Here is a 72089-nt window from a genome sequence, read left to right as displayed (position 1 = left end):
TCGCACATGTCTAAAAAATCGCACCCTATTACATTTCGCCCATGATGTCCCAGATGTGCTCAATTGGATTCAGGTCTGGGGAACGGGTGGGCCAGTCCATAGCTGCTAACACACTCTAGCCACATGAGGTCTGGCATTGTCTTGCATTAGGAGGAACCCAGGGCCAACCACACCAGCATTTGGTCTCAAAAGGGGTCTGAGGATCTTATCTCAGTACTTAATGGTAGTCATGCTACCTCTGGCAAACACATGGAGGGCTGTGCGGCCCCCCAAAGAAATGCCACCCCACACCATTACTGACCCACTGCCAAATCAGTCATGCTGGAGGATGTTGCAGGCAGCAGAATGTTCTCCTTGGCGTCTCCAGACTCTGTCACAACTGTCACATACTCAGTGTGAACCTGCTTTCATCTGCGAAGAGTACAGGGTGCCAGTGGCGAATTTGCCAATCTTGGTGTTCTCTGGCAAATGCCAAACGTCCTGCACAGTGTTGGGCTGTAAGCATGACCCCCACCTGTGGATGTCGGGCCCTCATACCACCCTCATGGAGTCTGTTTCTTACCGTTTAAGTAGACAAATGCACATTTGTGGCCTACTGGAGGTCATTTTGCAGGACTCTGGCAGTGCTCCTTCTGTTCCTATTTGCACAAAGGCGAAGGTAGCGGCCCTGCTGCTGGGTTGTTACCCTCCTATGGCCTCCTCCACATCTCCTGATGTACTGGCCTGTCTCATGGTAGCGCCTCCATGCTCTGGACACTACGCTGACAGACACAGCAAACCTTCTTGCCACAGCTCGCACTGGATGAGCTGCACTACCTGAGCCACTTGTGTGGGTTGTAGACTTCGTCTCATGCTACCAATAGAGTGAAAGCACCACAAGCTTTCGAAAGTCACCAAAACATCAGCCAGAAAGCATCGGAGCTGAAAAGTGGTCTGTGGTCACCACCTGCAGAACAACTCCTTTATTGGGGGTGTCTTGCTAATTGCCTATAATTTCCACCTGTTGTCTATTCCATTTGCACAACAGCATGCAAAATTGATTGTCAATCAGAGTTGCTTCCTAAGTGGACAGTTTGATTTCACAGAATTGTGATTGACATGGAGTTACATTGTGTTGTTTAAGTGTTCCCTTTTTTTTTTGAGCAGTGTATTTTCAGAAGTGTCAGCAGTGTTCCATTATACAGTTCTGAAGCCCCCCCCCCCCCCATACACTATGCGACTTCTTTGAGGGGAGAAGTCGCATGCGATGCCCATTGAACTACCTGAAAGCTTCATAGACAGCAGCATCACATATGATATATTCTCATATTCTCTGCTGCTGGAAGGCTTTCGGAGTTGGAGATCAGACGTGCAACACATCTGATCTCCACCTCCAATCCGATGTGCACAGGGCAGCGCATCGGATTGGAATTCAAACACGTGCGATTTAGCAACTTTTCACCTGACTTCTTGGCCCGGTCCCTCTGAATCGGTGAAAAGTGGACAAATCACACTAGTGTATGGCCAGCTTAACAGTGATGAAAATGAACATGTGAGAGGAGACCTTATTTTATATTTTCTCTTTTAGTACCATTTCTATTTTTATTTTCTATTTTGGTACCATTCCAGAGTGGTCTTGACTTGTTACATTACCTGGTTGTACATACAACTACTGTTGCCATGAAGAAAAGCACATGATCAGCACCAACAGTCTGTCTATGGTTAACGAATACGACTCTGTACACTGTCGTCTAAGGCCGTCTTAACAGCAATGTAGGCCCTGCACAAAGCAATGCACTGGGGCCCATATACACCCATTCACAAGAATACGTGATAAAGAATTCATAACTTTCCACTCCTGTGGTGCAAGTACATATCTGCACATGCTTCCATACAGTGCATAGCTGTCAGAACTCTGATTGGTGGATAGCAGCAATAATCGACCAATTAGCATGCTGACAGGAATTCGCTGTCTGGCTGCAGGCTGAGGGCAGCTTGAGAACATTGTTTGGCCGCTCTGATTATGTGTAATCTTCACCTTACTCCCAAGAAGCTCCAGAGGTGCCAACCTCACCCCTGTTCAAAGGAGTGATGATGGAATCATGGGGCCCTTAGCTGTTGCTCAGTGCCTGATGTTAACATGGCCTGCTGCTACCATGAACCTGACCAACCTTTTAGTATTCAATGTTCCATATTGCACCTTCTTGTTTTCACTTAGAGGAATACATCCTAGTTAGACCACAGACTAACATAGCTGTTCTATGACATGGACAATACTAATTTCTCTCTTTCCCCATCATCTGTTAGACCACAGTGTAACAGTTACCTACCTCACTTTCAAAAGTGCAGATGTATTAAGCCTGGTAAAGTGATACAGTGGTGATAAAGGCATGATAAAGTGGAAGATGATAACGCACTAGTCAATCAGCTATGTTTGAAAAAATGACAGTTAGGAGTTGATTGGCTGGTGCATTATCACTTTCCACATTATCACTGCTTTATTACCACTTTATCACTTTACCAGGCTTAATACATCTACCCCAGTGCTACGTCTGCTTTTCCCACTGCAATTACAGTCTATTTTTTCTAAAACACCAGAAGATTGCCATTGACTGAAGTATATTTAGGTGGTGGTACCATATTGACACATCCATGAACCATGGCTGCTTCGGAAATGCTACTTCACCGTACTATAATCATTCTGGTACATGTGGAGCTTGTCAATATGATGCGCTGAAAGCCATGTTTGTCTTGTTCGTTGTCCCTCTGCATCCATCAGTACCCATCTACATGTGTTACATAGCATTGACTGCACATATAATGAGTACTTCATGCATTTCCGTGACATTATTAATTTATGTTTGCTAACACCATGAGTATATTATCATAGTTAATTGCATACCTCCCAAGTTTCTCAAAGTTGAAAACGGGACACTCGTGCGAGCATCCGAAAAGGGGTATGGCCTACAAAAGGGGGCGTGACATCACAGAATGACATGTCCTCAGGCCATGCCCCCATTTTCCACCCATCTGCAATGCTGAATAGAGGCTGTGCACATGCACAGCCTCTATTCCGTTCAGGCTGGGGGGACTTCCAACTGCCGCCCCACCCCCACGCCGCCGTGGGAACAGGATGGTCCCGTGAAAAACGGGACAGTTGGGAGGTATGTAATTGCAGAGGAAGTGCCAGAGGTGGGGCTGTAGCACAGTTCAAAATTCAAATAGGGGAGGAATAGCAACTGCCATTCCAAACTGACTCAATGGCCGTTGGTGTGTCTGCAGCCCCTCCTCTGGAGCTGCCGTTGGTTAATTGCTTGGATTATGCTGACAAATTAAATTAATCAACAATAACTTCTTCTTTATGCTTCCAAAACAAGGGAGCTCATCTCACACCTCTTTCTGACAAATAACATCCCTGATTAAGTGTCTCTCGCCCTTCTCTGATGCTCCCTCATGATTTAGACACATTTCTTTGTACGTCATGGATATATGAGGCACTAGGTCATCTTATCCAGATACCTCTGCTGTAACTGAGCACCGGTCTATGTAATGGAGCTTAGTCGCAGGAAGAACCTTTCTAAAGTTACTGCGCTTGTTAACTCCTATGGCACCAGATAAAATGGCAACTGGAAAACTAAAAACTTTAATCTCGTAGGAGCTTTATCACAAATGCACATTATTCTTTGCAACGTAATCTTTTTTCTAGGCCTTAATCTATTAGCATGTTATTGATCCATTGTCTTTGCATGTTGTAAATAATGACTTCTATTTTTGCTGTTGACCTATGAAATATTAATACGATGACAGCAAAATAAAGAGTCACTGCTCTGAGTATTATAGCGCTCCTTCTTTTGGGCTGTCTAAAAGGAGAGCAAAGCTTGGTGGAAGAACAATGGAAAATTCCTACATTTCTTTATGCGTTATCGATAATGTGGAGTAGAGGAACATTAGGAAATGTGCTAAAATACATCAATAGTAATCTAATCTTTTAGCTACATATAGACAAAGGTACATTTTAGTTTATTTTAGTAAATAAAACCACAATGCTGTTACTACTGTTACACACATACACATACCTCCCAACAATCCCGATTACCGCGGTAATGTCCCAGTTTTAGGGGACATTCCCATATCCCACCCGCGGCCGGCAGTGTCCCGAGGTGGGGGGGGGGCTGATGGGAGTCCCCCTGGCGGCTGCTGAGCAGCGGTGAATAAATGCTGTGCACATGCGCACAGCGTCTATTCCCGCAGCCAGGAGGCTGGGGGCATGGCTAGAGGCTCACAGAGCCTCTGGGTCATGCCCCCATAATGGCAAAATGGGGGTATGGCCTCGTGAGAGCTGCAAGTATAGGCCACGCCCCAATTTCCATGCTGCCCCAGCGCGCTTCTCAGTGTCCCTCCTCCGTCTCCTTAGAAGTTGGGAGGTATGCACACACTATAATTTACATTTGTGTAAAATGAGCAAAGTAACTCAGAAATAAGTGTAGGAAACTTTGGGTAATATTTAATAAGATGAGAGATTCAGAGAGATTTCGTAAGACATCTGCAGTTTTTTCATTTAAGCGGATATCATTTTCACTACAAAACCAGGTTGATTTTGAAGTGTAAATGATTGCCACTTTAAAAAAAAAGGGTGATTTCTTACCAAACCTCTCACTTTCTGAATCTCTCATCCTATTAGATTTCACCCTAAACCTTTTCCCCCATAGTCCTAATTCCTGTATTTACTCTAGCCAGAGTTTATGTACTTTGTACAAGTAAGGTTACGTAAGACTACACAGACTATAAAAGAAGGCTGAAAGCTGACATCTGACTTTTGCTAGGGTCACATTGACAGCACACCATTGCTATTATGACATAAGTCTATATTTTAGTCACATAGACAATTTATGTATCGTTTCACTGTTTCTTGTATGACCATATATACCAAGTCTATGTAATGCCAATTGTGTACACGCAGTGCGATTTTTGCTATGTATGATTCTGACTATGCGATTTCCCTTGTACTCCCCTAAGCCCAGAACCATACAATCTTGACTATTTTCACTTGAGATCTTGACTATGTGCTATTTGGCCTTTGGCCAAATACATTACAAGCCACATAGGGCCTGATTCAGACCTGTTGGCAAGGCTGCAATTTTTGCAGTTGGACAAAACCATGCTGCACTGCAGGTGGGGCAGATGTAACATGTGCAGAGAGAGTTAGATTTGGGAGGGGTGTGGTCAAACTGAAATCTAAATTGCAGTGTAAAGGGGCATACACACGGGGAGATTTAAGCCCTATTTGTAAGTGATCTGATTAGACCGCTTATAAATGAAGTACGGATCGCTCCATGTGTATACCCTATATAGTAATGGTGATGCGCAATCTCACTCAGCGCCATAAGCCTATAAGCAAAACACTGCTGAGCACAGAACTCAGCGTTCAGCAAACATTGCAGGTGCTTCGTGTGTATGCAGCTATGTGTGCTGAGCAATGTGTGCCTAGGCAGCACGCTCAGAACATAGCACTCATTGCCCCCATGTGAATAGGGTTTAGGAATAAAGCAGCCAGAATTTACCCTGCACAAAAACATAATAACTCCCCCAAATTAAACTCATTCTGCACATGTCACATCTGCCCCACCTGCAGTGCAGCATGGTTTGTCCTTCTGCAAAGTAGCTTTTTCTTATTCTGAAATATCTCATGCTGCTTTCCCACTGCAGACCCGTTTTAAGTACTGGTATTTTTAAACGGTATTTAAAATGGTATTAGCATTCCCACTGCAGCAGATTACAGTTTTAAGTACCATTCCCATTGCAGTGAACCGTTTAAAATGTAAAGAGTGCCTGCCCCCCCAAGTGTAAAGAGTGCCTAACCCCCCCCCCAAGTGTAAAGAGTGCCTAACCCCCCCCCCCAAGTGTAGAGAGTGCCTAACCCCCTGTGTTCCCATCTCCTCTCCCCTTTTACTTACCTGCACCGGGATCCAGGCCGGGGATGCAGGGCAGTGGGGAGGCAGCGGGGGTCCATACGGGGTCCAGGCAGTCCCTGTGCCTGATGAGAACTAGTAGTTCCCACTTTGCGCATGTGTCATGAGCGCAGAGCATAATAATGAGCCGCTCATTACATATGCGCATATGTAATGAGCGGCTTATTATTATGCACTGCGCTCATGACACATGCACAAAGTGGGAACTACTAGTTCTCATCAGGCACAGGGACTGCCTGGAGTTTAAATACCGTTTAAAAGGAATTCCCACTGCCTTAAAAACGGTATTTAACCGTGTAGGACTATGCTTTTTAAACGGGTTGAAATACCGGTTAACTTTAACCGATATTTCAACTCTGGCGCTTTCCCACTGCAGCCTTAAATGGTAAATTGCGCTGAAAAATCGGCAATTTACCGTTTTAGACCTGCAGTGGGAAAGGGGCATCAGTGGCCCATACATTTTTTCCAACCATTCAATGAAGAACAAACAAAATACTAGGATACATGTTTTCTACTAATAAAAGTGACAATTCTAGGCTTTTCCATAAAAATATATGGTTTTCTTTAAAAATATGTATTGTTTACATACAGATTAAAAAAAAATGTTATGTTTATCAAAATATGTCAGATGTCCCTGCTATGCAGATTGAACTACATCGTGATTTTACATATTGTCAAAAGTTGAAAGCTAAGATAAGTAACAAAATATCTTATTTCATTTCACCTGATTCTGCATTAAAGTGTAGACAAGTGGAGCCTTGGAAAGATTTAGAGCGCCACCTAGTGTCTGTCATTGCCACTTTAAGACAACAGTGTCCTTCCACTTCCTCATTTCTAGGCCATGGATTTTTGGGTTTTAAAATATACAATTAAGGATTTCAATCCATGTTTTAGAATTTTATAGGTTTTTAAAAAAATCAGTTTAGGAATTTATACATTATATGAAAATAAAATGCGGTGCATTTATTTAAGTGTCCATGTCGACTTCGACGACATTTGTGACAAAAAAAGTGAAAACCCCCATGTAGACATTTGAATGTCGATCTTCCCATGTTGACCCAATGTTCCATGTGGACCTTCATGCATGTGGACCTTCATGCATGTCGACCTTCAGTCATGTTGACCTTCAGTGGTCAATCTAATGCTGGTAGACTTAATGTCTGTCTGATCCATACCCTTTCCAACACTTCAGAGTTGACAATGGAAAACTTTACTGATCAGTTCTATTTTCCATCTGAGGCTGGGGAGATGAGGAATTTTGTCACCCTTAAGAGGATATCATTCATGTATAAAGCAATCTTATGCCCGAGTAATCTAACCTCCAATTAATAATACTTTGGATTACTTAGAACTGTAAGAGGTAAAAGGCACCACCATTAATGCAAAAAGAGTAGAGAGAAGGGGCATCTCTATAGAGTCCTGTGGGTTATATTAAAATGTGGTGAACTACATCCATTAGTTAAGAATCTAGCTGTGGTATGTGAATAAGGGGCAGTTATATCCCAGAGAAAAGCTCAATCTATGCCAGACTGCGCCAATGATTTCAGCAGTAAGGCCAAAAAACATAATTAAATGCCATCTCTGCAACTAAAGCCATTACTCAGAACCACTTTAGAACTGGCAATATGAAGCCCTGATTTTAATTCATTCGGTCCACTGTGCGTTCTCACGGGGAACTGATGTTTGTGTGAGCGCCCTCACCGAACTGCACTGTCAGCGTGGTGCTCCCACAGGGGATGGGGAGAGTGGCCAGATGGGGGTGGTGGCTGAGGCGGGACATGGGAACTCGCAACGTTTCTTGGGCGTTCCCATGCTAACGCTGGGCGTTTCCATGTAAATGACGGCATGACGCAGGATGCCAGGGGTGGGCGGCTGACATCACATGACAGCAGCCGCTTGCCCTGTTTCCGGCTGGAAGCCTGCAAATAAAAGTCTCCACTGACTTATGTGTGCGAGCCCTGGAAGAAACGGCAACCAGCGAATGATCTCTCCTTTGGCGGGCACATGCGAGGTTATGTGTCTTCTTGAAATGGTGGTGGGGGGCATGTATTCGATGGGGGGGCATTACAATGACTTGGCAAGCTGCGAGCTTCACCGAGTTGACCAGAATCACCCACATTGTCGGAGGCTTGACATCCAGAGCTGATAAAATTCCGAATAAACTACCAATTTTTGGTCTCAACAGTCTACATTAGTCCCAACCTATTTCACCATTCAGCTTCCATTAAGGAGTCTTAATGTCAGTTCATACAAAGTACCAGATGACTAGTATTGGAATCTTGGAAACTTATTGGTATTTTGATTGATAATAACAGAGGGTGGGGTCAGAATCAGGGGAATGCCCAGAATTTCATGGGTGCCCCCATAAAATGCTAGGCAGGCATTCCCCTGGAACACAGGTGCGGTGTTGCCTGCTTGGTGCGGCGGCTGATATCACATGATGTCAGTGCCCACCCCGTATTCGACGATCTGCAGCATAAATAAAAGTCAGTCTAGACTGACTTTTATTTCAGAAGGAGAGAGATCATTGGAATGGTCGGTGTCCATCGAATGATTTCTCTCCCCTTCAGACGCATGCAAGGGGATGTTTCTTGTACACATCCCCTCCCATGCTAGCGAGGGGAAACAGCTGGCGGGGCGGCACTGATATGTATGCTAGGCTGCGATTATATGCAGCCTAGCGAACAGGTCTGAATTAGGCCCTAAGTCCATTTCTAAAGGTGCACAGGACTTTGTACTGCATACATACATGAGGTTTACTGGAGTTCCACACTTCAAGGGGTCACAGAAGAAGGATTTTCCAGAAGTCACCCATCTCACACTCTTTTGCCTCCTCTAGCTTTACCATAGGGTTGATTGGAGGATCAGGACCTACAAACCTCCTGGAAAGTGCACCCGCATTGAGGTGCTGTTACCCCGGAGGATGCTGCTCTCAAAATACAACCACTGTAAAGCCTAAAACCAACAGGTCACACAAGCATTCACCTCTTTGTTCATTGCAAGGGTGCATGGTCTGTGACCAACACAAACTCCTAATAAATAATATTTTAAAGACTCTACTGCCCACTTTATGGCCAAGCACTCCTGCTCTGCAGTTTAGTACTTGCGGTTTCTATGCAGTAATTTATGGCCAAGGTAGAGGGTAGGCTTCTCCTCACCAGATGGTGAGGAGAAGCCTATCCTCTACCTTAGCCATACCTCTACCTTTCTCAAGAGGTAGATACCTCTTGGGAAAGGTCTCACCCTAACCGTGTTTCAGAGGGATCCATCTGCAACACAAATGGTCTTCTAAAATAAGGAACTTGCAACACAGAATCTGTACATAAAGCTCATCTCAAATACTGCCAAGCAGTTTCCACTTGTCTAGACCATGTTGTCAGGGTCCAGGGTCATTTGAGTTCCCAGCTGTGACTGTGGTGGTCCAGTGGAGGGAGCTGGAAACAGGAACTTGGGTTTCCTGGTTATACATACACAGGACTGCATGGGGAGCTGGACAAGAGAACAGCTGAGACAGAGTATTGACTAATACCAGAGGCGCAGAGTCTAACCCACCGGTGGTCTTCACCAGCAAACCCACGCAAGGGACTTTGGTCTTTACTGCTCCCGGCAAGCAGGTTGCAACCCTCTTGGTTACGGGTAGGTGGTGAGAATACTGCGCCACAGACCTATTATTCTGGATGTAGCAGCTGGGTGTACGGGTACACTACTTAATACCCGATAGAAGTGAGTGTAGACAGGTGTGGATGGGACACCCTGCGCTTATTAACCAGAATATAATGAAAGATGAAACTACAAGTGTAGTAAATAGAGTTAAAATTAAATTGCCTTGCACAAAGTATGATATAAATAAAAAGCGATAGTTTATTCAAAACTGGTGATGTGCATAATTAGCACCACATTTATTAAAATATTCTAGTAGTTTAACGTTTTAGAAAAGCTATTAAAACATCTAATACCGGTATACAAGTGGACACAGAGGGACTGGGAAACACAGACAAAACAATACATATAAAAGTCCAGTACCGGTATGATCCTTGTTCAGCAACAGCTGAGTTTGGTTCCTTTAATGGAGTGGTATCAAAGTCAATAAAAAACGTGAGTACCTGGTATTCCAAAAATGCAGGGGTGTCTGCCGGCAGACTTACCCTTCTAAGCCGTATATATACAACGGCAATATCAGGGTATCCACAGCATCAACTAGTTTCGCCTACGGGCTTCTTCAGGATGGTGTGTGGAGCTCTCCCTGCTGGCTTGGATATAAGTACTCGCTGTTAATTGGTACAGTACGCCCTTCTGAGGGTGTTTTCGCTGCTTCCTGGTCCCCTGATCCCAACTGTGTGTGACTGAAATTCTTTACTCACTGGAAATGAGTATAGCCAGTAGGTAATACTGGAGCTAGACAGTCTGGAAACTGGGGGTGCGCCCTGGAACCGGTAGTAGAGTCAGTCTGGATATTGGTACACTGGGGACTAGAGGTATTGGCAGTTCATATGACACTGGACACTGTGAACACAACTATGTGGGGAGTTGACGTGACTCTGATAAGAGGCACGGAGTCTAACCCCAATGATGGTGTTCACCAGGGACCCCCCGCAAGGGATTTTTGACTTTGCTGCACCGGCGGGCAGGTCATGGCCCTCTGTCGGAGTCCCTCACCCACGTGCCACTACCGAGGAATGCGTACTGAGAAATCAGCCTTGGGCCACTGATGGTGTGCAGTATCAGACTGGGAACGACATGGAAGTCGATGGTTTGTGTCAGCCTGGGAGCTGAGGGTCTGGGTCAGCCTGGGAGCCGAAGGTTTGTAGAAGCTTGAAAGCTGATAACTATCTGAGAGTCGATGACGGAGACGAGGACTGTGTCAGTCTGGGAACCGAGGACTGTGTCGGTCTGAGAATTGATGGTCCTGTGCTGCACTTTGGATGCTGGAGATGATATAACAGCAGCTTTAGCAGGTGTAATCAACCAGGCAAGGTAACAGCAGGATGAGGTTCACTGTAACGGGTAACCTGAAACCTTGGAATCAGCCTCTGGGAAACTCTCAGGAAAAGGACAAGTTGTTCAAGGCCCTGAGCTGTTCTAAAGCGACTCCTTATAGGTAGCTGGGGATTGGCTACTGGCCGCAGCAGCAATTAGGTAAGAACCAGGAAGTAAAACTACCTGGATTATGTTACCTGTGATGGAGTCAGAGGGTGAAATTTAATAGGACGAGAGATTCAGAAAGTGAGATATTTGGTAAGAAATCTCCAGTTTTTTTAAAGCAGCAATCATTTACAGTGCAAAATCAAACTGATTTTGCACTGTAAATGATTTCCGCTTAAAAAAACTGGAGATTTCTTACCAAATCTCTCACTTTCTGAATCTCTCATCCTTTTAAATTTCCCCCAGAGTGTCAGGAATCCTCACAGGTGTTTAATCAGCCAGGAATGCAAAGCTGCTGCAGCAGCATGGACACACACAAGCCTGGAAACACTGAGAAACTAGAAAACAAACGTTAACCAAGTCAGGTTTGTGACACATGTTATCCATACTTGCCTACCTGACCCTCTCAATGAGGGAGAAAATGCTCTGTTTCTGGACTTCCCTGGTAATGTATGATTGCCATCACCTGTGGTGAAACACCTTTCTTATCAATTACCAATCTTCCCACGGGTGATGGCAATCATACATTACCAGGGAAGCCCAGGACCAGAGCATTTTCTCCCTCATGGAGAGGGTCAGGTAGGCAAGTATGATGTTATCTTGTCTAGGGACTGTTTCTTAAGACATTAAGTTAGTGGAGCTGGTCTAGTGGCAAAATCTCATATGAAACTGTGGTAATATCCCACCAGACCAAGAAATGTCCTGAGTTACGAATTACATTTGGGTTTAGACCAAGTGAGGACTGCTTCTACCTTACTAGGCTGAGGTTTAACTTGTCCTCTGCCTACAATGTACCCCAAAGCCTCCACCATACCAATGGCATATTTCTCAGGGTTGGCGGTAAACCTGTGTGCCCGTAGAGACTCTAAGATGACCTCTACCTTTGGTAGGGGTGATTCCCAGTCAGAGCTAAAGATGACGATGTCATCTAAATATGCAGCGGCATAGTGCCTGTGGGGCCATAGCAACTTGTTCCTATCTCTCTGGAAGGTTGCTTTGGCAGCATGTAAATCAAAGGGCAGAACTTTATACTGAAATAAGCCCTCTGAGGTAGAGAAGACTGTTTTTGCCTTAGTAGCTTCCACAAAGGAATCTGCTTTTTGTCAAATTAAGAGTAAAATAAAATACTGACTCTTGGCTACATTTTCCACAAGCTCATCAACCCTGGGCATAAGGTAAGAGTAAAGGCAAGAAATTTGATTTAACTTACAGAAGTCACTGCAGAATCTTAAAACACCCGAAGGCTTACTAAGACAATGGGGTTACTCCACTCACTGGTTAATTCCTATATGACCAGGTGTAGCATCTACTCCACCACTTGATTAAATGCTGCCCGTTTCACCTTGGGTAGACAATATACCTGTAGCCGTTGTTTAATTACCAACTGGGGTAGAGTCACAACATCATGGTGGATGATGTGTCTTTTCCGAAATGGCAGAAAACACATCAGCTCCACCATCTCTTCAATAGGTACCTGACATTCTAGGATCTTTTTTTTTTTTTTTTTTTTTATTGAAGCACCATATAAAACAAGTACAGAATATAACACAATCAAATTCAAGAGCTAGAGCAATAATGTGGAATACATTGGACATTTTCCTGCAATTTAAGAATGTGTTGTAGAGTCTTAAACATTTTCAAAAGATATTAGCAATATCTAGCATACATACTTTTGTCAGCAAATTCATTCGTTAGAGGTGATGGAATATAAATCAAATTTGAGTCACGAATAATGTGAAATACATCCGGCATTTTCTTACATTCGGGGAGATCTTTATACATTGTCGTGAGGTACTAACAGTTTCCAGCATGCATCTTTTTATTTATTTATTTATTTTTGCAGGTTTTCTGAACTGAGTCTTTTGTCAGAGAGTATAGTAAACCAAAGCAAAAATTAGCGGAGAATTAAATACAAATTAAATAGAGATCAAAGAAAAACTGTGGCTCCTCCCCCCCCCGCCCCACCCCGCCCAAGGACAATGTGTCTATAAATTGTCGTTGTCTAATGTTACAGGTGGGTCCCCACCCACTAGTCGCAAAAGGTACCATGATGTGTTTTTGAGACCCGAATGGACCTGGTCTCTCATGTCTAGGGAAAGGGTTGCGATATAGGTTTCCCACATGGAGAAGAACTTCTCCACCTTTGCTTCTTTTTCCAAAGAAACCTCCACCCAGTCCATACGAAATAAATTGAATAGTTTGGATTTAAACAAAGATAGGGATGGTATTGTAGTAGAAATCCATTCATGGAGAATGTTTTTTTTTGCAGCCGCACTTAAGGCTGTTAATAGGCGTTTACATCCCTTTGTAACCTTAGCTCCTGCAGGGATAATTCCAAAGATCGCCCAATCAGCATTTAAAGGTAGATGACTGACTAAGTGGGTTTCAGCGTAATGTTTTATCTGGAGCCAGAAACCCCTGACAACTGGGCATGACCATAGGCAGTGATACCTGGGATCTTTTTTTTGCCAGGAAGATGTCTGGCACTTAGTTTTAATGGAATTATATGGTAGATTTGTATTTTTTTCCTTCTACCTTCCTGCCGAACCTTGTAATTGACTGACCCCACTGCCTCTACAATCTCATATAGGCCACACCCTTGAGCATACATCTTATTTTCTGTATTGGGCACAAGCACTAGCACCTTGTCTCCCAGTATAAGGACCTGTTGATTGCATCATAACTGTGTTTTTGATGCTGCTGAGCCTGTTTCCATATATTGTTTCAGGGGTGGCTCAATCTGCCATAGCCGGCCATACAATTGGGACACAAACTGTCCTATGTTAGGTTCATGGTACGGTGATAATCTAGGTGGATAATCGCGATTGAGTTTCCAATGGTATATGCCTATTGTATTATACCAGCTGCTCCGTATTTGGGGTTGTCCAGACCCCGGGGGGTATGTTACAGTAAACAGCAAGAATACTAAGCACTTAACTAGTGTTGTGATGTGAGTGGTAACTTTGGTATGTAAGTGATGAAAAAAGAGAAGAGAATGAATCAATAAATCAATAAAATGTGATGCAAATAAATGTTCTTTATTTGTCTGATTTTATGTGGTGCACGTCCTGGTTAAAACTCAGGAATAGGCCAGCGAGGTATCACTCTACCGGACCTCTCTAAAAGGGGCTTTAGGGTGTCTTTTATGGAGACCCCTTTGACCATAGGTCCCTCACCTGGGACCTATGTTCACGGCAGTATTCCCATCCAGGTGTACAGTGTTACCAACTCTGTGGTAATGGTACTAGACTTTATTTTATGCTGTGGCACAGCCTCCGGGTATCGGGTGGCATAATCCACTACCACAACAAGTATGTATTGATGCCCTTGAGCAGATTGTTCCACTGGCCCTATCAAATCCATAACAAGGCTCTCAAAGGGCATAGAGATGATTGTGAGGGGTGCCAAGGAACCCTAAACCCTGGCTGGGGTGCAGTCTTCAGCCATACTTGGCATTCCTGGCAATACCTCTTGACAATCTTACCATCTGCATAGATGCCTGGCCAAAAGAACTGTAAGTGTTGGAAATTCACCAATTCACCAATTTAAAATGTAAATGTTTTTTTTTTTATTTTGGGGGGGGGGGGGGGGGGATACATGCCAACCACAGGGGCCCCTAGATAGAGGGTATTGACCCCCTGTGCCCCCCCCCCCTTAATCCAGCCCTGCTCAGCACACCTAAGTGAACCACACAGACAGTACTGGATGAAGTGTAGATGATGAAATGAAGAAGACTGTATACCAGCTTCTCTGGGTACCCTGCAACCTCACACTTCTTCCATCAGCATTACCAAGAGTATTTATTGCCCTCTGAGGGCAGTATTCAATGTACATAATCGCTGCACTGTCCCCCTGCTATCCCCCTATTCAATGTTGCTGGGGCTCGCTGCCCCTGACGGCGAATCTTAACCCCTGCGGCGTCCCGCAGGGAGCCGGTGGACAGCGGCAGGCAGGGAGATGGAAGTCTCCCTGCCTGCCCCAGAATGTATGTGGAGGGGAGGAGGGCTCCCCGGGACCCAGGCAGCACAAGCTGCCCCCCGGGAGAGCCAGCAGGGGACTGGGTATTCACTGCTCCTGATCGTGCACATGTAATGATTGGGAGCAGTGAATATATGAATATCCAATGAGCGGCTCTCGGCTCCCTGCTGGCTGTTATGTGTAAAAAAAAAATATATATATATTTTTTAAATTAAATATATATTCATGTGCTATAAACACATGAATAAAAATAGCATGCCCCTTCACAGAATAAAATTCCTGATTTTTTTACACCAAATGTAAAAAAAAACACCTTTATTTTAAAAGTTCACATTCCACTTAACCATGAAAAGATGGCGATTTGCTACACGGCGACACATGGCGAAAACCACTTAGAATGACGGCAAAAAGTGCACATTGAATAGGATTATTCACTTTCACACAAAAAATCACCAAAACGAAAATAGCACAAATTCACCGTGAAACATGGCGAATTGGCCTCATTGAATACTGCCCTGAGTGTCCAGGCATCTGTGGACCCATGGTGGAGGAAGGAACGGTTCCCGATCATGGGTTTGGGTGGCTTACTGCAGCATGCAGGTATAAACAATACTTTACCCACAGGATTGCCAGTATGGGCTTACTGGTTTGGGGGCAGAGAGCTAGTAGTGGGGTGATCTCAGTGGAAAGGGAGGATGTGTGTGTGTCATGATCACAGGTGTATATGTATTGTACAATTGCAGGGAAAGCAAGGAAGGTTGTGGGGAGCAGCAGTAGGACCAAATAGGAGACTAAAGTAGCTTGGATGTAATGTCTCATTTTCCCCAGCTCCACTACACCACCACCTCAGAACCCCAATTGACAGGGGCAGCAGCCTTGAAGCAACACCCCCATGGCTTAAGCTCCACAGTCCTCACTGATCCAGGGCTGCCAATGGCAGAATCCGAAGAGTAATGCACCAGACCATCCTCCACCTACTGCTACACCAGGATAGTGAAATAATAGGTGTCTGCTTACTTATTGTTAAGTTAGGGGAGAGTTCTCCCTACACCCCAACGACAGATGGGGAGGAAAAAAAATGAAAGAAAAAAAAAGAGAAAGAAAAAGTCCCCAACTACTATCCCCCCAAACTAACTTTTGGGAATCGGTACATCTGTCAGACCAGACTTTGGTTTACAGTCATTAGGTCGACCCCGGATTTGTCGACTGGCCCCAAGGTTGACAGGGTTAAAGGTCGACATGGGTCAAGGTCGCCATGACTCAAGGTCGACATGGGCCAAGGTCGACATGAGTTTTTCACTATTTTTTTACCCGAATGTCGACACAGTCGACATGGACACAGTTGGAGTTGAACCGCAGCCCCTCGCATCGCTCGCAATGCTTCAGGCACGGTGCCTCACTACGCTCAGCACACTATTTTATTCTCCCACCACGCCCTAGTGGATGGTAGGGCATGAAATACCGCCTGTCGGCACATGTCGGCTCAAAAAACAGTGAAAAACTCATGTCGACCGAATGACTGTCGACCTAAACCCATGTCGATCTTAAGTCATGTCGACATTTAACCCTGTCTACCTTGGGGCCAGCCGACCTTCCGGGGTCGACCTAATGACTGTTGACCTAAGTGTGGTCTGACAGATGACCGTTTCCCAACTATTGCCATAGCCATGATTTGCAGGACTTGATAGTTTCATGATTTATCCATTACCATCATGAAATGGATTTATATTGTCAAGAGCTGTTGCACTATTGTCCCTTTTTGGTTTTATGAACTGGATAATATGTATTGCCCAATGTATACAAATCAGCACTGGCAATAAACAACTCTATTTGAAGACAGTGGGATTACCACCTTTGTTTGTGTATTCACTTTGGGTGTAACTGTTTACTGAATTTTATAATTACCGTATTAAAAAGTTTTTTCACTCATCATTTTATGGGATATTAAGCTGCCATTGTTAGTAATAGAAGGAACAGAAATCGCCTTTGTGGGAAAATCAAAAGAAGATGTTGCGCTTCTGTCAGAGATGTGTTCTTACGAATAATCTACATCTATTCTCATGTTCACCATAAAAAGCAAGGCCTTCCAGCGCGGTGATACCGACTTTCGTACATAGCGGCCAGGTCATTAATATTCTGGCAATGTACAGTGTTCCCACAGTAATAGAGTGGTCCTTCTAATACCCCTTTTACACCAAAATCCCTGGTCGGACCCTGGTCTTTGAACATGGGAGTTTCCAGGGTTGGACCCAGCTTCATACCCCATTTACACAGCACTGTGACCCAGGTCGGACCCAGGTCTGCACCGTTTACACTGAACCTGGGTCAGCACTGCTTTTCCCTATGGATGACATTAAAAATGTCCATTTTAGGATAAACTGCCATCCAACTTTCCCTCAATGATTTAAAATAAAAATTAAAAGACATGACAAGTTAGCACTGAAAAATGTTGTTTTTTTTATTTAGTAAAATATTTTTCAAAAAGTTTTATTCACTGCTCAAGTGCACATAGCGGTATAAAGGTGCAGCATCACCCATGTGCTCTCCCCAGCCCCTTCCACTGCAGCAGCAGACCGAATCTCCCATGTGCTCCCCCCCCCCCCCCAAAATATAATAATAATAATATAAATTATACTGCATCCAATTATCCAATTATGATTTCTGTGTGCACTGCCCGTATCCTTCCTGGCTGCTGTCTTTTGCCACTGCAGCGCACTGTGGAAAGGCGTCCAGCACTTCTGGTATCCTTTCAGCACTACCCAGATGTCCCAACCTGGGTTGGTACCATTTACACCGCCCAGGTCTAACCAGTGTTCAACCCTGGTCAGGACCTGGGTAGGAGACCAGTGTTACTGGACCTGGGTTGACCCCTTTTACACCAACGCTGACCTGGGTCCAACCTGGGTTATTTCTTGGTGTAAAAGGGGTATAAGAGAACCGTTTTGTTTTTTGTTTGTTTTTTTAGGAAGGGGTGGGTAGGCTTCACTGCTGTCACACTACAATCTGCCAACTGAACACCACTCCCTCCAAACTTCTATTCCTTCTCCCTCACTACCTGCCCACCTCTACGGAATATTGCCAACATTGGGGCAGATGTATTAAGCTTGGAGAAGAGATAAACTGGAGATAAAGCGGAGAAAAGGTAAAAGGAGATAAAGCATCAGCCAATCAGCTCCCAACTGTCTTTTTCAAACACAGCTGATTGGCTGGTGCTTTATCTCCTTTTACCTTTTCTCCGCTTTATCTCCAGTTTATCTCTTCTCCTAGCTTAATACATCTGCCCCATTGTTACCTGGCTGCCCAGCCCGAGAGATGTGGGCAAATCTGGCAAGTTACAGCTGTTCAGCTACACTGGTGTCCATTTGTGCCTTCATAAGATGCATATACACACAGAAAAGCAGCAAGCTTCTAAAATAATTTACCAAAATCCCAATAATGGATTATGCACATATAGAGGCAGATGTATTCAGCTTGAACAAGAGATAAATCCAAGGGTGATAAGGAGAGATAAACGTCCAGCCAATCACCTGCTAACTGCCATGTTACAGGCTGTGTTTGAAAAAAGTCAGTAAAAGAGCGAGTAGGATTATTTTCAAAATTAACCTGTGTACTGAATAGAAGAAAATTCTGAAATGAAGAGTTATTTTCAGAATGGTTTTATAATTTAACCATTGTGAGGTGAAGCGCTTGTTCCCCTTGTGTTGTATTGCCAGGTGTTGTTTATACATTATGGCCCTTATTCTGGTTTACAAGCAAGTAATAGGCCATATTCAATGCAGCCGGTGAAGGGGTTAAACGGCGAGAATCACCCAAAAAAAAAAAAAGTAATCCTCACCATTTACCCCCACACTGGCCACTCATCCTATTCAATGTGCCGGGGAAATATTCACTGTCAGAGGACAGCGAGGAATCCCCCAAACAGCGAGGTTTACGGCTAATGTAGGGAGCCCACTGCATTTCACCACAAGCCTCACTGTTTTAGTGGCGTGTGCAGGGGGTCAGTTGACCTTGCAAGCAGTTACAGCAAGCAGGCAGCACTGCTCACAAAAATCATTGAATACACCGCAATATCTTGGAGCCTGTGAAAGCCTTTTTTTTTTTTTTTTTTTGTGTGGGACCATTTGAATAGGCCTGGTGCCCTTTCTTAAGGGAAAGAATTTGTATTCTAATCATCCAAAACTCCCATGAGGCGTTGGGCCACCGCCCATCTTCACCTATTACGGCTATAGAATGTTTTTTCTATTTATCACTAAGTGCAATTTAGCTAAAAGGAACCCGATATCAAATCCAAAAAGTTAATCAATTAAATCTTCTATTAGCCAGTGTACTCCAACATAAGGCTCCGCTATCCAGATCAACCCTAGATTTGTAATTTACTATACCCTACCACTTCAAAAATGTTTTAGTTCAACCCCTAAATAAGTCCCTTAGGGGACGAAACACATTGGGTGATGCAGCACATTGTATTATAAATGTACAACAAACCTCATTGAACACTTTTAATGCAAGAGACATTTAATTAAGAAAGAAAACTATTGCTATGGGCTTTTGTGTTTTACAATATTTGTGACTAGAGGTGTAGACATACAGTCCCTACGTACGTACGTACGTGTGTGTGTGTGTGTGTGTATATATATATATATATACTGTATGAAGAAACAAAAAAATATAAGTATATATACACACACACACTCTCTCTCTCTCTCTCTCTCTCTCTCTCTCGTAAGCCCGCTCAAAGCAAACGCTTGGAATGCTAATCTGCTACCTTCTGTGTTTGTGCATGCGAGAGAGATGTAGTTTCACTCTGCCAGCAGGTGGCAGTGTTTCCGAGACGCACAGACACTAGATATATAGGTGATATATGGGACAGATGCCAGCATTTCTTCAAATCAGCTGCTCGCCAGGCGCCTTCAGAGACACGGCACACCAGATCTGGAATAGTGCAGCACTCCTGTATATAAAGGCTCTTAAGTCAGGGTTACCGTGAAGCAAAGTTTCAACGCCTTTATTGAGTATACCTTATCCAAATATCTGCTATCAAATTTATTCCAAAAACCATAGTCTTCAATTTTTTTTTTTTATAAAACCTACTGGGTATATCTGCAACTGCCATTACTGGGGACATATGTAAAAGGTGCACCATGCATGGTGCGATAAAATGCGCACTCCCGCAGGCATCGCATAGTATAGTATAAAAAGTATGTGCTGCACATACTTTTTGTACTGACTTCTGATCGCATCACATGCGATACAGCCCATCACAGGCTCTTTTACTGGCTCTAAATATATGCAAGAAAATTATAGCTTGGCATTCAAATTCATCACTGTTTGCGGTTTTAAAACCACAAAATATATTTGTGTATTTCAGGGGTTTGATGTGTTAATATAACATAAATGCACAATCCCCCCCCAAATATAAAAATATGCCAATACACAGAATAGTTAGTTATTAAAAATTCTTCTGGTCCCAAGCACTTTGGATAAGGGATACTCAACCTGTATACATGGATGCTTAAAATAAATCACAATAATACCATGTTTATGGTAATTAATTTGAGCAATAGAGTAGAACCTGCAGAAAAGAGTCAATTGCTTAATTGCCTTGATCAATACATGAACTACAGCCATAGGGGATCCAAAATCTAAGAATGTGGTGTGTTAACGATTAGTGCTTTATATATAAATATATACCTTAATTTATAATGCAGCCCATACACGGTCCGTTTTTGCCGGCTCCATTTAGTACTATGCGATGCGCACTCCCGCACATCACATAGTACGGTACAAAAAGTATGTGCTGCACATACTTTTGTACTAGGTACACATCGCATCGGATCACAGTGCATGCACAAGGCATGCACTAGGGATGCGATCCGATGCAAGCTAATTAAGTGCCGAACAGATCCGTTAAATCAGTGGTAGCCAACCCTAGCCCTCGAGAGCTACCAACAGTTCACATTTTCCAGACAACCTAGCTGCTGCACAGTTGCACTCATTAATCACTGACACATTTTAAAAGATCCACAGGTGGAGCTAATTAGCTCACTTGTGATTCTGTGAGGAGACCTGCAAAACATGCACTGTTGGTAGCTCTCGAGGACTAGGGTTGGCTACCCCAGCGTTAAATGGACCGTGTATGGGCACCTTAAGTATCACTTCTTTGTTTTTTAAACAAAAATGTTTGTTATTTTAAACAAGCAGCAGTGAACACATTGAATTACATCAGTCAAAGGATAAAAAAAAAAAAAAAAAAAAGGCACAAGTGTTTAAGGGGTTAACAAAGAAAAAATAGTTTGAAATTCAGAAAAAAAAAAAAATTCATGTATTTTTATTTTACAAATAAATGCAACAGTGCGGGAAAATACATGGGAAAATAAAACCAACACTTTTTTTTTTTAAAGAAAAATAACATTTAGGAAAATGAAAAAGCATTCCAAAAACACACATCATGAGTGTATATAAAGCACATCAGATACAGCGGAATACAAAATCTCTGTATATACTGTATATTTTACACCCTCACATAGTGGCTTACTAAGAGCACGACTGCGCTATATACCAGACCAGGGGGTATATTTACTAAAAAGGAAGATTTTTATCTTAAAAAAAAAAAAAAAAATTTGATTTAATAATCAAACTGGATGTGGCTAAAGCACACGTGTTCACATTTAAAAATAAAAAATAATCAGCTGTTTGTGTGTTTAGACGAAAATTTATTTAAAATAAAATAAAAGTAGAATAGATCTAAAAATCAGGAACTTATGTAGTATCTGGGCGTCCGATTTAGAAATCGGATCGCATCGCATGCAACCAAATCGTATGCGATGCGATGGTCAAGATTTTTCCATAGGATTCAATGTTAAAATGGTCTGAGTCCATTTTAACATAGAATTCAATGGGAAAAAGGGGTCCTTTTCCTTTCCCCACTATCCAAGTGGGCATGGAGTTGGATATAAACTGTAGCGAGCCACCGAACCCGAAGCGTGGCGAGCCCCGCGAGGGGACACAGAATACTTTTTAAGAAATATGCGTTCGCTCGCCACGCTTCGGGCTCGGTGGCTCGCTGCGCTCGCCACACTATATAAAATCAACTCTATGCCCACTTGGATAGTGGGGAAATGAACAGGACCTTCTTAACATTGAATCCTATGCAAAATCGCATCGCATCTGATTGTATGCCTTAAGGTAAGGCATACAATCACAAAATCGGCAGCCCAGATACTACATAAGTACCAAAAATCAGCCTATAGTACATATAACCCCAGCTGTCTCGATCAGAAAGCTATCATACCATACCAAACAGAAAGCCTGCTCGCTGCTAGTATGAAGCAAGTCAGGAACTGCTGCAACCAGAGAGAGAGTTGGGGGTAGGAGTGCTCACTCTAGTTACTGAATGGTCATCCAATACCAGACCTTTTCAGGCTTTGTCCTGCACATAAATTAGATCCTATTTTTTCAAGTAATCATTTGTCTATTATTCTGGAAGCAAAGCATTTTGATTTCAAAAGATGCAGGGTCCCACAAATGTACTTATTTATTTTTTTAAGTCTTGTGCTAAAATACTTACCAAAAATAAAATAAAAACTGGTCACTGCCATTGGAGGCATGGGAGACTAGTTGTACTTAAAAAGCTCCCAATGGCCATGCAATTTGCCCCAGATTAATGTACTCTGCAAACAGAAGTCTGCGAGTGCAGCAGTACCATAAGTATGACACACACTCCCATGCAGCACATACTCTCTGGGAGAGTCACATGTAACACCTTCCAATGCCTAATAAACATTCAGCAGTTACATACTTGTAAGTAAACCGAGTACTGCAGATTAGGTCAGAAACCAATAATAATATGAATGGCAGCAGCAACAAGATTTATGACCGTTTGGATACCTCCGATTTGATTTTTGCCACTTCCTCAGCACTCCTAGTCAATGTAGGACTTGTTAAATATAGAGCCATATAAAACTTCAATATGTTAAAAAAAAAAAAAAAAAAATTGCTTTTTTATTTTGAGGTTGTAAGACATTCAGTGACAGAAGAAAGCACAATTCCAAGTTTGTCTCCCATTAATCTACACCATAGAATTTACTCTAGGAAATCTCTGAACACTTTACACTTTCTATCACCTACATACAGTTAAATACTGCAAAGTAGAAAAGATTGAGATGGTCGCACTTCTGGGGCTGCCGATTTAAAACAACTCTCAGAACTTTTAGGTTAATGGATTTCTTTTAAATGGCCACAGAATAATTTAAAAAGGTAGTTTCCCCCTCACTGGGTTTTTGGAACAAGGGGGAAACATTGTGTGCAGCTGCTAAAACAGCAAGGCTCGTGGCTGAATGCAGTGGGCTCCCTGCATTAGCCAGGAGCCTCGCTGTTTGGGGGAATCCTCTCCGCCATCAGACAGCAAGAATTTCCACAGGACGTTGAATAGGGCGAGAGGCCGGCGCGGGGGTTTAACGGTGAGGATCGCTTGTTTTCGGCAATCCCCACCGTTTAACCCCCTCGCCAGCCTCATTGAATAAGTTGGCCCTAAGTTGTGCTGAGCAGCAAGATGAAGAGGTGTATTTCATATTCCATTTGTTTCCACAGTTTCAAATTGATAGATCTTCAGAAAAGACAGGTTGTTTCAGGACTGGCACAGGAAGGTTCTTCTGAACATGTGTAAAGTAATACATCTACCAAGTGGGAAGAACATATCCTACTGTCCTATAAAATTATATTGGTAATCAAATGAAGACTTGACACCAACATTTATCTGGGAACCTATAATAATAAAAGTATGATGCCAACTTTATCTCAAAAACCCTGTAAAGCATATTAACCAGGCAGCCATATTTAGCATGCACTGAAAGTGCAAAAATTATAAAGTAGAACACTCAATAGTGGGTGTGGCAAGGTTAAGGTAAAACTAGTCTGTTCTTTGTGTTAAAATTAGCCAGATCACAGAAAGAAAGTATGTAAAGCAACCAGTTCCTGGGCTTGGTCAGGATGCACCATTTATGAAGATTACAGCTTAGGCTTCAGACAGAATGCAAATGCGAGTAAAGTACTGTTTAATTGCTATAGGCTTAGAGTTCATTGACCCCTAGGTCTAAACTTAACTCCTTTTCACACTGTAGCAAATAAAAGCTTGGCACCTACAGAAGAGCTTGCTTGTGTTCGACAGTGCAATGTTTGAAGTGCTGTCATTTGAAAAGGCATATAAATTCAGGCACTGGGACACATTAAAACAGACTCAAAGTCTGCATTCAGTCTGGAACACACCAAACGTGATCGTATACATACACACAAAAAATAAAAATACAAAGTTACTTCAAATTTTATAGATGAGATGGGCACCAAGTACTGTATCCAAATATAAACTACTGTGGGTAATTAAAAAGTGCCTGGTGTACAATTTTCTTGAGACATTTACCAGTGGGAACCCAAAATAAAAATAAATAAAACAAAAAGCTTTACATTAAACTTGACTATTCAGCAGGATCACTAACTGAAGTAAAAGGTGAATAGAATCATGTACAATGCATAACCGAGTAAACTAAAATGGAGTTGCAAACTTAAATTAAAAAGGTTTAAAAATCAGCCTAACCTCCGCAAAATTGGTTTAAATAAGGTGTTGAAAGTCTATTACAAGAAATGTTAGGAAATGGACATTTTATACTTCGTATCTTTGCATGAATGAATAAAAAGAGAGATCTGCTTCCAGAACTGGATGCCGACTCCCAATGTGTAGTTATTCAGGTCCTTCAGCAATCAGTTTCAGTTACCAGCTTCGCAAATAACAAACATGTCTTCTTAAACCCATCAGTTCATAGGGGAACCGCTGCTGCAATCCTGCTGAGGGTGAGCTCTGTTCGCCTATTGTCCTCGTGGAGGTTACCAAACAGCAATTCAGGATGCAAAACCATAAATCCTAGTTATGGGCACGGTAACACCAGACGAAGCATAGACTGATTGGAAACAGGAGTTGGGTGGGGAGTGGCGATCCTGGAGAGCTGGGAGTGTGATGCTTCTCTCCATTAAACTGTGATTTGGGGTATGTCAAAGCAGATGAAAGGTTAAATATGTTGAGCAGTCAAGTTCAGCAACCCCCTGCTGACACCCCACATGTCCCCTGAGCCTTCACTTTATGCCGCTGTCCACCACGGCGCCTGCCACCTCTTTCAGTTTTTGTCTGTAAAAGTAAAAAAAAAAAAAGAAGAAGAAAAAAAAAGGGTAAGCAGTCCAGTTTATGATCTTTATATAAAAAGAACATTTAAAAAAACAGTTCAGGCCTATATATACACTGTGCTTCTGGAAAGCACAGTCACTTTTTAATGTTACAGCCTTATTCCAGAAATATTCCTATATCTGCACAAATATAGGAAACCAAGACTTCTGAATGATATCAGTAACCAGATTTAAATAGTACATTATAATAGAATTCAGTGTGCGAAGGCAGTGGTCAGGGATCTCGGTCCTCATTACCCCACGCAGTGCATGTTTTGCAGGTCTCCTCACAGAATCACAAGTGAAATAATTAACTCCACCTGCGGACCTTATAAAATGTGTCTGAGTAATTAGTACACCTGTGCACCTGCTGGGTTACCAGCAAAACATGCACTGTGTGGGGTAATGAGGACCGAGTTCCCTGACCACTGTGCTAAGGGGAAAATTAGCCCACCCTTTCATGCATCTAAGTGATATCACTCAACTAATTAAGCATCTACCACTAATATATAAATACACACACACACACACACACACACACACACACACTTCTAACCAGCAAACTGCTATTATAACCAAGTTACACTGCATATTATGAGGAGATTGTTGGGGCAGATAAAGATCTCCAATGTAAGTAAAAAAAAGGTTCCCTCAACTCTAAAGGTCTGTACACACGGTGCGATTTCCACAATAGTCAAAATCAATAGCAAATTAGTTCAAGTTGCACCATGCTTAGCCGCGTCCAATTCCTATGCGTGGCGTTTGAATAGAAAGTATAAATGCTGCACAGTCTAGTTTTACTATCTCGTAATGAGAGCCATGCTGCTCAATGTAGCATTGCCCCCATGTCCCGTCTGTCCAAGTCAATGCCGGCACCACGCCGGCCTCCAATATATACCTGGTGCACACACCATAAGACACAATGGTGAGGTCTTAAAGTAGCAATGGGCGGCTCCTCTATACCTAATTACAGCCAGTTTGTGAAAGCACAGGTGAAAATAAACAGGCAAATCTTGTTGTACCTGTCCTTGCAACGGTGTGGTTCCTGAGGTTGCACCAACATTAGCAGTGGCAGAGGCCTCATCCGTTACCGCTGTCCCTGGGCTCGCTTCCTCCTTTTTTCCAAGCAGACTCTTTTTGGTGGACTGCATCTTTACTTGTTGTGGCTTTGAGTTCATGGGCAAGTTGTTCGTGCTTTGTAACAACTAGATGAGAGGCAAGAGATAAATCTCTGCTATGGAGGCAGAAAATAGCTATTGCACATCTATTGAAATATACTCCTGCTTTCATTGGAGCCTATTCAGTTTTTCAAATAAAAATAGTAAAAAGTAACAATTTATAGGTCAAAAAATTTGAAGCCAATTCTTCCAAACAAAGACATTTTGAAATCAACCGTAGACAAACTGGCATGTTGGGGTCTACATACCGCAGAACCATCCTCATGAATGAGAGCCCCCAAAATGTAAACAGACTGCTGTATGCGCAGGCCAACGGGCCCTATTACCACCCTGGCCAATTACACTTCAAACTACTGAATGTTTATCAGTCATGGCAAGCAACATCGCAAGTTGCAGAACCGGCCTGTGTGCTCAGTAATATGGTGCTTGCAAGTTACTCCATACTGTAAACAGTGGCATCCAAACTTTGTTCACCTTTTCTAGGTCACCTGAGGTGACACAGTGCACCTGCCGGGAGACCTGGAAAATATGAACTGAACAAGTTTGGGAAGCACCGATGTTTACAGCACCTTTAGGTTTGGCATTGGATCAATGTTTGAAACATGACCTACGATTCAATAATAAAATACCTCAGGCAGAGGAGGGCCAACATGACCAAAGTCACAAGTGCTTTAACAAAATTGCATAGCAAGAAACTAAAAATACCATTATAAAGGAGGCAGCGCTTACATCTATTGTAATTTAAAAATATATATATTACCGTATCTTATATCTATGAATGCAAATATTTTAAATATAAAACCAGTCTAAACACAAACAGCCCCAAAAAAATAAAAAAAATTCTACCTTTGTTATGGTGCCCACAGCTTTGGTTCGGCCCTCTCTGAAAACCAGCCTCTGGTCTATGTGCAAGTATTCTGGTGTCTTGATGAATCTAAAGTGAACTGTAGCTTTATCACCAGTGCGCAAGCAGTCGCGGCTCATACTCAGAATGGTGGCGGTTTGACGAATACTACCACAGTGTACTAAAACAGAAAACTTATAAGTCACGGACCTAAAGCATGTGCAAAAAACACTCACAATAAAATACATGCCAACTGTTTTGGCATTATCGATTTGAAAGTGGGATCAATACAATTCCCTATGCAGTCACTGGACCAGTAACCAGTATACTCAAATTTTACAGAACACCTGTATGAAATGCTTCAGCAGTTATGGGGGGGGGGGGGGTTAGGGTCATCGGGTCACCGGCAAGTTGTTAGACAGTCATTAGGTCAACAGGAGTCTAGGAAGGTTGACATGAGGTTTTTCCACTGTTTTTTTGAGCAGACAGGCGGTATTTCATGCCCTACCATCAACTAAGGCGTAGCGGGAGAATAAAATAGTGCCCAGCGTAACGAGCCACCGTGCCCGAAGCATGGCGAGTGCAGCGAGCCGTGCAAGGGGACACTGCACACTTTAACCTGTGTCCATGTCGACATTCGGGTAAAAAAAATAAAAACCCGGAAAAAACCCATGTCGACCTTTTGACGGTCAACCTAAATGCATGTCTAACAACTTGCTGGTGACCAACTGATTCACAACCGCTATGGGGCAGATATAAACAATTGATATGGTTGCATATGATAATTGCTGTCATTTTTCAAACACATGACAGTTAAGAGGATTGGCTGGATCACCATTGATCATATGCAACAAGTAATAGCAGTATCTCTGCCTCGAATTCCCCAAACTCTTATACCCTTTATTTAAGATGGATAGCTGCAAAAGTGTCAAACATGGGCAGGTCACTGCAGATTTAGGTTACATCAACAAGATTAAGCAGAAAAGCATTAGAAGTGTCTGGCACAAATGAGTGGGAAAACTAGAACATTAGTTCAAAGTGCAAAGCATATGGTCAGCCAATCGCTCTTTAAAAAAAACAAAAAAAAACACACACACACACAATGGTCATACAAAGTGGGGAAGAGGAAAGAGGCATGCTTGTTTGTGGTCAGTTTGTTCTTCTATTGTACAAGTATATTCTCTAATCTAGAACCGATAGCATTGCAATATGCAGATCTATAAATACAAAAGTTACATGAAATACTTGGAATGTTAGAAATTGTGAAGCATTTTGAGCCAAAATAAGTGATCTCTAAAAATGAAGGAAGTACCCTTTATGCCCATAGTCAATGAAAATAAGTTTAGTGTAAATACCCATTGCCTGGTAACGAGGGCTGATTGTGGTTGGGTGATGTAGCACCAAGATCTCTGCTTCAAACTCCCAGGACGCCTGAGGGTTAAGACGCGGGGAAACCATTACCATGCCCTTCCTAATCGAGGACCGCTTAATCTAGAGGGGACAGAGAGTGTTACAAGTTTGTACAGTGTTCTGGTAAGCATACATGCCTAAGCGGTCTAGAGCTAAACTAGCCCGTGCTGTATTTTGCTGATCCATTACCTTCTTCAATGCAAAGGATGCCGTCTGACCACCTCGCACTTCTTTAACGGGCATTCGTTTGCGGTGTATGGATTTCACTGCAATTGAAGTGAAACTGCCTAGTGGGTCCGGTCCTAGAAGCAGCAGGTCATTTAGCTTAATCAGGCCTCTTAATGTGGTTCCAGAAACCACAGTACCGACACCCTGAGAACAGGAGAAAAGTTATCCCTCATGCATACATTACTACCACCACCATCATCGTTTATTTATATGGCACCACAAGGGTTCCTCAGCACCCAACATAAGTAAGCCAAGAAAAAAAAAAATAAACAGATTACGGTACTTATGTAGTATCTGGGCGTCCGATTTAGAAATCGGATCGGATCGCATCACATCGCATCGCATGCGACCAAATCGTATGCGATGCGATGGTCAAGATTTTTCCATAGGATTCAATGTTAAAATGGACTGAGTTCATTTTAACATGGAATTCAATGGGAAAAGGGGTCCTTTTCATACCCCTACTATCCAAGTGGGCATGGAGTTGGATATAAACCTGTGGCGAGCGTAGCGAGCCACCGAGCCCGAAGCGTGGCGAGCGTAGCGAGCCCCGCGAGGGGACACAGAATACTTTTTAAGAAATATGCGTCCGCTCGCCACGCTTCGGGCTCGGTGGCTCGCCACGCTATATAAAATCAACTCTATGCCCACTTGGATAGTGGGGAAATGAACAGCATCTGATTGTATGCCTTAAGGTAAGGCATACAATCACAAAATCGGACGCCCAGATACTACATAAGTACCCAGATTACAGTATAAAGCAATTAGTACATGGTACATAAAACAGTTCCATCAGCGGACAAAACACTTAAGCAATTATCAGTTGGCAGAGATCTATATTCTAAGAAAAGCACATGAGGAGAGGGGGCCCTGCTTGTGAAAGCTTACATTGTAAAGGGGAGGAGCAACACACAAGTGACATAGAAGGGGTAGAAGTGAGCATAAAAAGAAGGTTAGGATGAGAGATGAGTGGAGGGTAGTTGATAACTAGTTATCAACGAGTGTAGGGGCGCAGAGGAATAGGAGGTGCTTTGTCAAGCTGCAGTGTAAGTAAGGGGTAGTCAGCCCCTTCTGGGTACAAAGAAGAACAAGGGGGTACACTGCGCTAAAACAATAAAAATGTAATAAATCAATTAATGAATTAATTAATAAAAAAAGTGGGGTGCCAATTGGGAATAAAATGCATTAACATTAAAACATAACATTTTAGCATGGCATACCATGATTATAAGAAATTAGCACTATGGCAGAGGGAATAGTGGGGCAGATGTATTAAGCCTGGAGAAGAGATAAACTGGAGATAAAGTGGAGATAACTTGGAAGAGTTAACGCACCAGCCAATCAGCTGTGTTTGAAATATGACAGTTGAGATCTGATTGGCTGGTGCGTTATCTCCTTCCACTTTATCTCCAGTTTATCTCTTCACCAGGCTTAATACATCTGCCCCAATGTGTTAAGTCCAGTCAATTTGAGAATCCACTGTTCACTGGGTCCATTCCTATAGTGCCTCTTTATTGTATGGAAGCCAGAATTGGCTAAGTGCAGTCCAGTAGTTGATACCGATGTTATTTGTATCCTAAACATCCAAAGGCGGCCCACAGTAGGTTTCTTTAGGTGGAGTAATATTCTGCAACTTGTATGGAACCGCCATCCGGGTTGGGGCGTAGGGCTGCCCTAGAGAATGGAACAAATTGGTGACCGCTGGTCAAGGAACTCACTGGGTGAGGCAGTTGGTAAATCAGAGGGTAAACCACATCCAGTCTCACCCACCTTGATATTACCCTATACATTTGGGTCCTGATCAGCCTCACCAGCCAGTGAGTTTCTTGACCAGCAGTCACCAATTGGTTCCATTCTCCAGGGCAGCCCTACGCCCCAACCCGGACAGAGGTTCCATGCAAGTTGCAGAACATTACTCCTCCTAAAGAAGCCTACCACGGGCCTTCTTGGGACTTGTTGGATACAAATAACATCGGTATTAACTACTGGACTGCACTTAGCCGATAGCGGCTTCCATACAATAAAGAGGCACTATAGGAACGGACCCAGTTAACCGTGGATTCTCAAAATACGGTACCATATTGACTGGACATAACACATTATTCCCTCTGCCATAGTGCCAATTTCTTTTAATCATGGTATGTCATGCTGAAATGTTACATAGGTTTTAATAAATGTTACTGCATTTTATTCCCAATTGGCACCACACTCTATTACTTAATTTATAAAAAAAAAATTAATGTTTAGCATAGAGTACCCCCTTGTTCTAGGATGAGAGATTGCTTGGTTTAACGAAGTGGGTCTTGAGAGAACGCTTAAAGTTTTGTAGGGCAGTGCAGTATCCGACATGGAGAGGTAGAGAATTCCAGAGGTAACGATCACGATGGCCAAAATCTTGGTTACTTGTGTCCTAGCATGGCGCCCAATTAGCATACGTACGCTAGCATAGGGAAATCACATCGCATGTCCCATTTTAATGCGTGCGATGCAATCTCAGTAGTTAATATGGTGTAGGGCGTTAGGCAGTTAGCGTAGCTGTGCTGTCAGAATAAGTGTAGGCTGTGCAAATAGCGTAGTCAGTCAGAACTAGAGTAGTGTTCCCACTCCCGGTCAGATTCAGTTGGAGGTGAATAACTGACAGTAAAGCCTGCATTAGGGAGAGCAGAAAACGTAAACGAAGTGACAGTAATGGCTGGTGAACCGGTGACCATGTTCACCTTGCCAAACACAGAGGAGGAGACTGTTCTATTTTTCCAACACCACAATTTGCTTCCTGTCACGCAAAATTGTGTGATTGGGCACCCTGCACGGCTATCGATGAAAGAATGCATGTGGCGCTGCCACATTAAAGCCTGTTGCAAGAAGGTGAGCCTCAGAGCGATGCACTGGTTCCTGGGGTGCCGTTCATCATTCCTGACACTGGTCCGCTTCATATATTCTTGGGCTGAAGAGCTGGCAACAGTATCTCACTGAGCGTCATCTGCAGTTTGCTAAGAAAACAATAGTACAGTATAATAAATTAATGTGTGAGGCCTGCACTGTGGACCTGTATTTCACAGCCCCAACGGCGTATTGGCGGTTCCGGAAAGATCGTGGAAGTGGACCAGAGCTTGTTCGTCAAATGTAAACGCAATGTGGGACGGATGCTGCCGCAGCAGTAGATCTTTGGAGGTATTTGCAGGGAAACAGGTGACTGTTTTGTTACTCCAGTACAGAAGCGTGATGCCACTACATTGATGGCCGCCATCAATGAATTTGTGGAACCAGGAACAATGATTTATTCGGACTGCTGGCGGGCCTACAATACGGAGCAGCTTGAGGAGGCCGGACATAATCATGTACGTGTTCATCATAAATTTAACCATATGGGTCGGAGACAGGTGTGCACACCCAGAATATTGAGCGCCTTTGGGGGGCATGTAAATGGCGCAACTAGCACGAAAGCGACATGTCACGCAAGTATTTACAGTCCTATCTGCAGGAATTTATGTGGCGTAAGACTCTGGGTCGTGAGAATGCGTTTCTTCGAATTCTGCAGGAACTTTAACTGCTTCCTAAAGCCAATGCAGAGTCTGAAGAGTGACTTTGTTCTTAATGTTTTTTTCTCGTTATTAATGGTCATTCTTGTCATTTTCCAAGATTTATTGCTATAGTCCTAATTAATTCAGGTGATATTTTATTATAAATTATTAAGTAAATTCAAGTTAATCGTTAACACGTCATCATTACTGTGTCAGATGTATGATATGACTGGTGTGAATGTGTTCCTAAAACACCCCCACCACGAAGCGTGGTGAGCCCCGGGGAACGAGTCCTCCCGACCTTTTCATACCCCCACTATCCACGTCGGCGTGGAGTTAACTTTATATAGTGTGGCAAGTGTGGCGAGCGCAGCGAGCCACCGAGCCCGAAGCGTGGCAGGCCCTGCGAGGGGATGCAGAATACATGTAAAGTAAACCATATCGGCTCGCTGAGCTCGCCACGTTTTATAAAATCAACTCCACGCCGACGTGGATAGTGGGGGTATGAAAAGGTCGGGAGGACGCGTTCCACGGGGCTCGCCACGCTTCAGGGTGGCATGGATAGTGGGGGTGTGCACAAAAAAATAAAATAAATAAACCAATAAATAAATAAGAAAAAATGGCATGGGTACTTTCAAAATGAAGCACCCATCATATCTCATAGCATGGGTGGTCATACAATGAAATATTCCAATCGGATAGCACGGTGTGTATGGTGCCGTGCGATCCCATGAGATATTTCATTGTACAAGCACTCTTGAGCACTTCATATTAACTAAAGGGACATCTCATCAGATTGCACGGCACCATACACCGCGTGCGATCCGATACGACCTCAGTACAGAGAATAGACCATTACGCTAAGAGCGTACTGGGCACCGTGCTAGGACACAAGTACCAAATCTTGGAGGCAGGAATGTGAGGAAGTAATGAGTTGGCAGTAGAGGCGGCATACATTTGTGGAGCCAAAGGAGCATGAGGGAGTGTAAAGAGAGATAAGGTCAGATATGTAGGTGGGAGAGGAGTGGGTTTGTAAATAAATGTAAGGAGCTAAAATTGTATTCTGAAGGGAAAGGGGAGCCAATGAAGGTCTAGTAAGAGGGAATGTGGACATTTGAAGATGACCCGGGCAGCAGCACTGAGGAAGGATTGGAGTGGAGAAAGGAGTTTGTCAGGATGGCCATAAAAAGGAGGAGATTACAGTAGTCCAGTCTGGAGAGGATGAATACAGAATACAGAACACATTGACTGTTCAAGGGATTCAGATTGCAACAGAAAGAATCCGATAGAAAATATGAAATCAAAGTAATGTAGACCCAACGGTATTGGAACTAGACCAGGGGCTCTCAAAAATTAAGGACCCCAGGTAGTTACTGCAGAATGGTCGCGAGACGTGGGGTCTTTCATAGCAGCATTTTGGAGGCACAAAATGATGCGAGCATCTGAGGTAACAGTCAATTGAACAGATTTTTCAGACTCCTTGAATCATTGACTGGGGGGTAAGAGAAGTTATTAGCCAGTTGGACAGAAACATGAGTCCTGACCCCATGCTGAGATGGTTGGGAAACACTGGGGTCAGGACCCACAGTTTGAGAACCGCTGAACTAGACTAATAAAATGTTTGACGCTACAATTTGCAGTTTCAATTCTACATACAGAATACATTTACAGAACACTTTTGTAACAAGTACATTTAAGCAACCTTGGCACAGACTTTCTTTTAAACTCACTGGTACTGAATAAGTATCATCAATCTGAAACTCTGCAGGTTCTTCCTCTCTGGAGCTGCTGCGTGGCGATAGCAAGTTAAGGAACATCTTCAGGAGATCCATGTTCTCCCCAGTTACATTTGAGATTTGAAATATCGGACACATCCTGTGCACAGAAAGCAAAGATTACTAAATACAGCCAAAAAACATGTTGTGGTATTACTTACTGAAGTAAGCATAAATTACATGTGCCTTTCCCCACCCATCCTCCAAGAGATGATTTTTTATGCTATATTTCACCAGGAGCTGCATCTGCAAGTTGGACAAATTCAGATCAAGCCACATGATTGACTGTGTAGTGCCTTCCCCTGTTCTAGTTTGACCACTTCAAATTTATTTATGAAGACAGGAGATTTGCACCTTTCTGAGCTGAAGTTGGAAGCAGTGACAATAACGTCATCTTTGTTTTGTACCAAGACCGGGATCTTCCTGCAACCAGGAGATTTAAGCAGCCTCTGCAGCAGCTTCAGAGTCTCTGCAAATTTAAACAATAGGACTATTATCATTTGTATCCTATTTAGCTTAATACTTTGACAATGTCTGTCAGTTAGAATATATTGCTTTGACAAAAATAAAAAATAAAAAGAAAGATTTTAAGAATGTATCTATAAAACCCATGTCACAACCTAAAATGCCACAAACATTAAGCAGAAACAAAAACCCACTGCTATACACAACGCATTAGGGGGCCTGATTCAGACCTATTCGGATGCTGGTCGATGGCCAAAGGCGCTGGCAGCCGTGCCTTGCTCAGCAGCCAGACCAATTTCGTCCTTAGGAAAGTGCTCACAGCCTGATTGAGGCAGGGGGTGTGCCATGGTGGACCACCGGCGTTTCATGAAAGTGCCCACAGAAACGGTGGGCATGCCCATAGAAATGGTTGGAGGGCCCAGCCTGCCCCAATTTCACATCAAACCCAGCAGCTGCTAAGTGACTCCTGGGTCACGCAATGTCTACGAGTGTCGGGGAGAGGAGGAAAGATCATTCAATGGTAGGTAAGCTTCAAATGATTTTTTTCCCCTATGTGCGGGTGCTAGTGAACAGATGTGTACCCAACACATCCGTTAGCAGCCCAGTGAGCAGGTCTGAATCGGCCCTCCAAGTATAATGGTGGCTACAAATGCTGCAGATATTAGCACAATTTGCAATATTGAACAACAATCTGTGCATATTGCCTAACGTGTGTGCGCATATAGTGTTCATGGTAAGTGCCCTGCCCGACTTTTAAAAGGCAAAATGCGCCCTGCCCCTCCAGCAGCGCCCTGCTAGAACAGCCTGCTGCCTGTCCCGACCGGTGTGCAAGAGGAAGCCCAGTGCTGCCGTAGATGCCCAGCGCATCCACGGCAGTGACAGGCCCACTTCCTTTGGTGATGTCGGCGGCCCAGGCCAACCCAAAACAGTGACGTCTGCGGGCCCGGTATGCCCCTGTGCGGCACCGCCTTGCCGAGTTTCTAGAAGGAACACTACGCATATGTGCAGGCTCCCGCTGGTCGCATGCAACATTTTCTGGACAACGGAGCTGCATGGTCAACTGTAAGGTATCACATGTTGGCCAATGCAGCATTATGAAGGATCTAATTAGATGTCATTAGGGTGTAAAGACAATCTCTGCATGGCTGAAGGGCCATGGCTCTAATGTGGACCCACCCTAAAGTATCGCGTAAATCGTTTAGTGTGCACTTGCTAGGAGTCTGATGATGCACGCTCCTGCCAGTCACTACTTCGGACCATGCAGGTACATTTGGAAAGATTGTCAATGACTGCTTACTACTGGATGTGGCCACTGTCTACCTAGTTTGTAAAACTCACTCATGTGTATGAACAATATAGCTTGTCCAGGGTGTCAAGGGAAATGGTTAACAAAAAAATTGTTCACAAGTCTAGTGTGTACCCAGATTAAGAGAGATTACCCTTTTCTTTTTAGCTGCTACAGTACACAGCCACTCATAAAAACAAACAAAAGCGTGTTTACCTCCTAGAATGACTTGCAATCCGCATTCGATGATTCTATCAAGGTCCACTAATTACAAAATCGCAAGTGCTTGGAAGAGAAGCCTCAGAACTTCATACCAATATATTCATACAAACAGGGCAAGACCAAGGAGAGCGGGGGAGTAAATTACTACAGGGGTGATCAGAATACGTAGAGAAATAGGAGGCGCAAATGCTACAGAAGCACAAAAGGTTGAGAGACAACTATTGTTAATCTCCACTCACAAGGAGACGAGAATCAGAATTTACCGGTGGATTCCATTTTCAGCACAGAAATATTTCTCACTAGAACCACAATTATACCACCGTATTTTGAATTGGTAAGTACGGAAACATACATAATTCACCCACATATGGTAAAAACATTATAAATTATAACCATGAATGTCTCTTTACCTTGCAATATGTTTGCTGGACACATGTCAATCTTTGTTACCACAACAAAAACTGGGACATTCAATGCCAAAGCCAGACCCAGGTGTTCTTTAGTCATGCCTACTATTCCAGCATTACTGCCGACCTAAGTAAGGGATAAATATATTGAATATTCATGTAAAAACTGATTCTTTTCCATGCTTACATAGCAGCGTTTTAGGCATATTCTGAATTGTTTACTGTGCTGCAAACAATCAATGTTATTATGGCTATATGAAAACTCTTTCCATTCATTTTAGATTTTCAAAAAGTCAATAATGAACTTTAGTCTCACGCTCACCATAAGCATGCAGAAGTCTGGAAGGTGACCAGTCATTCCAAAAACCGTGGTCTTCAAGTATTTTTCATGACCAGCCAGGTCAATGAAGGTAATTATCTTTGAAGATTTCTCACATATTTTTGTCCACTCCAGACTTCCTCCATGACTGTCTGGTTTATTGACAACATGACCGTGGCTATCGAAGCCTAAGATGTCATTGCCAACGCTGCTGGTGCGGCCGGACTCTATTTCATGCTTGTGGCGAAACAGTTTCTGTCTGGCGAAACCACGCCCATTGTCTAGCTCTCCGTGAGTCAGAACTCCCAACAGAGTGCTTTTGCCAGCATCCACATTTCCAACTACAGCCACCCTGCAAGAGAACACATTAAAAAGAACAGACTCACGTCTTTGCCTTTAGTTCTATAATGAAAGTAAATCATCACTCATTGGTGCAGATTAAGGATTTAAACAAATTACAGAAGAAAAAAAATAATAATATTGGTCAGGGTTTCTATGAGCTGTGAGAACGTTATGAATGGCCATTATAGATTTATACAGCATGTGGGCATTTTCTAAGCAATCTAGTGAGATTGCTTCAAAAATGCCCCTAAAATATAGCTACATGTGGAGGCCTCATTATAATTACTAGTGGCAGTATACCACCTGACACTGTGCACATTTACAACCAAACAAAATATACTACCACCTTGAAAAAGACCTGAGGGTCGAAACAAGTCAGTGCGCTGTTGCCATTTTTGAGGTATATCCAGATTATGTTCTTTGCATTAGACCTTTGCTACTGGTGAGCATTCCCGGGTACATGACATCTTTTTGACCCCCAGGCTTGGGTCGTAAGCAATCCATAGAAACTGGTATACATGTTTAGTTTTATCAATTGGAAAATCTTTTATGTGTACATGAAATATTTTTTTATCAATAAATTTGCGTGGAAATTCAATTGGAAGCATACTCCTGATTAAAGATACCTTGATGTGAGGATACCCACATATACGAATGTAAGCATACAAGAAAACTGTCCTAAAGAGACCTTGATGTGTTTCTAAATCACTTGTTATAAGTAAGCAGACATGTACGACAGCTTTTGTATGAACCAGATGACACATGGTGAACCCTTAATGACATACTAGCACTGAAAAGTAAAAGGAAATAATTTGTGGCCCCATAAACCCAAGAATATCTGTCTCATTTGGATACAGGACTACACATTGGTTTGTTCTATTGTGTTTTTTTTTCATATGTTCCACTGAGAAAGAAACAAAGAACTTTTTGGGACTTTTAGACTGAGGTTTGAATGCAATCATCATCCCCTAATTGTGGGCGCTTTTCCTGTCCTTTTTATATTTGCTCTATATTGATATCCCAGGGAAGGTAACTCCTGGGCAGGTTAGTGCTGCCCTTTTCAGCACCATTGATTGTATTCCATTTTGTTTTAAAATATACTACCATGTATGGTAGCAAAAGTAGGCAGAAAAATATATTTTGCTGGGTGTTTTTTGGTCCAGTATTAACTTACCTTACTTCTAAGAAGTCATTATTTCCTACACATTTGCGCACCAGATAGTCACGAACTTTGCCACCAGCCTCTTGGTGTTCCCGCAGCAGGATCATGTCAGCGCCAATCTGCTCTGCCATGCTGGTAACCGTAGCAACAGATGCCTCCATATCTGCCTCATTGAGGCCATATTCTGTCCCATCTAAACACAAGTAGAAAGCCATGAAACGCTGCAGCTTGCTTTCATCTCTAAAGGTGCCCATACACGTTACAATTATTGTATACAATATCGCATCTCATCGTATCTTGGTTTTGCGATGAGATCAGATGAGATCTAGTACAAAAAGTATGTGCAGCACATACTTTTTGTACTAGATCTCATCGCAAAACCGAGATGCAATGAGATGTGATATTGTATACAATAATTGTAATGTGTATGGGCACCTTTAGTTTAGAAGATACAATCACACACACAGGGAACAGCCAAACCAACAGACTACATGATTAAGGGAGTTAGTGCATATCTTCTCATTCTTTTAGGATTTCATTTTGCCAATAGCATTTCAAAATTTAAGGACTGGTTTTCTTTCATTCTAAACCACTGATGTCTGCCATAGAGAAACCATTTTAAAAATGGCAAATTATCACTATGACAATAGCAAATTGAATCATAGTGCCAAAAACTAGCTAATTATGTCATTTGATTATGGAGCTTCAATTTTTTGTTGGGTCATCCATTTATTTTGCAGTTGCAGCCAAGAGTTCACGTTTGGGTAAAAGGGGGGGTACTTGTGTACTTTCATGGCTCCCACGATGAGCATCGTACAGGGGTGCATTTTACATGATGTCAACTCCACGCCGACGTGGATAGTGGGGGTATGAAAAGGTCGTAGGACGCGTACCGCTGCGCTCGCCACGCTTCGGGTTGGCGTTGATAGTGGGGGTGGTACAGTGTGAAAAATGACATTTGGGGTGCATTTTACATGATGTCAACTCATGTCCATTATTTCTGTGAAAAATGACATTGCATCAGATCGCATGCGATTTGATAAAAAATGCATAAAAACACGGGAAAATCGCATCGCATGCCACTACATATGGCATGCGAGCCGTGAAAGTACCAAGGGGGGTTTGACCACATACATCATAAGTACTCTCACTACCTTTAACAGCCCTATAGTGCTTAGCTCTCATTTATAGATCGGTTTCAATACGGTGCAGTATCTTATCAAGGCACCTTGATAAAGATACTGCACGGTATCGAAACCTGTCAGCTGTGGATGACAGAGGAAGATTTTCATGACTCAAGCCTGTCTCAGGACCAGCACCCCAGGGATGCCTGTTTTGGTTATACAACATCTCATTTTGTCTACATTGGTGTGTGGGCACAATTATATGGTGAGAGTCCTCTGGTTTTAACCGGGCTGTCAATTGTTTTTTTTTTTACTGCACTATGATGTTTTCCTATCTTGCATTTTCCTTTTGAGTTCTCATCTCTGAGGAGGAGGAAGGAGAAGTCCTTAGGTGATGCTTTTCAAGTCGCACTGGACTCTTTCAAGAGTCCGTTCTGACTCGAAACGCATTGGTAAGATTGCATCCACCAGGACCCAGCCCAGGGAAACCTCTTGGAGTCTTGCAGGGTGTGTCTATACATCCCGGGAACATTCTGCATATATCATCCCAGGTTCCAATGCCACCACTGGGTAAGGCAATATCCAGTGTGCATGTATTTTCATCCACTTTTTTTTAGTCTTGCCCATTGCATCATTCATGCATTTTATCAAATAAATTTGTTTTTGTGAGTACATCCAGCGTGCCCAGGGTCCTTTCTACCTATTCTTCATATCTTAGCATGGGTGTTGGGAAGGGTGTGGATCGTTTGGTCGACACAGGCATTAAGTCAGCAGTCAAAAGGTCAACATGGGGTTTTTCACTGTTTTTTTTTACCCGAATGTCGACAGTGAAGAGCACCGCATCCCCTGCCATGTTTCAGGCACTATTTTATTGTCCCACCATGCCCTAGTGGATGGTAGGGCATGAAATACCACCTGTCCGCACAAAAAAACAGTGAAAAACCCTATGTCGACCTAGTTGTTGTAGACCTAATGACCGTATCCCGTTGGGAACACCCTTAGGTACCCAGGGAGCCGAATAGGAGGTGCGCAGGGAGATAAGATTTCAATCCACGCAAATATTGCCCATCTTTTAGCAAGATGCTCTCAGAGCTTCAATATTGAGAACATGTAGACAAGTGACGTACAACGTTATAGGAGCGTTACACATACCGTTATACAATTTAAGGTACTTGTGTATTATAACGGCGCCCGATTTCATCCAAATCGCATCCGATTTATCGGCCATTTCCTGATGATTTGCATGTTATTCCATCCTTGCACACCCCCAGGTACTATGCGATGGTATGCGATGTGATTTTCGGGAAAATGCCCCTTATTGTACAATTAAATATCGCATAGCAACGCATGCCAGCAAGTGGCATGCGATGCGATGTGATTTGCAATGTTAAATGCACCCCCATTGTTAACGCCACCCCCACTATCAACGCCAACCCGAAGCGTGGAGAGCGCAGCGAATCCGCGAGGGGCAGCGGTACGCGTCCTCCGACCTTTTCATACCCCCACTATCCACGTCGGCGTGGAGTTGATTTTAGATAGTGTGGCGAGCGCAGCGAGCCCCGCGAGGGGACGTGGATTACTTTACATGTATTCCGCGTCCGCTCGCCACGCTTCGGGCTCGGTTAACAATGGCGGTGCATTTAACATTGTAAGCACCCATCAGGGTGATTGTACAATTCGAATCGCTACAAATGCATCGCATGGCATGCATCACATGCCACTATATTACATGCGATGCACTACGATGGAAAATCGGGGGTGTGCAAAGTGTGCAATAATGGAACAGCATGCAAATTGGCCGGAAAAAGTTAAATATCGGTCGAAAATCGGCCAAAAATCATCCGCAAAATCGCATCCGATTTTTTCATGCGATTTTCGGCCAATTTCGTGGGCGCCGTGATAATACACAAGTACCCAATTTAAGTTAGAAATGCTCATCTATAACAAAGAATCAATGCAACGTGTTACAGATGATGCAATGCTGCATCTACAAACCCAGGCAAGCGCAAAGAACAATGCAAATTAGTTTCCAAAGGCTTTATTTTATTTTTATAGAAAGAAGCATAGAAACATGAACTCACCAGATCCTTGCCCAACAACATATATGGTCTCTCCGCGTCCCTCATCCATGCGATCCCGCAGCTGATGTAGAAGACTGTCATACTGTTCTGCACTGGGACTCACCAATACATGCTGCAAAACAAAGGAAAGAAAAAAATAAATAGTTAGGAAATAGGAACAGTACAAACAAATGTAGATAGAGGCTATTTTTCACAATTAACACTTTTGAACTAAATGAATTAAAAAAAGCAAATATCATGGATCTCTAATCAGAGAAGTGACAATACATTAATCAGTTTGAATGACAGGGAGCTGGCACATGGTGTTTTCTGGTTGTGAAAACAAAGGCTAATTCTTTAGTGGAAGCCCTAGACTAGGCATGCCCAAACTATGGCCCTCCAGCTGTTGTGGAAATACAATTACCATCATGCCTTGCCACAGTTTGGCCATTAGAGAATGCTCAAACTATGGCAAGGCATGATGGGATGTGTAGTTTCAGCTGGAGGGCCACAGTTTGGGCAGGCCTGCCCTGGGCTGTTGCAGATGGAAGAACAAAATATTTGATTTTGCAAATGGATCTGTCAAAGCATCATTATTTTTTCATTTTGTCTGGGCGGTGGCTTTCTGCTCACAATCCACTGCATTTTCTCCAATTAGCAATCCTTGCTGAATTAGGCAGTTTGTGGTGGACACAGGGCCGGTGCAAGGCTTCTCAGCACCCTAGGCAAAACTTCAAGCTACGCCGCCCCCCCCCCCCCCACACACACACACATTTTTTTTTACATCATGTGGTCATCCAATCCCCATGACTCCGACCCCCGGAAGGTGGCCAAGTCCCCTGCTTTTCCTCTGCACCCTCCCCTTTGCCACCCACAACAGAGTACAAGGAGGAGGGGGCAGAAATGTAGGGAAGTGTGCCTCAAGGGAAAGTATGGAGGTGAGGTCTTAGAAGTTCCACAGCCGACACCTGCTTTAAGTACAACAAGGATCCTCATAGACATCCTTGATTTTTTGATTTGCAGACTTGGTGGCGCCCCCCAGATCCTGGCGCCCTAGTGGTAGAGCCGGCCCTGGGTGGACACTGGTAAGATAAGCACATTAATACATTAAGTTAGGTACTCCCCACAACATTACGTTGAACCAAGCAGCAAATACATTACGCATACACACTTATCAGATGCTTGATATGTCAGGCCAGACATCAAAACTTGGCAGAAATGTAAGTTTGCCACCCAGCTGTGATGTCCATTCCTCCACCCAGTGTACAGGTGGCAAGTCACCCGTACACACAGCCAAACAGGACAATCTGCAAGATAGAACTGAATGGGCTTTGCCGCAAGGCCAAAATAGGTCTGTCAATTACTTCATTCACAGACCTATTAGGTTTACAATTCAGCCACAGATGTATTATTCCTTTAAGTACAACACGGACGGTGTAATGGTTAGCATTACTGCCTCAGCACTAAGGCCATGGGCTCGATTCCCACCATGGCCCTAACTGTGCAGAGTTTGTATATTCTCCCAGTGTTTGCGTGGGCTTCCTCCGGATACTCCGGTTTCCTCCCACAAACCAAAGACATACTGGTAGGTCAACTGGCTTCCAAAAAAAAGAAAAAAATTTACTCTAGAATGTCTGTGTGTGTACATGTGGTAGGGAATATAGATTGTAAGCTCCACTGGTGAAGGGACTGATGTGTTGCAGTATATGTGTGCGCTATATAAGAAATTGTTAATAAAAATAAATAAGTTCAATAGGTCTCAGCTCTGTATTTTAAAAGAAAAACAAACTTCTGCTAGAAGACATTGAGAAAAAAAGGAGGGGGGGAGTGGCCTGCAGCATATGTCACAAATCTCCAGGCTTAACAAAAGTCTTAACAGAAATTGTTTTTTGATTCTCCCAAAATTACAGTGGAAGCTTTCACAAGTATAAAGCTGGGTACACACAACCCAGAATCTTTCCGACAGTCTGTTAAATGGACCCAACTTTGAATAGATTCATTGTAAACTCGATCTTAACTTTTTGGAAAAAAAAAAAAGATATATCGATCACGATTGAATAATACACTAATACCACTTTCAGGCAGAAAAGCCGCTAAAAGCCAGTTTTTACTCAGCATTTGAGTGCCGGGTTGAGTTGCAAGTCCCAGCCTGACCCCCTTCTCACAGAAAGTCAAACAAGTATTTCTTCAGCGTGAAAAGGGTCAACATTCCCAGGTCTTTGACCCTGGTAAATACACAAGAAAATAACCCATGTTCAGCAGCAAGTTACCAGGTAGAGGTCAACATGGGGTTTTCAGGTTTGTCGAATGTGACACCGTATCTGTTCACCGCATTTGCTCACCATGCTTCGGGTACGGTGCCTCGCCATGCTTGGCACACTATTTTGTTCTCCCTCATTGCCCTAGTGGATGGTAGTGTGTGTCGGCACAAATAACCAGGTCTAATTTTTGAGTGTCGACCTAGTGACCATATAACAGTAAATTAATGGTGAAATTAGGTGTTGAAATGAGTGCACTCTCCAAGGTTTGGCAAGCTTACAAAGCTTTCTATAGATCTGTGCGCTCACACTTCAGAGAAGTTACATCTCCTATTAGTTATGGGCTAGTAGCAATTCTATGGTCAGAAGAAAGGCATGCAGAATATCCACAGAAAATCTACTAGAGAAATTTTTTTTTTCCATTTTTGGATACCAAACATGCCCATTTCTGCGTCAGAATTCACAGGTTCTCAAAGTCGGTCCTCCACACAGTGCCGGTTTCCTCACAGAATCAAGTGAAATAATTAGCTCCACATGTGGATCTTTTAAAATGTGTCAGTCAGTAATGAGTGCACCTGATGGGTGACCTGGAAAACATGACCTGTATGAGGTCAATTATAAAAAAAAAAAAAAAAAAAGCCACAGGATGTAGGAAAAACAGATACAAGTCACTGAAACGGGTGCGCTGGAAGCAGCCTTGTGGTGGGTTCAATCAAGAAATGGTGACCCTGACACCATGAATGGATAGCAGAAAAACAAAGTAGAAAGTTCCCTCCACTGGCGATTTAAAGAATAATATGTCCCTTCTACTAGGGAAAAGATCCTCTTCTCCTAATAACGATAACCAGTAAGTGGGTGGGTGAATACCATACTTCCCTCCTTCAACACCAAAGTTCCTCTTCTCCGCCTCAGTATATTCATTTGCTGTATCAGTCAACGACTCCCCCTCTCTATCTGTGGGTATGCCTCCTCTTTTTCTTGAAAAAGACCTCAGTGGAGGTCGAAAGCGCTTGAAGCTCCTGGAACTAAGCTTGGACTGTGTGTCAGGACGATTGGATCCTGTGCATGCTGTTTTGGTGATTGACGGTAAATCCCGGGCTCGTCGTCATTTTTTGTGAACTTTGAGGACTGGATTTTCCCATCCATGTTCTCCACCATTTGGGGTAACAGGCCATTCACCTGTCTTTGTTGCATTGTATTGTCTGTACACTTTTTGCTTGTATTAAATGGTATTACACCATTTTCGGTACTCTTTACCTAGAACGGCGCCCACGATGTCCATCGCGGTCATCGGGTGTAAAAAATCGCGGGCATTGCATGCACTACAGTAACGGGTGCGACGCGACCGACGCGATGCCCGCGATTTCCCATAGGGATCAATGTTAACTTTTTCAATGGACGCGATTTTTCAGTTCAATGCCCGTGATTTTGCCATAGGAAACAATGTTAAATGGGCCACAGAGCCCAAATAGGCACCCTGAGCAGTGAAATGTCCCCCACAATTGTTAACGACACCCCACGATCCACGCGAACCCGAAGCGTGGCGAGGGGCGGCGTGACGCGTCCTCCGACCTTTTCATACCCCCACTATCCACGTCGGCGTGGAGTTGAGAATAGAATAGTGTGGCGAGCGCAGCGAGCCCCGCGAGGGGACGCGGATACCTTCACAGGTAAACGCGGCCCTTCGCGGGCTTCACAGGTATCCGCGTCCGCTCGCCACACTATTCTATTCTCAACTCCACGCCGACGTGGATATGAAAAGGTCGGAGGACGCGTACCGCTGCGCTCGCCACGCTTCGGGTTCGCGTGGATCGTGGGGTGTCGTTAACAATCGTGGGGGACATTTCACTGCTAAGGGTGCCTATTTGGGCTCTGTGGCCCATTTAACATTGTTTCCTATGGCAAAATCGCGGGCATTGAATTGAAAAATCGCGTCCATTGAAAAATTTAACATTGATCCCTATGGGAAATCGCGGGCATCGCGTCGGTCGCGTCGCACCCGTTACTTTAGTGCATGCGATGGACGCGATGGGCACCGTGCTAGTTAAAGAGTACCCCATTTTCTTCTCTAAATTTTTGGGGAGAGTCGACTTCACCCAATATTCCACTCTAGAGGAGGCATACCCACAGATAGAGAGGGGGAGTCGTTGACTGATACAGCAAGCGAATATACTGAGGCGGAGAAGAGGAACTTTGGTATTGAAGGAGGGAAGTATGGTAGTCACCCACCCACTTTCTGGTTATCATTATTAGGAGAAGAGGATCTTTTCCCTAGTAGAAAGGAACGTATTATTCAGCCAGTGGAGGGAACTTTCTACTTTTTCTGCAAGCCACAGAATGCATACCTACAATTCCTCACGTCTTTGTCCAATGACAGGTTTGATACTGTAGCAAAGATAATTATAGTGTGTAGATAATCATCCTAGAATTGATGTCATTATGGTTCTTAAACCCTCTATTACCAATATTGAGGTCACAAATGTATTGCAAGAAGATTGCATCATTGAGTCTAGGGCAATATTGAACAGACGACTGGTAAATTGGCACCCCTGACTGATGGCATGAATATTTGTGTCAGTGTAGATTGTTCTCAACTTTTAAAGTGTATAGGCAAAATTTCACAAGTCCAGGGAGAATCTTAGTTTTGTTTTTAGCTGTGTCTTTTTTTTTTTTAAGGGGGTGCCATACCTAAAAATAAATAAATAATAACATTTTTAAAAAATAACCTCGCTGTGTGTAGGGTCTGGGCAGGGCCGCTGAACACTATGTCAGCCGCTGCCCGGCCCTGTGCTCCTGCATGCGGCAACCCACCTGCGGCATGCCACAGGCTGTAATACAACAGCCGGGGGTGGCGGGGTGTGGAGGAGGCGCAGAGGAGGAGAGGGAGCGAGAGTTCAGCAATCAACTCAGCAGCAATGCCCGCGCACTAAACAGTGGCAACCCTGAGAATTTTCCAGGAACTAAGGCATAGCCTGGAAAATTCTCAGGATTACCAGTGAAGGGGTTAATGATCTTTCCGTCTAAATAAGAAATGGCTGCTCTTACATATCGTGCTGTAGCACATTGCATCCTTTTTGTACTAGATGCAATGTGATCTAAAATAAATATAAAGGTGATGTTGCCCATAGCAACCATATTCTGTCTAGCAATTTCTAAAATGCAATAGAGAAACTATAGAATTTGATTGGTTGCCATCATCACCACTTCATTTTTTTTTTTATAAGCTGTAGTAAATAGAGCTGTGTAGGGAACCAGTGTGGATATTCACCTGTATGCAGAGTTGTACGCATTTACCCTCGGTGCAAGAGGTCAGTCTGAGGACACATCTTTCAGTGTGTATACAGTACACTCCCTCAATAAGCTTAGCCTATGTAAAGCCCTAGTGGCGATACATCATACATACATACATACATACAACTGTGAAATGTCCGTATTTGCACGACCTATCAACGAAATGGACTTTTGTGGGACTCATTGACTTTACAGGTACCAACTACTCTGCTCAAAAAATAATATTTATAGAGGTCAACCAAATAAAGTGCAAGTTGGTTTGTGCAGCAGTTCCCAGGGAATTACATTTGCATACCAATTTGAAAGTCAGATTGAAATCTACATTTATTTTTGTGCGCACCTTCCAGAGAAGGTAAAAAGCCAGGGAGCATCTTTATTCTAAAAAGGTAAACATTTTAGGACAGTGCAGACCTCTTGCTCTGAGGAGTCTTAAAGAACGTAGTTTGGCCAATGCAGACTTCTTTGGAGTGCAGTTCGTATTCTGTAGAAAAGTCACACAACCTCGCCACAGCTACCACTAATTGGTATCTGTAATTTCATTTCTCAGGTGTGCATTCATGCAAATAAATAAATAATGTGCCCTATTGAACTGACCGCAAGCAAAAAAAATAGGTTTATGCTCATTCAAGTATGCGTCTTATACAAATCGCCACCGCATATGCATGTCTGTGACTGTACATGCACACATAATTTGTGAAATGCAAATCAATCTTAACCCAAACAGCCTCCGCTGGAATACACCTGCACAAGTCTAAAGCCCTGTACACACTATGTGAAAAAGGCAAACTATAATGATATCGTTAACGATGTTACTGCACATATTGCTCAGTGTGTACCCACTGTGTATCATTAATTATAACCAGTCATCTGAAAATGCAGTCAAATCTGACATTTAGTTTTAACCCCCGCACTGGCTGCTCACCCTATTCATCATTCTGGGGGAAATCTTCGCTATCAGAGGACGGCGAGGATTCCACCAAACAGTGAGGCTTGCGGCGAATGCAGGGAGCCCGCTGCATTTAGCTGCGAGTCTCACTGTTAGTGGCCGCATACACCATTTCCCCCTCGCTTCAAAAAGCTAGCGAGGGGAAAACAGCGTATGCAGTGGCTCAGTTGAATACTGACCATGCAAGCGGTGACAGCGAGCAGGCAGCACTGCTCGCTGTCACAGCTGGCCCTCCGCATTGAATACTGCCCAAAAAGACTTAAGATGGGTACAAACTGAATGATCATTGCAAGCAACATACAGTAGTGTTCCCGCTAGGCTGTTTTAGTGGGGCGCTGTGCCATGCCTGACTTTTAAAGGGCAAAATGCACCCTGCCCCTCTAGCAGCGCCCCGCTAAAACAGTTGGTGCCTGCCCCGATGGTGTGCACGGGGAAGCCCAGCGCCACCGTAGACCGCGATGCCCGGCGCTTGCCCGGCAGCACTGCAACTTCGGCAGTGGCCGACGCACGCCCCCTTTAATGATGGCGGTGGCCAGGGCACGCCCCCTTTAATGATATCAGCGGCCCGGGACTGCCCACAACTGTGACATCGGCAGGCCCAATTATGAATAAGCCCACTCCACTATACACCCCTCCTCTGCGTATTAAAACACCCTCTACCACCCACCCTGGAAGTTATGTATCAGGACCCCTTCATTCAGTCCAATGCCCTCTTCTCTCACCATTTGTGCAGTAAAGGGGTTATTAGTGGAAATGACTGATCCAGGCCCTACATGCTGAGCGGTTGATATAATACCCCCTACCACCTGTGGAACATCAAAGCTTCCGCTCATAGAACCCCCCACCCCTAGAGGATAGGTAGGGGCCCAAATACATTGCTATGCCCAGGGGTCTGCACTGTTATTATTCTTTAACTGACCCGGCATATACTGGGTCACCTAAGTTTCTATCTCCGTGCTTTGCTCCGCCCCTCTCTGGAAACCCCCTTCTGAAAATCCTGCATTTGCCCCGAGACATACTTTCATCCAACACCCAACTAGTTGGTTGGTCTGAAAATCTGGTATGGTTTGGGGGCAAATGCCAATAAACAATTTGCTCACAAACTCAGGAGAATGGACAAAAACATTCAGTGAAATTGTTTAAATCAAATAGGTCCAACTACAGTACATTGTCTGAGTGATAGTTGTCCATTTTCAGATTTTAGAAACAAATGACATTAGCTCCTATCCAGTACTAGGTTTTTATTCCATCTAACTAGTTGGAGGAAAGTTGATCTGATGTGTGGCCAGCATAAGTCTCATGATACTTTGCACAAGAGGTCTGAGAGGCTTGTGCTGGGCTCTGCTTGGTGGAGCTCATCATATGCTTCTCAGGCCCATGGAGGACAGCAGCAGCCTCGTAATGGGAGGGTTTTTAATTAGAGGCAGCGCTGAGTCTGTCAGGCTCCTACAGAGTCAGGCACAGAGGGACAAACACAGGCTTTTCAATATATCTATTCTATATTTTTATATTTTAATCCCCTCCCACCTGCAGTTACCCATTTACTCTGTTTTGAAAGTGTGATTTTCTCCCGTACAGTAATGACAAGTGGGAAGGGGCTGCCCTGTCTAAAGTGACCCCTGGCCCCCCCAGAAGGCTTAATCCGGCTCTGCCATAACAGAGTAGGATCACATTACACAACAGAAAAAGTTAAACAAAAATCATACATAAAATACAAAAGATTACATTTAAAAGTACAGAAAGTTACCACAGCCAAGTAAAACTTTATAGTGCTGCTGCAGTATTAAGACAATTGAAATACTATGGAGAATACAGAAGTTTGTTTAGAAGTTCTATTACAGACTGGAATGTGCATACAACTCCACCCACATGTCTGTCTGTTGCCACCACATTTCATCAGCAAATCCTTATCAACCTAAGCTACATGTATGATAATAGACATGCAGAACGCTCAAATGAGTAATTCTAACGAAAACAAGTTTATTACAAAGAAAATGACAAGAAACTATAATAATAGGAAGAGCTGGCAGACATTCAATGACTGTCAGAGCAGGTTCCTCTCCTATGTGTGCAGACATTCATTCGGGGGGGTTCGGGGGAACATCAGCTCATCAGGCAGAAAACCAGCACATGTGCTGGAAGTCATCAGCGACATGATTACTGAATAGGATGAGATACATGGGCTGGGGATTTCAGGGGACAGTCCCATCTCCAAATACTCAGGATAGCAACACTGGCAGGTCGGACCCTATACTGCTGACATCAGAACGCGCCGCAGCCAGTGCCGGGAGGTAAACAACTCACACCTGACACGTCTTGTATACAGTACACTAGTGCCAGATGCTGCTGACCCGCCATACGTTGTGTGCAGTGTTTTGTTCCGCCAGTGCTATGTACCACCAATGCTGTGCGATCTGCCCGTTCTGTGCTTTATAGACTATTTGCGGTAATTGCTAAACTCTCCGGGGAACGATCCTTGTATGATAGCCCTGTGACAGTGCGGCAGTAAGGGATACGTGGAAGTGACAGCGGGGGGGACGCTAGTCACAACCTCCAGTGGTAGCCAGAGGCCTCATATACCCGCCCTCTCCTAGTGACACGTCCACTTGCCCCTGCACTCAGTCGGGGGCCCAACTGTGAATGGCTGCTCTTACTTTGCTGGTCAGGTCTATCTCTGCCTCTCCGTTTCTCAGAGGCTCTCCGTCCAGACTGCAATCCGAATCCTCGGCGTCAGGCTCCGGGGAGAACATGGAAGCCGGGACCGGGGACTCGCACAGGTTTAGCTCCGGTTGAGACGCTGAAAGGGCCGCCATCTTGGAACCACTAGTTACCTTCCCTTCTCGCAGTTCATTAACTTAGAGCAGCGATCGGCCCTCCCCTTCTTTTGGATCCTCGGTTATGATTGGGTACTGCTGCGTGAGAGCGAAAATAATTTTAATAATAAACCACGCCCGTCGGCAAATGTTCAATAGCGTTCGTATATTATATTAAAACTGCCCCCTTGCAAAACGGCAGCTGAAAATAACATTTCGTTCTGATCGCCGTAACTCGTGGTTACATCCTAATCAGTCATCGGCCGCTCTGTCTATCGGTTCTGTCATTTATACCCCTTTCACACCAGAAATGCAGGGACAAACCCGGGAATTAAATTCCAGGGACAAGCAGGGACATTCCCGGGTTGGGACCCATTCACACATGCTTTTGAAGCAGGGACAACCCGGGTCGGCACCTTTCACACTGAACCCGGGATGACCCTGCATTTCTATGAGAATAGCATTGAAAATGGCCTTTTTTTAGGCTCAAATTAGATTATTGATTATTAATAATTAAGACACAAAACATTTGTAGTGCTTCAGCCTTTGTTTACTTGTATAAAACAAATTAAAAGGCATATGAAAGCATCTTCCCCTCTAATGATTAATAGCTCTCTCACCTCCTCATTTGTCCAAGACATGGCACACATTGCAGGCTTTCAGGGGTTAAAATGAACTTCTGTGGTATGTGCTGCCACAGAACATGCACACTGTCTCCCTGCAGGCTGTATGCTGTCTCTGGACGTGTCTGTGAGTGTCTGTCCACCACAACAGGAAGTTGCCCTGCTAGCAAATTAGCACTAGCAGAGGCAACATGGGAAGCAGGGACATGTCCCTGCACCTTTCACACCAGCCAGTAACCCTGGAAGGACCCGGGAGCAACCCTGCTACCTAGCAGGGTTGTATTGCCGGCAAACTAACCCGGGAATTTGTCCCTGGAACCTTTCACACCAGAGCTAGTCCCGGGTTGTTCCCGGACCCAACCCGGGAATTTAAGCTGGTGTGAAAGGGGTATTACATTCATACCCTTTTCACACTTGGAAGCCTGGTCGCAAGCCGTGTTCTAAGTTCCGGGTGCGACCCGGCTTGTAAGTGCTTTTACACTGGCCACCCGACCTGGAGTGAAGTCGGGCGGGTGGCGTCATCTGGAGGCTTGGCCTGGGCGGCGCATTTTCACTGCAGTGAACGGGATCTGGGTCACGCTGACATGGAATACCCGTTCACACTCACCGCATCGATTGCAGAATCTACCCAGGTCAGGACCTGGGTAGAAATCCCGGAATCCCATCGATGCGGTGACAAGACCCTTTCACACAGAGCTAAATTCCGGGTTGATGCTCGTTCTTGTGCAAAAAGCCGGGATATTTTTGCAAGTGTGAAAGGGGTATTAGAGGCAGTAAAAGGTTATTACTTGTTAACGAAATGCACTTTTGTACAACTAATGAGCAGTAGTGTTGCGATGCGCTGTATAAAAAAAATGCGTTACGTGTGTGCTTTCTAGCAAACAGTCCGTGAACAATCGCCGGCACCGAAGCACCGGGTGTAGCACATGCGCTGTAGACACTCAAAATTCCAAAGGTCGACTTTAACAAAAGGACAACTCGGCAATGGTCGACACATTGATACGATTTTGTTAACTTATTTTTGTCCTGTTTCATGCTTTACCATCCATGTGGACTGTGATTGGGAGTAACAAAAAGCATGGTGATCCACGGGAGCAATTTAAGGATATGCAGTACACTAATTGGGGGTACACATGCTCATGTGTGGAGATTGACACAAAAAACGCAGGAAAAACTCATGTCAACCGTTTCAATGTTGACCTTGTGCATGTCGACCTTTTGCCAATGCCTAAATTGTGTATGTTTTTAGTTTTGTCGTCTATTGATTGTTGTCCTAGGCTGGGGTTCATTTACTAAAGCTCATAAAACCAGCACGATGCTGCTCGTGAGTGGGTCGTCACAGGAACGTATGACCTGCTCACGAGCTGACGGAGCCGCCGACCCACACAGAAAATGCACCTGATGCGATCGCAATCCGATCGCAACCCGCACCCACTTCAATGGTCGTTTCTCAGATCCTACCTGCTGCAGGTAGGATCTCAGAAAAGACCTAACGACCCATGGGGCCGTGCATCGGATCGGGATCGCATCAAAACGGCAGAGAAATGGCCCAAAACATACAATCGGTCGTGTATCTAAATTGACTCATTTTGGGCCAAATCCTCCTGGTGTGTACACCACATAAGGGGCCCTTTAATGTTGCCCATAGCAACCAATCTGAATCTGTAGGTAGGAGGGTCTCACACACACACACTCACACACACGGTTATGGTGGGGATGCAGTTAAAATCCCGGCGGTCGGGATCCCGGCGTTCAGAATCCCGACGCCGGAATCCCGACCGCCGGAATCCCGACACATTCTCCCTCCTGGGGTGTCCACGACACCCCTGGAGGGAGAATGAATTAGTGTGCCGAGTGGCGAGCGCAGCGAGCCCGCAAGGGGGGGCGATCCACGTCCCCCCCTTGTCGGCATTTCGGCTGTCGGGATTCCGGCGTCGGGATTCTGAACGCCGGGATCCCGACCGCCGGGATTCAATACTGAATCCTTATGGTGGGTACAATGTCACAGTGGGGAGGGAAGTAGTTTTTACCCATGCCTGCTGGAGGGTCTCGCTCCCCCCTCTCCCAGTTGATGAGTGTATATAAGTAGCTGTAAGGGTGTGTATTTGTATGACCCCCACTTTAGGTGTGACCTTTAGCGTGTTGTGTTGTCCCCCAGAGCTGGCCATTGGGAGAACTACATCTCCCAGCAGCTCTTGTGACTCAACTGGAGAGGAATAATTTTCAGCTCTGAAAAACCTGCAACCACTTTTTGCTTTAATTGCATACCCTTGAAAATCAGAATTCTTTTTAACCTTGCTCCCAACTGAATTCTATCCCCTTCCCGACATTTGACGTACATTTACGTCATGGCCGGGATGTACTTCCCGACACATGGCGTAAATGTACGTCATGGCTTTAAACTGTCACCGCGTCTATAGACGCGGTGACAGTTTAAACATGTCTGCTGTCCCTGACAGCAGACATGTCCCTGCATGCCCAGGGGGGGCTGCGATGCCGCCCCCCGTCGGCGATCGCTGTGATTGGCTGTTCAGTGTGAACAGCCAATTACAGCGTTTTCTGTGTCACCGGCGAATAACGTTCGCCGGTGACACAGGGATCGGTGGTGATTGGTGCTGTAAAGTACAGCACCAATCACCACGGGGTGTAAGGGTGACACTGGTGTCACCCCACCTCACTTCACCCGCCCCCAAAGGCCGTGATTGGTTCGTCGGACCGACGAACCAATCACAGCCATGGAGGGTGATTTAAACTAACGGTGACTGCACTGCAGACGCCATTCCGGTCTGGAATTGCGTGCAGTGCGGTCACCGTGCCTATCTGCCGCGATATACTGACCTGATCCTTGCAAACACTTACCTGATCACTGCTTGTAGCGTTCCTGGATCTTGTCAGGGCCGTCTTTTCGTATGGGCTTAATGGGCACTTGCCCAGGGGCCCTAGGTGTATAAGGGCCCTTTTCTGATAGCTGAGGATCCCCTTTTTCCAGGGATACCAGAATTTTGAAAATCGGCCCTGGGGAACTGGAGATATCCAACTTCAAAGCAGCAGTCCACATTAACTTCTGCTAATTACTCATTTACTTCCCAGTATTTCTCAGGTTCTCTCTGACTTGGTTTTTCTGAGAGTATAGTCCAAAAGCTGGGACTCTCCTCTTTCTGTCAACACTAGCGGCTTGTCTCTATCTTTTATCAGAACCAGAGATATCAGCCTTCCAGCAGCCGGTCCCTGCTCCAGCTTCAAACGTCTGGTGTACAGTTTTATATTTTTGTCAATGGATTGCTCTGGCTCCTGATCTCTGATCCCCAAGTCCCCAGCACCTCCTGAAAGGTGGGACTCTAGGTTTTTATACTATTGAAGGCTAAGAAATCTATTTACAGATAATTGCCAATATCTGCAGTCAAACAAGCTGCCTTTCCACCGGAAAATGACAAATATTAAGCCCACTCCATTATCCAACCCTCCTCTGCATATAAAACACCTCCTACCTCCCTGGAAGTCATTTACAAGGGACCCTTTATTCAGCTCAGTGCCCCTTCCACACGTTAGTGTTCACCCTCCCACCACCTGTGCAGTAAAGGAGTAATTAGCAGAAGTTACTGCTCCAGGTCCTACATGTTGAATGGAATATAGAGCACCCCCTGCCACCTGTGGGACATCAAAGCTGCTGCTAATAGCACCCCCCACCCCTAGGAGGGGAGAATGGGTAAGGGCCCCAGTGCATTGCTTTACCCAGGGGCCCACACTGCTGTTAAGATGGCCCTGATGGTGCCCCCCTGTCATTTTCTCCTGGATCCGCCCCTGTATGAACATATACATATATATACACACACATACAGTACAGCGGCACTCACAAGGTTGTGTAGGGAGGGGCCCCGCTGGACTGCTTTGCCCGGGGGCCCATAATGCTGTTAAGATGGCCCTGGATCTTGTTACTTCTTGTGACTTCCTGTGTTGTGCTGTGCTGTGTTGTGCTGCTGCAGTGTGTTCGAGTTATAGATAGAGAGATAGAGAGAGAGAGATAGAGAGGGCTAGTGACAGAGAGTGCTATATTTTGTGCTGCTGCAGTGTGATAGAGTTATAGATAGAGAGATAGAGAGAGATAGAGAGATAGTGACAGATTGTGCTATATATTTTTTATATATATACAGCTGTACTGCGTGTGCAACTGACTGCTGCCCCCCCCCCCCCCTTTTGTGCTGATCAGTATAAATTAACTGATCAGCAACTTTTTGGGGGCGCAGGTTTTTTTTTATATATATACCTGTCAGTGCTGCTGCTGCAGTGTCATAGAGTGATAGATAGTGAGAGATAGAGAGATAGAGAGAGATAGTGATAGAAAGTGCTATATTTTGTGTCTGCTGCCCCCCTTTTGTGCACCCCCAGCAACTTTTTGGGGGTGCAGGGGTTATTTTTTATATAAAGAAAGAAAAAAGATAGATGTGCGCTCTGTCTATTTCACCACTTTAGTACGTTAGTAATCATACATTGGTACATAAAAAGTTTTTTATTACAAATTTCATCACAGGGATAGTATGTCAGTAAAAAGGTTTGTACAGAGTTTGATTCACTTTTCAAATTTAGATCACAGTTTTGTTCAGACAAGTAACATCAGATCCGACTCCATGATGTGTGCGGCTTCTTAAAATGGGTTCTCGCATTTTAAGAAGCCGCACACATCATGGAGTCGGATCTGATGTTACTTGTCTGAACAAAACTGTGATCTAAATTTGAAAAGTGAATCAAACTCTGTACAAACCTTTTTACTGACATACTATTCCTGTGATGAAATTTGTAATAAAAAACTTTTTATGTACCAATGTATGATTACTAACGTACTAAAGTGGTGAAATAGACAGAGCGCACATCTATCTTTTTTCTTTCTATTTGTCCCACCTGGTACCTATATTAACAGCTAGGTACGGTAGAAGTGCTGCTCACTAACCAGCGCAGAAAAAGGACCACACTCCCCCCCACTTTCGTTATTTTTTATATATATAACTGTCAGTGCTGCTGCTGCAGTGTCATATAGTGATAGATAGAGAGAGATAGAGAGAGATAGTGACAGAGAGTGATAGAGAATGCTATATTTTGTGTCTGCTGCCCCCCTTTTGTGCACCCCCAGCAACTTTTTGGGAGTGCAGGGGTTATTTTTTATATATATAACTGTCAGTGCTGCTGCTGCAGTGTCATAGAGTGATAGATAGTGAGAGATAGAGATAGATAGAGAGAGATAGTGACAGAGAGTGATAGAGAGTGCTATATTTTGTGTCTGCTGCCCCCCCCCTTTTGTGCTGATCCCTATATCTAAGGTGATCAGCAACTTTTTGGGGGTGCAGAGGTTTTTTTTTTTATATATACCTGCCAGTTGCACTGTCAGTTGCACCAAAGGTTGTGCACCTGCTGCCCCTCACTGGTAATCAGTGTCGCATCACTGATCACCTTTTTTTTTTTTTTTTGAGGGTGCTGTGGGGTCTTTTTTTAATTTTTTTGGATCAAATTCCTGTTGCCTTTGAGCACTGTTCAGTGACGGACGTTACTGACCAACATCTGTGCTCAATTTTTGGCGCAGGACCTTTTTTTTTTTCTGCACTACATACACACTACACACTACATACTACATTGAAATAAAGTTTGTACCCCCCCTACACTATACACGTGTTGAAACATTTCACTACCAGAAACACAAAAATAAAAATGGCATCCCAAATGTCATCCCAAATGTCATCCCAAATGTCATCCCAGTCATCCAGAAGAATGTATTCAGCGGAGGAGGCATATGCCATGCTTGCCTCTGACTCTGACACAGCCAGTGAGGCAAGCGGGGAATTTGAAGGATTCATCTTAAGCTCCTCTTCCTCCTCTAGTGATGAGGGACCCCCTCAAAGACGCCCCCGTAGAGCAGCTGAGACCCCCCCCCAATAATTGATCTCGTATGGACCCCACCACCAGACAATTTTGAGCCCCAGGTTCCTGAGTTTTTGGCCATCCCAGGAATCCAATTTGATTCCACAGGTCTCAGAGAAATTGACTTTTTCAAATTATTTTTCTCTGATGATTTTATAAATTTAATGGTGGACCAAACTAATTTATATGCCCAGCAGTTTATTGCTCAAAACCCCACGTCATCATTTGCTAGGTGGACCCCTGTAGATGCAGTAGAGATGATGACGTTTTGGGGTCTGGTGTTTCATATGGGCATAGTAAAAAAGCCAGAAATTAGGCAATATTGGAGTACAGATGTTCTGTACAGCACCCCACTTTACCGTATGGCCATGACCCGGACTCGTTTTGAGTTAATCCTTAAATTTTTGCATTACAACGATAATGCACAGTGCCCACCCAGAGATGATCCCACCTTTGACCGGCTATTCAAAGTCAGGCCGGTCATTGATCACTTCAGTGCCAAATTTGAAGAGATGTACATCCCAGATAAATTCATTTGCATAGACGAGTCCCTAATACATTTTAAAGGAAGGGTTAAATTCCGCCAGTACCTTCCCAGTAAGAGGGCAAGGTATGGCATAAAAATGTATAAGCTGTGTGAAAGCACCTCAGGGTACACTCACAGGTTTAGGGTATATGAAGGGAAGGATTCAAGAATTGAACCGCCAGAATGCCCCCCCTCCCTCGTAGGTGTTAGTGGAAAAATTGTCTGGGATTTAGTGCACCCCTTCCTGGATAAAGGTTATCACCTCTATGTGGATAACTTTTACACCAGCATCCCCCTGTTTAAGGCCCTTGGTTCAAGAGGTACAGCAGCTTGCGGTACTGTGCGCAAGAACCAAAGAGGCCTCCCAAAAACGCACATTGCCCAAGTAATGAGAAGGGGTGAAAGCAGGGGAATATGCACCGAAAATATGTTGTTGGTCAAATATAAGGACAAGAGGGATGTCCTTATACTGACAACAATTCACGGAGACAGTACCACCTCCGTCCCTGTACGAGGTACCAGTACCCACACCTCAAAACCTAATTGTATCCTGGATTACAATAGGTACATGGGCGGAGTGGATCTTTCAGATCAGGTACTGAAGCCGGTCAGTGCCCTGCGGAAAACAAAAATCTGGTACAAGAAGCTGGCCGTGTATATCATCCAGATGGCACTGTATAACGCTTACGTGCTATTCCGTTCTAACAGCCAGAGGGGGACATTTATGCACTTTCAAGGGGAAGTCATAAAGGGCCTAATATTTGGGAACCAGCAGGCAGAGGGCCCCAGTACTTCTAGTACTGGCCCCCGTATTGTACCAGGGCAGCATTTTCCTGATGAAATCCCCTCCACTGGAAAAAAGGGCAGGACACAAAAAAGGTGCAAAGTTTGCTATAAAAAGGGAATAAGAAAGCAAACTATTTTCCAGTGTGACACTTGCCCCGACAAACCCGGCCTATGTATAAAGGAGTGTTTTAAAATATACCACACATCTATGGATTATTAGGTTCATAATTTCACCGTGCTTCGGGGGTCTTGCTAATGCCACATAGCACCCACCATTCATTCCACCAGAATCTGAGCCGCAAAATCCAAAAATCACTCCTTCCCTTCTGAGTCCTGCCATGCACCCAACTGGTATTTTTTGGTCACATGTGAGGCATTGCCGTACTCGGGAGAAATTGGGGCACAGATTTTGGGGTGCTTTTTCTCCTTCATACCTTCTGAAAATGAAAAATTTTGAGCCAGAACTGCATTTTTGTGTAAAAAAATTTAATTTTTCATTTTCACAGCCCAGTTGTATCAAAATTGGTGAAACCCCTGGGGGTTTGAAATGTACACTATACCCCTAGATGAATTCCCTGAGGGGTGTAGTTTGCAAAATGGGGTCACTTGTGGGGGGGTTCCACTGTATTGGTTCTTTGGGGGTCTTGCTAATGCGACATAGCACCCACCAACATTCCACCAGAATCTGTGCTGCAAAATCCACATATCACTCCTTCCCTTCTGAGTCCTGCCATTTTTTGGTCACACATGAGGCATTGCCGTACTCGGGAGAAATTGGGGCACAGATTTTGGGGTGCTTTGTCTCCTTCATTCCTTGTGAAAATGAAAAATTTTGAGCCAGAACTGCATTTTTGTGTAAAAAATTTAATTTTTCATTTTCACTGCCCAGTTGTACCACAATTGGTGAAACCCCTGGGGGTTTGAAATGTACATTATACCCCTAGATGAATTCCCAGAGGGGTGTAGTTTGCAAAATGGGGTCACTTGTGGGGGGGCTTCCACTGTATTGGTGCTTCGGGGGTCTTGCTAATGCGACATAGCACCCACCAAAATTCCACCAGAATCTGAGCTGCAAAATCCAAAAATCACTCCTTCCCTTCTGAGTCCTGCCATGCACCCAACTGGTATTTTTTGGTCACATGTGAGGCATTGCCGTACTCGGGAGAAATTGGGGCACAGATTTTGGGGTGCTTTTTCTCCTTCATACCTTATGAAAATGAAAAATTTTGAGCCAGAACTGCATTTTTGTGTAAAAAAATGTAATTTTTCATTTGCACAGCCCAGTTGTATCAAAATTGGTGAAACCCCTGGGGGTTTGAAATGTACACTATACCCCTAGATGAATTCCCTGAGGGGTGTAGTTTGCAAAATGGGGTCACTTGTGGGGGGGTTCCACTGTATTGGTGCTTCGGGGGTCTTGCTAATGCGACATAGCACCCACCAAAATTCCACCAGAATCTGAGCTGCAAAATCCAAAAATCACTCCTTCCCTTCTGAGTCCTGCCATGCACCCAACTGGTATTTTTTGGTCACATGTGAGGCATTGCCATACTCGGGAGAAATTGGGGCACAGATTTTGGGGTGCTTTGTCTCCTTCATTCCTTGTGAAAATGAAAAATTTTGAGCCAGAACTGCATTTTTGTGTAAAAAAATGTAATTTTTCATTTGCACAGCCCAGTTGTATCAAAATTGGTGAAACCCCTGGGGGTTTGAAATGTACATTATACCCCTAGATGAATTCCCAGAGGGGTGTAGTTTGCAAAATGGGGTCACTTGTGGGGGGCTTCCACTGTATTGGTGCTTCGGGGGTCTTGCTAATGCGACATAGCACCCACCAAAATTCCACCAGAATCTGAGCTGCAAAATCCAAAAATCACTCCTTCCCTTCTGAGTCCTGCCATGCACCCAACTGGTATTTTTGGTCACATGTGAGGCATTGCCATACTCGGGAGAAATTGGGGCACAGATTTTGGGGTGCTTTGTCTCCTTCATTCCTTGTGAAAATGAAAAATTTTGAGCCAGAACTGCATTTTTGTGTAAAAAATGTAATTTTTCATTTGCACAGCCCAGTTGTATCAAAATTGGTGAAACCCCTGGGGGTTTGAAATGTACACTATACCCCTAGATGAATTCCCTGAGGGGTGTAGTTTGCAAAATGGGGTCACTTGTGGGGGGGTTCCACTGTATTGGTGCTTCGGGGGTCTTGCTAATGCAACATAGCACCCACCAACATTCCACCAGAATCTGAGCTGCAAAATCCAAAAATCACTCCTTCCCTTCTGAGTCCTGCCATGCACCCAAATGGTATTTTTTGGTCACATGTGAGGCATTGCCGTACTCGGGAGAAATTGGGGCACAGATTTTGGGGTGCTTTGTCTCCTTCATTCCTTGTGAAAATGAAAAATTTGGAGCCAGAACTGCATTTTTGTGTAAAAAAAATAATTTTTCATTTTCACTGCCCAGTTGTACCACAATTGGTGAAACCCCTGGGGGTTTGAAATGTACACTATACCCCTAGATGAATTCCCTGAGGGGTGTAGTTTGCAAAATGGGGTCACTTGTGGGGGGGTTCCTAACTTTTAGCATCTTATGGTGCCTAGAAACCTACATGGTGCCTAAAAAATAATCTCATAAAAAGGAGGCTCCAAAATCAAGTAGGTGTTCCTTCTATTATGAAGCCTGTGGTTTGGTCAACGTGCACACTAGGGCCACATATAGGATATTTATGAAAACAAAAGAATTGGGGGAATCAATTTTTAGTCACATTTCTCTAGTAAAATCTACTGTGTTCCTTAGAAAAATGTATTAAAATTGCAAATCTGCAAAAAAAATGAAATTTTGAAATTTCACCTACACTTTGTTTTAATTCCTGTGAAACACCTAAAGGGTTAACAAACTTCCAAAATGCTGTTTTGAATACTGTGAGGGGTGCAGTTTTTGAAATGGCATCATTTATGGGGGTGTCTCACATACAAGTCCCTCAAAGTCACATCAGAACTGAACTGGTCCCTAAAAAAATCAGTGTTTGAAATTTTCTTGAAAATTTTAAAATTTGCTATTCATATTGTAAGCCTCCTAGTGTCCAAAAAAATTAAAAGGAAGTTGAAATAATGATGGAAACATAAAGTAGACATATGGTCTATGTTAGTTATTAACTATTTTGAGTGGTATGATTATTTGTCTCACAAGCAGAAAATTTAACATTTTGCAAATTGCTAAATTTTCCATTTTTTTACGACATTTTGGTATTTTTCACAAAAAAACCCAGACTGTATCGACCCAAATTTACCACTAATTTGAAGTACAATGTGTCACGAGAAAACAATCTTAAAATCACTGGGATAAGTAAAAGCAAAAAAAAGTTATCCCCACTTAAGTGATACATGTCAGATTTGAAAAAAAGGGCTCTGTCAGGAAGGCAAAAACATGCTGTGTCAGGAAGGGGTTAAGGAAGGAGTGAGAACTATGCCATTGTACAACACAACATTCTTCCTATATCCTGGTTACTGTTTTGTTTTACTTTCTTGTTTGAATAACACATGAGATCACAAACATTGTTATTCCACACTAAAGCTGGCCATACACTTATGCGACTTCTCGGAGGGAGAAGTCACATAAGATTTTTTATGCACGTTACATCTGAGCCACCTGCAGTGCAGCATGGTTTTTCACATCTGCAAAAACTGCAGCCTTGCTAACAGGTCAGAATCAGGCCCCAAGTGCCTGATCTTTACCAGGGTTAGCCCAGCAATTGCCTGGGTCTCATGTGTTAAAGGAGCATAATGGAGTATTAAAATTTCTGTAACTCATATTTATTTAAGCAGAGATTATACTAGCCAAAAGCCAGACACTATTGCCATCAATGGTTACCATTGATGGCGATAGTGAAAACAGCCATCAATGGTAGCATACTATGTGATGCATGCCCATTGATGTTTTTAACTATCGAAGGCCATCCTGTGGGCCAATTAGAAAACCCGGGGGTGGGGCTTTATGGATGTCAGTGGTGGAGCTATGTAGCCCAGTGGATCTCAGGGGGCCCCAAAAAGATATCCTGACCATCCAAAATGTTCACACAGGAGCATTGCGCAACTACACAGTGACATCAAAACGTCATGCGTACCTGCCTGCTCTCCCAGAGTCCCACTGTCTGCACCAGTGACATCCAGTGGCAGCCAATCAGTCACCGACTCACAGTCACAGACTCAAGAGTGCAGCAGGCTCAAGGCTTACATAAGTTACTACATAATGATGATTCAATTATGTAGGATTTATGTTTTATAGTAGGTAGGAAGTGGGCAGGACTGTATTATATTTATTTATTTATTAACAGTTACTTATATAGCGCATACATATCCCGCAACACTTTACAGAGAATAGTTGAACATTCACATCAGTCCCTGCCCCAGTGGAGCTTACAATCTATATTCCCTACCACATGTACACACACACACACACATTCTAGGGTTGATCTTTGTTGGAAGCCAATTAAATTACCTGTATATCTTTGGATTGTGGAAGGAAACCGGAGTACCCAGAGTAAACCCACGCAAGCACAGGAGGAATATACAAACTCCGCACAGTTCAGTCCATGGTGGAGATCGAACCTATGGCCTCATCGCTGTGAGGCAGTAATGCTAACCATTACACCATCTGTGCTGCCCCAATCATATTGTTATATACATCATGATCATAATATTATTAGTATTAGTACAACAATATATAATGATACAAATTTTATATTATAATAACAATAATAATAAAAATATTATTTAGATAGCGCTTTTTCTCCAATAGGACTCAAGGCGCTTAACAGATAGAATGAATGTAATACAATAGAGGACAATGAAGTACAGAAAAGCTTTTCATAAACAATACTTAAGGGAACCATGGAATTGCTTGGGTAACAGAAAAGTCTTGAGTCTGTTTTTGAAGGATTCTAGAGTGGGGGCCTCTCACACTGTGATTTCCATAGAGTCAGAGCTGCATGGCTAAAAATGTGATTATACCTTAAAAAAGTTGGGGGGCTCATTGTAATTGTTACATGTCATGTGCCACTTAGCGTGGCACAGTGACACATTACTGTGCATGTACCCTTACACACCCTACCCCACCACCTGCAGTAGTTAGTGCATACAATTGGGTTAAGGTATTAGGGTTAGTTTAGGAGTTAGGGTATTAGCAGCCAAGTGAGTCCCTTTCAGCGAGACCCACTTAGATGCATGGGGGGGGGGGGGAGATCACACACAGCGGTGTGTCTAGATCCTGCCGAACAGGATCTGGCCACTGCCGAACGGATTTATATCGTTACACAGTGCAGGACAGCCGCACTGTGTGAACACATACTTTGAGATGTATGCGTTTACTGTGACCCAGCAGCTACGGCCCTGCCGCTAATGTGTGGGAGCGGCCGCATAGGAGCATGTGTGCACGCTCCTTGCAGCATAGTTGCCTACCATCATACTCCCTGAAATAGCAGCAATCTCCCTCTCTCCCTCATTAGTCTAGCAATCTCCCTCATTAAAAATAGCCCACATTACACTGTTACATTTCTGGGGAAAAAAGGAATAAGAGACAGATACATTTACATTGAATCATCAGCGCCATTTCCCAGCACTTTAGCAAGTATAGTATCTCTTACTAACTGCTTTGGGGCTCATCTACATTTGTATATAAGTCATTTTAAAAGATTCCTCTCAGATGTAGCAGTGCACACCCACGCTTCTAGGTGCCACGTGCACAATCTCTTTTTGTAATCTCGCCATATATGGAACTAGACACGCCCTTCGGGTGGAGCATGACACGCCCCCTCAGTGGGGTACTGTGCAAAATTCTATTACCAACTACAATCTCCCTGAAACTCATTTTCAAAAGTAGGCAAGTATGCCTTGCAGCGCAGCGGGTCCCACTACGCCGCTATGTGTGGCCCAAGCCTTAGATTAGGGTTAAGCTGATTGGGTTGGGAGTTTATGGTTAGCGGGAGGATTGTGATTAGAGTTGAGTTGAGTTAGTGTTAGGTTTAGGGTAAGAATGCTACTGTCTATGTCCTGGATTTAGCACCCTAAATATCTTTGTGTAGATTCAGGCCCTGGCCCAGAGGACACAGTTTTCAACTGCAGTATAGGTGAAATTGCAGTCTCCTTTACACACTGATCTATATACCTAGATTCTGCTGTCCCCCAAAAAGTCCTGAAACAATAGTTCTGAGAATGCAGCCTCCTGAATTAATCGGGACTAGCGACAATGTTAAGGGAGGTTATTTGATAGCATGAGAAATGTTTAAACACACAAAATGGTTTCATCCACTGTAAGTGGGTAGTAAATTTACTTTAAATGTGACACAGGTATTGTGGCAGGGACAGCAGTAGAAAGTCATGTGATCAGGGTTGGGCTGTTTAAGCAGCACCTGTGCTTTCAGGATACACACTTGACGATTTTCACCTGAAAATCGCTCAAAACAGCAGTTTTGAGCGATTTTCACCTGAAAATCGCCTAGTGTGTATGCCTCCCAGATTGCAGACTAGCGATGATGCGCGCTCCCGCATCATCGCTGTCAAAGTCTCTAATCTGCTGGTTTTACCAGCATGCCAGAGATGATGGCTGATTTATTCAGCCATCATCTCTGTGTGTGTACGCCGGGCTGCCGGGCTAAAGATTAGCCACTTTGAGCCTGCGTACCGCCCCGCCGCCTCCCCCTGCTCCCTCCCCCCTCCCCCAGCACGCACATGTATTCCGGGCGGCTACAGTACCCCTCCGAATGGCCGCAATTTCGTCTGGCTGCTGGGCACCCCTCCGCCGGCAGGTCCTCCCGTTCTTCCACGGTCATGTCTGCCTGGCTGCCCCCGCACCCCCGCAGCAGCTTCCAGGGTCCCCAGCTGCCTCCTCATATGTTAAAAAAAAAAGCAGTTGTTAAAACTTTTATAAAATGAGACCACTGCCACCAATGTGAGATTGCCCACAAGTGTATTTATATTATAGATATATTTATATTATAGATATATATCTATATAGATATATATCTATATATAATATATCTATATATATATATCTATATATATATATATATATATATTATCTATAAATATAATATATATATATATTATATTTATAGATAATATATATATATATGGACTGGGGACATACATGCCCCTGATCTTTTCCAAGGCACCTACATCATTTCAGAAAGAGATATCATTTTAATTGTATTGTATCGACACGGGTGTCAGCACTGTCTACACAGAGGACACCATGGAACCTGTTCCAGAGGACGTATCAGGATACCGCAGTGCCACACTACCTATTGGAGAAATTCTATCTCTATCCGATGTGGATGCAACGCGGATACTGTCTAAGGATAAACTATCTACCACTGAACCGCAGGAGACAAATGAAGCAAAATATTTACAACTGCTAAGACTAAAAAACAAAGAGACGGACTTTTACCTGCATGGAGTCTGTCTTTCAGATTACTACCGGGAAAGAAAAATACCCAGAGGATTTAGGATAAAAAACCAACCTACTATAGGTCGTAATAATCCAGATTTTTGTAGAAAATGGGCGGCAGTGCTCAACAAGGCATCATTTGATTTATTACTCCTTGTAATTGAGGAAGCAACAAGAGAGATGAATTTATTGAAAGAGAAAATTGCCAATACTGAGAGCATTACTATACCCATACTTCTAAATGATAAAGCATGCGACTGGATGGATAAACTGACTAATGAAGTGGAAAAATATAAAAATGATTTGATCACATTTAAAAAGAAAAAATTTGCAGCAGTCAATAGAGACTACAAAGAAAATCGGGTGTACAATTGGACAGGCTTCCAGCCAGGCAGAGGAAGACCGAACAGGAGGAACACCAGACGTCCGTTCAAAAACAGATTTGATACAGACACCTCTAGTGCTAATAGTGAGACAGATAGCGCCACAAGAGAACAAGCTACTACTTCACATGCTCACCCTTTAGGGGCACGCACCAGAAACCCACGAGGGGGCACAAACCCACAAGAACAAGGCGCGGGAGGCAATGTGAGAGAATACAGAGACAGGAAGGCAAAAAAAGCCAAATAGTTTATAATCTCTCCACAAGAAATCTCACACCCACAGAACTATCAGTACTGAATAGAGGATTAAGCTTTGTTCGGTACTCTTTACCTAGAAGGGCGCCAGCGATTGGAATCGCGGGCGTCGGGGGTAAAAATCGCGGTCATCGCGGTCATCGCGGGCATCGCGGGTAAATCGCGGGTACATAAAAATCTGCTACCCGCGATGACCGCGATTTTCCCATAGGGAACAATGTTAAAAAGGGTGATTGAGCGCGATTTTCATGTAAAATGCCTCAATGCCCGCGATTTGGCCATAGGAATCAATGTTAAATGGGCTACAGAGCCCAAATAGGCACAATTAACCCTTAAATGTCCCCCCAAATTTTTAACGCCACCCCACGATCCACGCCAACCCGAAGCGTGGCGAGCGCAGCGAGCCCGCGAGGGGCGGCGGTACGCGTCCTCCGACCTTTTCATGCCCTACTATCCACGTCGGCGTGGAGTTGGGAATAGAATAGTGTGGCGAGCGCAGCGAGCCACCGAGCCCGAAGCGTGGCGAGCGCAGCGAGCCCCGCGAGGGGACGCGGATACCTTCACAGGTAAACGCGTCCCCTCTCGGGCTTCACAGGTGTCCGAGTCGCCACGGACACCTGTGAAGCCCGCGAGGGGACGCGTATAACTGTGAAGGTATCCGCGTCCCCTCGCTGCGCTCGCCACGCTTCGGGCTCGGTGGCTCGCTGCGCTCGCCACACTATTCTATTCTCAACTCCACGCCGACGTGGATAGTAGGGCATGAAAAGGTCGGAGGACGCATACCGCCGACCCTCGCGGGCTCGCTGCGCTCGCCACGCTTCGGGTTGGCGTGGATCGTGGGGTGGCGTTAAAAATTTGGGGGGACATTTAAGGGTTAATTGTGCCTATTTGGGCTCTGTAGCCCATTTAACATTGATTCCTATGGCCAAATCGGGTCCATTGAGGCATTTAACAGTAAAATCGCGTCGGTCGGGCCATTTAACATTGATTCCTATGGGAAATCGGGTGCATCGCGTCGCGGGCATCGCGGGTACATTTATGGACGGCACCGACGCGACCGACGCGATATCCATGTTTAACATGGGTTTCAATGGGAAATCGCGGGCATCGCGTCGGTCGCGTCGCGGCCAGACATAAATGTACCCGCGATCACCACGACGGGCGCCCTTCTAGGTAAAGAGTACCCTTTGTTCCAACAAATAAGCCAAACCAATTACGCAATCATGTGGACCTCACCAGACTTAACCGACAACTAAGACTTAAAGAATTCTTTGACAAAGCTGACAATTCCAAACATAAAGAAGACTCCTGCCCCATAAAATTAAAATCGAAATTCGACCCCATGTCCAATAATCCAGCCATAAAAACGTTCACTAGAACGATAAAAGAAGAAATCATCAAGAAACATAATTTTGAAGGCCAACACAACATGACAAAAGAAGAATATAAAGCCCTCAGAGACTTGTCCAATTATGAAGACATAGTAGTCCGTCCAGCGGACAAAGGAGGAGCGTTGGTAGTACAGGATGTTGAACAGTATAAAAAAGAAGCCTACAGACAACTGAATGACTCAAGAGTATATGTTAAATTGGAACAAGATCCTACTCCCACCTATTATAAAGAACTGGAAAATATTTTACAAACAGCAATCAATAATGGGCATATCAAAGAAGACACCAAAAAGGCACTATTAACCTCTAACTCAAAAATTCCAGTTTTCTATACAGTACCAAAACTACATAAGGATAAGAACAATCCTCCGGGACGTCCCATAGTGTCTGCAAAAGAGTCCCTTTACTACAATGTAGCCCGGTACCTTGATTACTACTTGCAGCCAGTAGTTCAAGAACAGAGGACATATTTAAAAGACACGAATATGTTTTTACAAAAAATCAAAGAATTGGGAGAACTGCCGAGAGATAGCTGGTTATGCACGGCTGATGTAACCAGCCTCTATACAAGCATACCCCACGAGAGAGGCTTGCAATCAGTACGGGAACTACTGACAAATAACCCTGTCTACCAAGGACCACATATTGACTTCTTCCTCCAATTATTAAGTCTAGTACTGGAAAGAAATTTCTTCTTATTTAATAGGGAATTGTTCCTTCAAGTACAGGGCTGTGCGATGGGGGCGTGTGTCGCTCCGTCGTATGCGAACACATTCATGTTCCAAGTGGAAAACCGTCTCTTCTTCAACAACGAACTGTATACACCTAAGATCCTAATGTATACTAGATTTATAGATGATGTCTTTATAATATGGCTGGGCACTAAGGAGGAGTTTGAAACATTTATGAGAGAAATCAATGAATTAGATGAACACATAAAATTCACCTCAGTCATCCATGCGCAGGAAATTCATTATTTGGATGTGAAGCTGACAGTCAGTGATCAGAAAATCGTAACGTCCATATACTCTAAACCAACTGATAGTAATAATTTACTATTAGCATCAAGTCACCACCCAGAAGCACTCCTCAAAGGACTCCCATATTCCCAATTCCTAAGAGTCCAACGCATTTGCAGTGACCCACAACAAATACAGGTAGAAATGAATAAAATGGCGAAAAGATTCCTACAAAGAGGATACAATAATAAATTGATACAAGAAGCCAAAAATAAGGCGATGAATCAACATGAACCAACAGCCATAATACCCATCAATCAAACAACAAATAATTCTGAGAAAGAAAAAATCATCTGGGTGAATAATTATTCCACAGAAACGAAGAAAATCACGAAATTGGCTAAACAAATCTGGCCAATAATTCAGAGCGATCCAGACCTCAAAGGGTTTAAAAATAGACGCCTCCTACCTTGCTACACGCGAGGAAAAAATATCAGAGAACACATCGTCAAAACTGATATATCAGACTTGGATACAAAAGAAGAGACACATTTTCTCAGGCGAAAATCGGGAAACTATAAATGTACAGGATGTACCACATGTACGTACCTGTTAACAAAGGACTACATCACACATCCACATGATGGATACAAAATTCCCATACAGCACAAACTAAGTTGCCACAGCTCATACGTCATTTATTGTATCATCTGCCCGTGCAGCAAATATTACATAGGCAAAACTATATGTAGTTTTAAAGTTAGAATGGCGCAGCATCGGAGCTCAATTAAGGCTGCACTGGAAGGCAAAGGTGCCGACCAGCCTGTAGCGAAACACTTTTTACAATACAAACATAACTTACCAAGCCTAAAGTATCTGATGATTGACCAAGTTCCAGTTGACAGAAGAGGGGGAGATAGAAACCTCAAACTGTTAAGGAGAGAGTCGTATTGGATTCACAGACTAAACACAGTAGCGCCGGCGGGACTTAACGAACAGCTACCGCTGAACTGTTTTCTCTGATTGACACTAGAACTGTGAATACCCGTTACTTATATGATTATGGATATTACTGATGGACTCATGATTGTCTAAACTACCAGTGGTTATACAATGGATCAGTTACCGTTAATGACAGTTACGTTAACACATGAATTGTTTACAGGTCTCCATGGTAACCTAAGTTTGTGCCGGAGCCTATTCCCCCCTGCACTCTGTACCGGAAGAGAGCGGAGGAGGAGGGAGGAGGCACGGCAAGCACCAGCACGAGAATGGGGTGAGAGTATGTTATTTATTTGGTGATTGTACTTGTATTGCACATATCTGATGAAGGTTGAGTAAACCGAAAACGTTCATAACGAACCACTGAGTGGTCTCAGTCATTTATTACCAGCGAGTGCCGCCTGTTACACCAGGTATATATATATATATAGATATATATCTATATATATAGATATTTATATATATATATAGATATATATATAGATATATTATATATAGATATATATAAATATATCTATAATATAAATACACTTGTGGGCTATCTCACATTGGTGGCAGTGGTCTCATTTTATAAAAGTTTTAACAACTGCTTTTTTTTAACATATGAGGAGGCAGCTGGGGACCCTGGAAGCTGCTGCGGGGGTGCGGGGGCAGCCAGGCAGACATGTCAGGTGGGCGTGTGGCCGGAAGGACCTGCGGGCAGAGGGGTGCCCAGCAGCATGACGAAATTGCAGCCATTCGGAGGGGTACTGTAGCCGGAATTTAGGTGCATGCTGGGGGAGGGGGGAGGGAGCAGGGGGAGGCGGCGGGGCAGCACGCGGGCTGAAAGTGGCTAATCTTTCAGCCCGTGCTGCGTACACACATAATCCAATAGACCGGCGGGTACTTGTGTAGTTTCACGGCGCCACTAAATCGCATGCGATATTACATGCGATATCGCATGCGATTTAATACCTGTTCATATCCCCACTATCCGTTGTGGCGTGGAGTTGATTTTATATAGTGTGGCGAGCGCAGCGAGACACCGAGGCCAAAGCGTGACGAGCGTAGCGAGTGCCGCAAGGGGACACGGAATGCGATATCAGGTGTCGCCGTCAAATGGCACAAGTACCATAATCCGTGTCCGCTCGCCACGCTTCGGGTTCAGTGGCTCGCTGTGCTCGCCACACTATATAAATTCGACTCCACGCCATAGTGGATAGTCGGGAAATAAAGAGGTATTAAATAGCGTTTGATATCACATGCAAAATCGCATTTCTCCGAATATACTCCGCCCAGCGATCAATTCTGAATCAGGACCCAAAAACAGAAATGCACAGAATAATATGGCCCCTTCTCCCACCCTTGGAAATCAAACCCGGCCCATTATGTAAATAGCCTTTTACATGAAAGATTTTCAGCAAAGTCTTTCACCTCCTGAACATCTCTTGCTCTTTTGGGAAAATAGATCAGTGTGTACGCACTACTTTGGTGACAGATATATCTATCAAAGATTTTGGCAAAGTCTTTTGAAATGAAAATCTTCAAGTGTGTATGGGCCTTTAGTGTTTCCAGGACAGAGGGTCATTGCTCCTGATGGTGGATAGCTGCCCAAGTGATAGGCCGTGCTGTGGGCTATGGGAGGGACCACTTGTGTTTTCTGCAGAGTTTGTACCACCGTGACACCTGTGTGCTGCAATGCTGTAACCATTCTTTCTTATGCTGATTACCTGGTAAGCTGTTTACCTGCTACAAAATAAAGACCAAGACTTCATCTTATGCAGTGCATGTGCTTTATTGTCACAGTATTAAGTCTACTTTCAAAAGACCTGGGGTCTGACTCAGATTTGTATGCAATGCAGATGTTCACACACCTGAGCATTTATCGGTAGACTGTGTACGTATGTG

The 72089-nt window shown here is 43.9% G+C and overlaps 1 protein-coding gene across 1 annotated transcript; it reads right to left on the bottom strand.

Moving 5' to 3' along the window:
• Positions 1-24371: 24371 nt before the first annotated feature.
• Positions 24372-50969, bottom strand: GTPBP1 (GTP binding protein 1). The gene is made up of 12 exons (XM_083156544.1): positions 50769-50969; positions 41641-41752; positions 38448-38628; positions 36935-37283; positions 36616-36739; positions 34588-34702; positions 34189-34333; positions 28899-29081; positions 28655-28790; positions 27302-27480; positions 26300-26482; positions 24372-25242 (listed from the first exon to the last, which is right to left on the bottom strand). The coding sequence occupies exons 1-12, from the start codon at positions 50925-50927 to the stop codon at positions 25150-25152; spliced, it is 1959 nt and encodes a 652-aa protein (XP_083012670.1). The 5' UTR covers positions 50928-50969; the 3' UTR covers positions 24372-25149.
• Between the last annotated feature and the right edge of the window lie 21120 nt (positions 50970-72089).

Source organism: Crinia signifera, chromosome 8, assembly GCF_055691185.1.
Source record: "Crinia signifera chromosome 8, ASM5569118v1, whole genome shotgun sequence".
NCBI lineage: Eukaryota > Metazoa > Chordata > Amphibia > Anura > Myobatrachidae > Crinia > Crinia signifera.
The sequence above is the reverse complement of the archived record's forward strand: the minus strand, read 5'-3'. Positions and strand labels throughout refer to the sequence as shown.

Excerpts from the sequence above, each read along its gene's own strand:
- GTPBP1 (XM_083156544.1), bottom strand. The coding sequence starts at position 50,927 with ATGGCGGCCCTTTCAGCGTCTCAACCGGAGCTAAACCTGTGCGAGTCC. Across the intron at positions 38,629-41,640 it reads TGTTGTTGGGCAAGGATCTG|ATGGGACAGAATATGGCCTC; the intron begins GTGAGTTCATGT and ends ACTTGTGTTTAG. Across the intron at positions 29,082-34,188 it reads ATGATACTTATTCAGTACCA|GGTGTCGGTACTGTGGTTTC; the intron begins GTGAGTTTAAAA and ends TCCTGTTCTCAG.